Below are 72,089 nucleotides of genomic sequence, written 5' to 3' on the forward strand. Positions count from 1 at the left end.
ACTGAGTCTGTGACACGCATCGACTTGCCGTGGGCCAAGAGCATGATGCAGCGCACCTGCACATCATGTTACAGTGATGATGATCATATTATTTCACATAGATTATCTAACTCTTGGGAAGGAATCTGTATTATAAGGTTTATTATGAGTATAGCAGCCCATTCAGATGTGCGCACTGTGCTGTGGCTGTAAGACGCAGTGACCCACAGTGACACACAATGTTTTTGGTTTGATTGTGCAAAAGCATGTCTGGCTCACAAGATGAATGTGTGCCACAGACATTGAATATAACAAAATTTGTTTGCACTCCCTGAATGGGATCCAGTAGAGGTGCACATATAGCTCATCCGTGCCACAATCGAAACATGCCAGAAGGATTTGCCATTCCTGACCATGGCAATTCACCCTTGTACGCGATCTGACTGTTTCGACAGCTGTTTTGACACCGTCAGAACATTTATAACGCAGTCAGACTGTGATGAGACTGCACTTTGACCACCATATGAGCTTCCCCACCTTGAATGCTCCTCAACAGTGGTGAGCATCTGCTCTACATTCGGCCTGGCCGCGCGAATGTGACCGACTGTTTGGTGTACACTCAGATTGCTGTCCGAGGTATTTGATTGCATTGCGACTTTGGCTGAATGGCAGTTGAAATTTTATTCGGTCAACATTCAGGCACATGCAGCATCTAGTGTGACTGGGATTCCAACATTTGGGTGGCTGCACGACTGCTCTGTGAATGCTGTCCAATGTTACTGAATGCACCTTGACACTTGCCGAGTGTGGTTCAAATTGTCATTCGGCTGGGATTTGGCCTCGTTCGTGCTACATGTGACGGGGGAGTACGGTGTGGAAGGTATGAATGCAACCCAGTTATCTGTATAAATGGAAGAGTTGCTTGAGAAACAGGCTCACTGATACAATTGAACTATGAATTGAAAAATTCTTTGGGAAATAGGTCACTGTTATGAAGTAAATGAAACTGTTGTGTGGGCCGCCAGAAGAGGAGGTACTGCTGGCCCACCACCAGAGGGCGCCCTGCCTGAATCGCGGGCTTCAGGCACGAGAGGGCGCTGCCGCCACAGACACAGCCGGGAGTGACAGCTGTTACTCATTACTTCCTGACAGCTGTCACTCATTCTTCATCACCTCACTTCATAAAACCCAGACATCTCAACCTCATCGCCGAGATATCGTACTTCATTGAAGGTAATATCCTCAGCCGTTTTGTGTTACAATATATCTGTATATTGTGAGTGTTTGCAGGAGTACCGGTTCCTCTTTCTGTGAAAGCTGAGTGAGTGCAGGACGGCACTCTTTTCCCCTGAGGAATCACTGCGGTACTCATCACATATTGAGTGAGAGGTGGAGGTGGCATTCCCACCTTTGTTGTTACTGGGTGTACACACACCCACACTTGACTGTCTTTGTTCTCGCCAGCAGTACCAGATCCGACAGTCGGAGACGGTGATCACCTGGGAATTCGGGACTTGGCGGCTCCAGTATTCACCAGGTTCGGTGGTGGCGGAAATCGTGTGGTTCCGGCCCTTCTCAGGACAGACGTCTTCTATCCTCGAGCCTGCCCACACGTCACCTTTGTAATTTGACTGTAATCATATTCTGAGATTGTCTGTATATTCGTTGTGCACATTTCACAACATTAAATTGTTACTTTTTGGCTCATCTATTGACTGTTCATTTGCGCCCCCTGTTGTGGGTCCGTGTCACTACACTTTCACAACAGAAACAACAAATTATAGAAATGTTTTGGAAAATGGTTATCTGTTACTAAACACATAAATTCTTTTGGTTTCTCTTTTTTGCCACTGTAGACTGTAGACCGAACATGGATCTGTATTTTGGCTTGGGAAAGGTTTTACACCAGATACACTTTCTGACTCAACTCCACATTATATGGAGAATGGGCATGGGTGGTCAGGAACTTTCTGCTTTGAAATCAAGTATATTAACCACTTGGCCACCACACTACCCAGGAACTTGAAACATGAATTGAAAGAATTGCTTCAGGAAATGGTTGCAGCAATTGAAGTACAAAGTGTTACAGGAAATATTTCACTGTTATGAAACAATTGAGGCATGAATTGAAAGAATGTTTCAGGAAATGGTTCATTGTCATGAAACAAGTGAAATAATTGTTTCAGGAAATGGTTCACTATTGTGAAACAACTGAAGCATGAATTGAAAGATATGTTTCAGAAAATGGCTCATTGTTAGGAAACAAATGAAATAACTGTTTCAGGAAATGACTCACTATTATGAAACAACTGAGGCATAAATTGAAAGATATGTTTCAGGAAATGGTTCATTGTCATGAAACAATTGAAATACTTGTTTCAGGGAATGATTCACTATTATGAAATGACTGAGTCATGAATTGAAAGAAATGTTTCAGGAAATGGTTGATTGTCATGAAACAGCTGAAATAATTGTTTCAGGAAATGTTTTACTGTGTTGAAAACTGTTGCAGCACTACATATTGGCACTTCTACTGTCTTTTATGACATATGGAACTCTTGATGTCATGTTTTTAACATTCTGCTGTCCCTTCTAATAGGTTTGACGCCTGTTGATGAGAAACACAGCGTATGAAGCATGAAGTCAAACCTCAGTGAGGTTTATTCATCCTGATCTAAGCTGCCACCTGGTGTTTGGTTTTCATAGTCGTAGAAAGAACTCAGTTCTCCATAACTCAGAATCATCCACCTGTCACGTCTCATCTCTGAAACCATACGGGAACCTTTAACAGGAAACAAGAAAACATGATTAAAAAGAGCTTTATTGAAATGTTTTGAGTTGAAACTGTGCTCAGTGGAGTGTTCATCAGCCAACTGTTCCTTCCTGAACTCAAAGTAGACAAAGTTCTCAGCAGCACCCAAACAAACGGTGCCACAACAATTAGATGGTAACAATTAAATATCATTAGATTGTAATTAATCTGCACACAATCCATTAAATACTAATTCCATATGAAAATCAAGAGAGAAGAATACCATCAGTATGCTGCTTTAATTAGCAGGTGATTGACAGCAGAGTTTTAGGATGACATGGCGCATGGGTGTGTGTGTGTGTGTGTGTGTGTGTGTGTGTGTGTGTGTGTGTGTGTGTGTGTGTGTGTGTGTGTGTGTGTGTGTGTGTCGAGGGTCATCTTATGTGTGTAAAGATACACACCCCTCTGTCTTTTGATAGTAATTAAGTTTGTTCCCTGTTGGTTTCTCCGGTATGGCCAGGTTGGGAGGATGAGGGGGCATGATCCGTGCTAATTGTTGTACATGAGAGGCTCACAATAACCGCTACAGGGCCCCTGTGTGTCTGCATGTGCACATGTGTGTATGTGTTCTGGTGTGAAACTGAATGGAGCCATATGACTACAGGTCACACCCTGAGTGCCGTTGCTAGGATACAGCATCTCAAGCATCATGAAGGGGTGGTACTGGGGTGCTTCATCTTCACACACACACCCCCCCCCCCTAGTCTGGTTTGGTGCACTGTGTCCCCTTCGCTCCCCCTCTCTCTGTGGGGTTTGGCTGAATGAGCTGAGCTGACAGGCGCTGAATGGTTTGGGGTGACAGGGGGCGGTGTCCTATTTGTCCCTAAATGCTTCTCTACAGACCTCTGATAATAGACTGGCTTTCCGTTCCCCTTCCCCACCCGCTCACCGCCACCTTCGCCACCTTCTCCCACTCTGTCTCTGTCTCATTGTCTCCCCCTCACCCCTTCTGTCTTGCTTTCCTCTCTATCATGTCTCCTTCTCCTCCTATCTCTCTCTCTGTCCTTCTTTTTTCTTCTCTCCCGTTCTTTCTGCTGCCGTACGTCTTTACACCGAGCAGATGCATGGCGAGCTTGTGGGCAGCCCTCTGATGTCTGAACATGCTTTGCTGCTTGTTATACGGTCTGGACTGAAGAGACTCCTCTGGCTTGTATGTAAAAGCAGAAGGCGGCTGCTTACTGCTTCCGTCTCCTCGGTATTGTCCAGCGGGTTGCACTCTGCTCGCGCTAACAGGAGCTGCTTTTGATGTTTGTCTTTCATGCTTTGTTTGACTTCACAGATGAAGATACCTTTGATGGCAGCCCGCCTGTTAGTCTGATTATGTGATAAATTGGAAAGAAGCCTCCATTTAATGATGGAGCTGTATTTAACACACACACACACACACACACACACACACACACACACACACACACACACACACACACACACACACACACACACACACACACACACACACACACACAATGATGAACTCAATAAGGAAATATTGAAATCAAAGTCACCACTTACTTACATCACCATCGTAACCCCGAGCCAGTGGTGGCTCCAGTGGTTTTTGCTTGGTGGGCTGCTTATTTACACAGTGGTGAAAGAGCTTATTTCAAAGCAAACTTCAAATATCTACTATAGAGCAGTTAATCTAGTAGGTATGGAGCTAGGTTACCAACATATAGACATGGACTCAATTTCCACTCACACTACCTGTCTGTGTTGTTGGAAAAGACATTTTATCTGCATTGTCTCCATACATCCAGCTGTAAATGGGTGGAGGCTGGAGAAGTCAAATTGTTCTCCCATCCAGAGGAAGCTCCAGACGAGACAAATACAAGCACAGGCACCAATGGGCCTCAAGGGCTATATCGGACTTACTATAGATGGTTAATTTACACATATTCCAACAATTACCCTACTGACAGGACACTGTAAAATGTTACATAACAATGGTGCACAAAGTGAAAGACCTCTACACAGTAAAATCACCATTGTTAAATTAACACAGTTTTGTCAGTGTAGACAATTGACAGTGAACATATGGTCCCACTCTGGCCAGAGTAGGACAGTATGTACACTGTCAGTGTTAATTTAACACTGCCAGTGTTAGTTTTACGCTGGTGATTTTACTGTGTACCTCCTGCTGTTTCCTCAACAAATAATAAACTTGGTTGAAAAGGTAATCTCCCATAATAATAATAATAATAAGTCCTCATTGTTGGCATCCTACTGTATAGACAATGAGGCCTGTTGGTGCCGGCGCTTATCTCGGGATTCTTAGCATGAAGCAAATGATAATCTATGACTCCCCAATGGATGAGATGCAGTCCAACACAGCCAAAGCCAGTACTCACTTACAGCTGTGTGGACTGGGACAATGCAGATGAAGTGTCTTGTCCCAAAGCACAAACAGGTAGCATGAGCTACCTTCTCAGTGAAGGTAAAAATCCAGCTTGGGGCTTTATCATGTTTTTCTTAATAAATCACTGATGGAATGCCACAGAGACTTCATTCGACCACTTCCCAAAATACAGAGTGTCACCTCTTGTTTCAATGCTTGTTTAAGATGATATTTGCCTCACAGCCAATCCTAGAGCCCAGAGAAGATCACATGGGTCTCTCTCTCTCTCTCTCTCTTTCTTTGCTTGCTGCTTAAACAGGTTCATGCTGACTGCTGCCGCTTTGTTCAACAGCCACATTCATGAACACTGCCGTTAAACCCTCATAAATGTTCTGTCAGCCTGAAAACACGTTTTACCTTTTATTTAGTCCTACAGACAACACATACTTGTCTTAGTCCAGGACTGATGACTGACAAGCACCCCCCCCCCCAAACAAATCAATGGCAGATATTTATCAACATTTTTGCAAACAGTGAAGATAGAAGACATCCAGCTGGAAATGGTGAGTGATTTTATTTTACCTTTATTTTGCACTGATATACAAATTTCACTACTACTGAGTAGTCTTCTAGAATATTCTTTAACTGCTAGAACTGTCCAGAATTTTCCAGAATTATCTAGAAATTTCAAGAAACTTTTAGAACTTTCTAGAACAGGGGTGCTCAAGTTCGGTCCTCGAGAGCTACCTTCCTGATATTCTTAGTTGTCTCCCTGCTCCAACACACCTGAATCCAATGAAAGGCTCATTAAAAGCCTGCTAACGAGTCTTTCATTGGATTCAAGTGTGTTGGAGCAGGGAGACAACTAAGAATATCAGGAAGGTAGCTCTCGAGGACCAAACTTGAGCACCCCTGTTCTAGAACGTTAAAAAAAATAAAATCAAAGTTTGTGCTGAATGTAGTCATTTTTCCATAGACTTTAGACATAAGCAGTTGAAATATAACACTTAGAAGCCAGGAACAAAAATTGTGTTACATAGTGTTATGATTGAAGCCATACACACGCACACACACAGAGTCCACTTAGCTTTTTTATTTAAGATTATACATATATTGAATGTGAATGTTGATAAATGTGTTCAGTTTTGTGTGGATCTGGATAACAGTAGTTCTGCGGGTCATAGAGCTTTCTCTTATCGTGCCCCTGTTCTGTTGAATAATCTCCCTGCGTCAATAAAACAGTCAGATTCTGTGGAGACTTTCAAGTCCAGACTTGAGACGCACTTATTTTACCTTTTGTATGGCTAGCATACTAGTATAGTTTTGTTTTACACTTTTTACTCTTTTAATTCATTTTATTAGGAAACGGAGTGTGCCGCGGCCTCAACTTTTAGTGAAGCTTAGGGCTAGTGGCCGGCGATCACCTTAGTATTTCATGTTTTTCTTGTTGTTTAATGCTGGCAAATTATACTGTATTTCTTGTCTTTCTGATCCCTGATTCAGTTTTTTTTCTCCTTGTTTAAGGTGCAGCTGCATCCAGAGATGAGAATTGTATTTGTGCTGGAGACCCTCCTGTCCTGTGCACCAACAGCAATCCTGTATATTCCTTTTGTGAATTGTTCTGTAATTTATGTTTGCAGCATGGCCCAAGCAGAGGGTCACCCCTTTGAGTCTGGTCTGCTTGAGGTTTCTTCCTCAGAGGGAGTTTTTCCTTGCCACTGTTAGAGCAACAGTGGTAAGGAAAAACTCTCTTACTAACCCCCAGAGCGGGGGTTAGTAAGGTTAGACTTTACTTGTGTGAAGTGCCTTGAGGCAACTCTGTTGTGATTTGGTGCTATATAAATGAAAATGAAATCAGTACACAGCCAGTGGGGAAAAAAATTATAAAAGTTGCACCTTAGCAAAGGTATGGGTTTGGGGGAATCCCCCTCTAGTTCAACTATGTTACTTAATCTTTTTTTTTATTTTATTTCATTTTATTTATATAGTGCCAAATCACAATAGAGTTGCCTCAAAGCGCTTCACACAGGTAAGGTCTAACCTTACCAACCCGCAGAGCAACAGTGGTAAGGAAAAACTCCCTCTGAGGAAGAAACCTGAAGCAGACCAGACTCAAAGGGGTGACCGTCTGCTCGGGCCATGCTACAAACATAAATTACAGAACAATTCACAGAACAATTCACGGACGAATATACAAGAAATGCTAACCGGAAATCTTGACCCGTGCATATGGTACTCTTTTAGGGTTTGTGCAACATATTGTACTTCCATAGGTTTTTTTTATCCTCGCTTTTGTGTACTTTAAAGTAAAACATTTTTTTAAAAAATCAAGTTGAATTTGTAATCATTAAATGTCAAGCTCATTTCACCCTATAATAAATGAAATATAATAATAATGATGATATTTAAGTCTTAATTTTTTCCAACTCATTTGTATATCTGGTACCCCATTTGGATTTGTGATCCTAAATGTGAGAGAAGGTGGTGCAGAGACACCAAAAAGTGTGTGGAAGAGGGAGGTGGTTTGGGGTTGTCAACAAAATGTTTCAGGATGACGGAATTAAGAAGTGTATTTTTGTTCTCTGTCTGAGAGGCTGAGAGCACAGTGAGTCTGAATCCTGACCCACAGGAGGTAATGATGACAGAGTGTGAGGGGTCAGAAAAGCCAATATTACACAACAGTGTACCGTGTGCCTCGAAAAAAAAAAAAATCTATTTACGAAGTTAAATGTGTATGAGCATTTGATTTGATGTTAGTATGTGTGCATTTTCTGTATGTGTGAGCATGCGTGCGTGTGTTAGGGGTCAGGAGTGAAGATGTTACTCTCTGGTCATTCATCACACGCATGGCATACTCCCCCCTGTGCGCCGCTGCGCAGAGGCAATGTTTTATAAAAGAATAACACGTCAGCAAGCACTCTCCAACCATCCATTATCACCCTGTGCAACCTGCATAGAGACGCACACAGAATTCACACACTCACTGTGCATTATGTTTTGTTGTTGGCTTATACGATATGGGACTGCCCCCCCCCCCCGATTTTTGGGAGCCTTTGTAAACTTTGGATACTTTGCTTTGCACTGTACGAGGTCTGTTAGAAAAGTATCGTACCTTTTTATTTTTTCAAAAACTATATGGATTTGATTGATATGTTTTTACGTCAGCCAAGCTTGAACCTTCGTGCGCATGCGTGAGTTTTTCCACACCTGTCGGTTGCGTCATTTGCCTGTGGGCAGGCTTTGAGTGAGCACTGGTCCACCCCTCTCGTCGTTGTTTCATTGGGACATGCCTATCTCGGCTTTCAGTGCTTACCAGTCGAGTGAGTATAAGAGAAATTGTGGAGAGCTGGGCATGTCCCAACTTGTCCTCTAACACTCCGAAACGGAGGTGTTCCTTTGTCTCGCTCATCAGCGAATCGGTCGTGACGCGCGAAGCCTCCGCGCGGCTTTCCATGACAAAATCTCTTGTTAAAAGTGAAATCTGCCGGAAAATGGCTGATGTCCAGCTCTTGTGATAACCAGAGAAATTGCACACGACGGTCCCGGCTCCACACAGCGATCCGTTTAGAAATGATGTGGTGGTTTCTGCCTCTCGATGGCAGCTCAGAGCGCGGCGCGCCGTGCGCCATTGTGGGCTGTCCTTAAAGCTGTAGTAACACTCCTTATTCTCTGTGAAGCCCGTAAAATTTTCACTGAAAGCCAGATAAATTTTTCGAATGGTTACCAGCTGCCTGTCTCTAACAGTTTCTGAAAAAAAGCCCAAATCATTCCGCCATTTCCTCGCAATGAAACAATGATGAGAGGGGTGGACCAGTGCTCACTCAAAGCCTGCCCACAGGCGAATGACGCAACCGACAGGCGTGGAAAAACTCACGCATGCGCACGAAGGTTCAAGCTTGGCTGACGTAAAAACATATGAATCAAATCCATATAGTTTTTGAAAAAAATAAAAAGGTACGATACTTTTCTAACAGACCTTGTACATGGGTACAAAATCATATCATAAATCAAGGAAGGCAGTCAAAACAGGACCAGAAGATTAAAATTTTGTAAGATTTTTTCTGTCCACTTGACGTGTAATAATGTCTATTCCAGACCAGCTTTCACAATGTTTTATCTTTGTAAAGAGTAAAGTATTGTAGTACTATGGTATTCTATAGTACTACAAAACTATAGTATTACAGCTAATATTTTCTGACCATAGTACACCATAGTGCCATTAGTACAAGTTACTTTGTATTGTGTATGCTACATTTCTGTCAAGCTTGTGTTGTGCTTTTTGTTGTGGCCAGAGCAGATGGGCACCCCACTGAGTCTGATCTGCTTGAGCCTTCTTCCTATAATCAAGAAACACTGAGGAAGTTTTGCTTTACCACTGTTACTAATGTGCTTACTTATGGGGTGGGTTCAGACTAGACCAGGGCTGGCGAGCCCTCCCTTTGATTTGGCCCATCACTTTGCCAAGTGTGATGTTTATAGCAAAAGATATTCAGTAAAACTTGCCTAAACATGGTCGTATAAACCGGATACTTGTATTCACCGGACAAAAGCAAAAGTCCCAGTGCTTTTGTAATAAACACCATATATCCCGGATTTTGCATAATGGATTTTGCTCACATTGGACTAAATGTCCCAATCCATCGTAATGTATTTCCATTAAAAAAACCCTTGCATGTATTGGACAGAGCAGTCTGGATGTGCCCAGTCGCAACACATATGAAATGAGGCAAGCCCTTATTCAAGGTCAGGTGTTTAATCAAGGAAATACAAAAGCCTAATTGGTGCTGGGCATTCCCTGTAGATTATTAGGTGCCTCCTAGCTGTACCTAATCCGTTACATAGTACATATAAATTTTGCTGGTCCACCTGAATCCATGATATGCAAGTTTTACCGTATTTTTATTTTTGCCCTAAAGACAGTGTTTTCGGTCTTGCTAAAATTTCATATCTGAAATTGTGGGGCACTGTGGAGTTCCCAACATAGTCAGCCCTCTTTTGAATGAACAGTGCCATCTAATGGACTCAGAAAAAAAAAAAAACTCTTCATGAAGCCTCTTTTCCATTGCCACAGAATGTTAAATGAACTACATTTATATAGCACTTTCATGATGAAAGCACTTTACAGTGATGCCTCACATTCACAGAGACCAATGTCAGGATGTTGCCACACAAGATGCTCACTGTACACTGGGAGCAACTTGGGGATTAAAGACTCTGCCCAAGGGGCCAGTGTGATGTTCCGGTCTGACAAGAATTTGAACCGAGGATCCTCTGGTTATAATCCCACTGCTTTAACCACTTGACCATCACCTCCCTAAAATGTGTTATGCCATTTTCATCCATTTAAAATTGATGGACAATACGGTTGTTTTCAGCTTAATTTTCCACAGCACTTTCCATAGTGTTGTGTCAGAAAAGTGTCTTTCTTTTAAAATATGTTATGCAAAAAGAAGCATATGGATGCACATTAACAAAATACTGCAAGGAGACTGTGGAGAAATATTTTTATTATATTGAAATGAAGTTTTAGTTTTGAAATGTTAATTTTGTGCAAAATATAACCATAACAGTAATAAATTTTGCACCCAAATTCATTTTTGGTCCTTCATTGGAAATAACTTGGGGACTTTTGATCTAGATCTTACTCATGTGTGGTGCTTTGGGATGACATGTTGTGCATAAATATATTTAACTGAATTTAAAGAACAACATGATAACTGAATACACTCAAAAAACTGATTCATTGGATTAGAATTCCATGTAATAAATATATGTAGTCCCAACTAAATAAAATTGAATTATCTTGCATGGATGTGCCTTGTTTGAGTTGGGGCTACATATACGAGGTCTGTCCAAAAAGTATCAGACCTTTTTATTTTTTTCAAAAACCATATGGATTTGAATCATGTGTGCTTGCATGAGCCAACCTTGAACTTTCATGCGCATGTGTGATTTTTTTCACGCCCATCGGTTGCATCATTCGCCTGTGAGCAGGCTTTGTGTGAGCACTGGTCCTCCCCTCTCGTTGGATTTTCATTGTGAGGTGGAACGATTTGGAGCTTTGCTGCATCAAATTTTTCTAGAAACTGTGAGACAGTCAGGTGGAAACCATTCGGAAGATTCAGGCGGCTTTCGGTGACAATCGTATGGGCATCACACAGATTAAGGAGCGTTACAACCGGTTTAAAGACGGCGCACAATGGCGGAGGGTGCGCCGCGCTCTGATCGGCCATTGACATGCTGAAACGACCAGATCATTTCCAAAGTGAACGCTGTGTTGATCCTGGATGTCGTCTGACTACCAGAGAAATTGCAGAAGAGGTGGACATCAGCACTTTTTTGGCACATTCCATTGTTACAGGAGATTTTGTAATGAAAGACGTGCGGAAGTTGGAAGTCTCGCAGGACATGTTGTGACATGTCCAGCTCTTACACAATTCCTCGGATACTTACTCGACTGAAAAGCCACCGAAAGCCATTTGAATCTTCCGAATGGTTTCCACCTGGGTGTGTTGGGAAGGTGTCGTAGCACGGACCCACAACAGGGGGCGCAAATGAACGGACAATGAGTAAGCCAAAAGGTAACAATTTAATGTTGTGATAATACACAACGAAACGTGCAGGAATCTTCACAGTCAATAAACACCAGGTGACGTGTGGGCAGGCTCGAAGATAGAAGACCCCCGACGAGAGAGAAGCCGCGTCCCACACGGCCTCCACCACCAACGGTCTGAAGAACACCGGAGCCGCCAAGTCCCGAGTCCCCAGGTGGCCTCTGTCTTCGGCTGTCGACCCTGGTACTGCTGGCAGAAAGCAGAGATCAATCAATCAATCAATTTTTTTATATAGCGCCAAATCACAACAAACAGTTGCCCCAAGGCGCTTTATATTGTAAGGCAAGGCCATACAATAATTATGTAAAACCCCAACGGTCAAAACGACCCCCTGTGAGCAAGCAAGCACTTGGCTACAGTGGGAAGGAAAAACTCCCTTTTAACAGGAAGAAACCTCCAGCAGAACCAGGCTCAGGGAGGGGCAGTCTTCTGCTGGGACTGGTTGGGGCTGAGGGAGAGAACCAGGAAAAAGACATGCTGTGGAGGGGAGCAGAGATCGATCACTAATGATTAAATGCAGAGTGGTGCATACAGAGCAAAAAGAGAAAGAAACAGTGCATCATGGGAACCCCCCAGCAGTCTAGGTCTATAGCAGCATAACTAAGGGATGGTTCAGGGTCACCTGATCCAGCCCTAACTATAAGCTTTAGCAAAAAGGAAAGTTTTAAGCCTAATCTTAAAAGTAGAGAGGGTGTCTGTCTCCCTGATCTGAATTGGGAGCTGGTTCCACAGGAGAGGAGCCTGAAAGCTGAAGGCTCTGCCTCCCATTCTACTCTTACAAACCCTAGGAACTACAAGTAAGCCTGCAGTCTGAGAGCGAAGCGCTCTATTGGGGTGATATGGTACTACGAGGTCCCTAAGATAAGATGGGACCTGATTATTCAAAACCTTATAAGTAAGAAGAAGAATTTTAAATTCTATTCTAGAATTAACAGGAAGCCAATGAAGAGAGGCCAATATGGGTGAGATATGCTCTCTCCTTCTAGAGATATGATGTGTGAGTGTGAGTCCGCACACTCAGTAATTCACAGTCCAAACACAGTTGGGAGGGAGCACCTCCACCCCCAAATCACACACACTCGTGCAGCTCCTGGTCAACCACTTATCTGAGATGGGGTGTGAGGCGAAGCCGTCGCTGTCACACCAAACGCCAATCCTCCAGATAAGGCAACACTCCAGGAAAACGGCTGCAATAGAAGTTCAAGTTATTACACACACAGTGTTAGTCAGCAGAGAAATTACCTTGGTACTGGTAGTCGATTTCTCGGCGAGGAGGTGGAGTTGCAGTCCGGCTTTTATGGTGGTGACGATGATGAACGAGTGACAGCTGGTGCAGGGGATGAATGACAGCTGTCACTTCTTCTAGGTCTGGCGCCCTCTCGTGCTTGGAGCCCGCACTCCAAGCAGGGCGCCCTCTGGTGGTGGTGGGCCAGCAGTACCTCCTCTTCAGCGGCCCACACAACAGGGTGTCTCTCACAGTTTCTGGAAAAATTTGATTCAGCGCTGCTCCAATCGTTCAGACATTTTCCTCAAAATGAAAATCCAACGAGGGGGGAGGACCAGTGCTCACTCATAGCCTGCTCACAGGCAAATGACGCAACCGACAGGCGTGAAAAAACTCACACATGCACACGAAGGTTCAAGGTTGGCTCATGCAAGCACACATGATTTAAATCCATAAGGTTTTTGAAAAAAATAAAAAGGTCTGATACTTTTTGGACAGACCTCGTATTTATTAGATGGAACTCATGCACACAGTTGAATTGAGTTCATCTAATGAGTCATTTTTTTGTGTATCTGGAGGGAATGTCCTCATTCTTTTTTTAATCTATTATATTTAGAGGGTCCATGACTTGGAACAAGCAAGGTGGTTTATTAATAATTCACTTGTTTGTTTGTTTATTTTTGCCTTATTTAGTTCTACATTTGAAAAATCCTAATTTAATTTGGTAATCAGTCCAACTTTGAGTCTTGCATAAAAAGACTGATTTTAAACAGTCATTTTACTTTATTTTATTCATTTTATTTTTTCATAATTATAGAAGTACAAAACAGTTCCATCAAATTGTTTTTAGCCTTGTGTGCGTGCTTTGTTTTTTTTTTCGGACAGTGAATGATGATGTGGACAAAAAGCAGAATTTGGGGCTGCTGTTTTGCACTTATTGTAAAGGAGTGTCCCTTTAAGGCATCAGTATTTTGGATGCGACAGCTTGTGCTGTGTGAGACAGAACAAGTTGAGGACGTTATGAGTTATGGAGCTCTTAGACCAGTTTACGAGGACTATTATCTCTCAGTTAGTCTCGGTTTTATGTGCATTTTCTCTGGGCTGGTCTGGAACCATCAATTTAATGCTTTCATAAAGCACAGTTAGACAGCACTGAATCAAACGGATCACTCGCTGACACTCTCCTCTGCTTTAGAGCTAAAGTCACAAAGACCAGAGCAAAGGAAAAGATGGAGAGAGAGGTGATGAAAGAGTGAAAGACAGTTTTACGATGTCCTTTTAAAAGCCGGTTCAGAGTAAAAGTTTTGTTTTCAACTGCAATAACGACTGCAAATGCAGCTCCAGGATGACAACCAAACAAATATTATCTCCTGTCTGTGTTAATGTCTGTTTCATGGAGGTTTTATTGTCTCAGGAGTTTGTGTTCATGCATCAAGAAGGACTTGTGCTTTGTGAATCACTTAATTCCCAGTGTTTATATGACACATCTCCTCTCATATCACACTCTCATCCATTGTTTTCTCAGAGATGAACACTTCAGTCTTAGTCCAGATGTTATTAATATTCACTCCAAAGTAAATGCAAGCAGGAATTATGAAGGGCTGAAATCAAGTGACTTTTTATGAACATGGCACACTTTTCAAAGTAGGTGTTCATGCAAAACTATTATTTTATTTGACCTCATTTGTTAGTCATCTGTACAGCTCTGTGCATTTTGTTTTTTGTAACCCACCTGCTCTTGCGTAACACCTTATGCCATTGGAGACACAGCAAGTCAACAGAGCACTGAATGACTATCGGCCGGTGGCCCTCACATCTGTACTCATGAAAACCTTTGAGTGGCTTGTGTTGGACTGTGTCAAAAATCAAATTTCTATGTCTATGGACCCGCTGCAGTTTGCATACAGACAAAACAGGAACATTGAGGATGCAATTTTCTTTGCTCTGAACGCCGTCTATAAACATCTAGACACAGGGAAATCCTATGCAAGAATGCTTTTTATAGACTATAGTTTAGCTTTTAATTCGATGATCCCAATGAAGCTCATTCATAAACTAAAGAGTCTTAACTTGGATGACGCCTTGTGCAAATGGATTTTAAATTTTTTAACTTGCAGACCACAAAGACTGAAAATGAATGATTGCATGTCGGATGAGCTGTGTGTTAGTATTGCTTCCCCGCAAGGCTGTATTTTAAGCCCTCTACTTTTCACTTTGTACACACATGACCTTGTTGCATCTTGTGAAAATAATGTGATAATCAAATATGCTGATGATACAACTATCATTGGACTGATCAGTTCAAATATGAATCACTTTATCATGCAGAGATAGAGAATGTTGTTCTCTGGAGTGAGGAAAACAACCTATTACTGAACACTTCAAAAACGTGTGAACTGGTGATAGATTTTAGTCACAATAGGAACCATGATCCTATTATTATCCATAACTCTGTGGTGCAAATTGTTGAGAAATGTAAATTCTTGGGTGTGTTTCTTTCCCATGAGTTGAAATGGAACTCAAATACTTCCAATATTGTTAAGAGAGCAAGGCAGCATCTCTTCTTTTAAAGTAAGCTGAGAGAATTTACACAAAACAAAAAGATTCTCCTAAACTTTTATCATTACGTAATTGAGAGTGTACTTTCAAGCTGTCTTACTATGTGGTTTGGTAATTTCACTGTAAAAGAAAAAAACTTTAAACCAAGTGGTCCGCTCGGCCAGCAGGACCATCGACTGGTATTGGAGGTGATTTACAAAGCCAGACGTTTAACTCGGGCTTTGCAGATTATTAATGACACCTCAGTTCATCCGTCTATGGCCATGTTTGAATTTTTTCCCTCTGGAAAAAGATTCTGTTGTGTTAAATGCTCTACTGTCTGACACTCGAGGAGTTTTTTCCACAAGCTGTGATGATTCTGAACGGCACACTTTGAATTTTGGATTTGCACAGTGCACTTTATATAGTGCATTTTATTTATTTATTTATTTATTGCACGTTAACAATGCACTTTGATATTTCTATTGTTTAATTTGTTTTTAATTTGCTTTTTTATGAACTCCTTAATTTTAGATTTGGACATATTTGTTTTCCTCAGGCGTTTGGTTGTTTTCTTGTTCGTGATATAGTTTTTAGATCTTTTAGAATTTACATGGCATTTGTTTACCATGTGTGTCTGTTAAATTGTTTGTTCACGTCTTGTGGTATACTTTTTCATGTCAACAGCGCACTTGAGCTTCTTGCACCTTTTTTCCAATGTGGTTTCTGTAACTGCAAATGGCCAATAAACTGAACTGAACTGAACTGAACTGAAATGAATGTGTTGGAACAAGGGAAGAAGAAGTGAATAAGGATAGAAGCGCTGGAGGTTAACACATTTATGATGCTTTGTTTGTGTGAAGACGATAAATACCAAGCAACTGATGTGGAGCGGCAGAAGCCTTATCAATATTTAAATATCACTGCAAACCGTTATCTGCAAGGCTCTCTTTTTTCCAGTGAGTTCACTGCTTCCCCCTTTAATCCTCGTACTTCTACTTTTCCCCTTTTTTCATCATGCTGCTTTATTACTCATCTCATCTCACTCATCACTCACTCATCATGATCATTATCATCATCATCATCATGTGTAATCCTATGCAATTTTTTCCTTTATTGTCTCAGGATTAGGGATGGGTATTGATAAGATTTTATCGATATCGATACCATTATCGATTCCCTTATTGATACCTCGTGAATTTTGTACTAAAAGTAGACTTTACAGGTTTTCTATGTATTTCATTGAGTCTTAAAGTAAATAAATATGAAATTGGTCACTGTATCCTTGATCTCTGGACGTAAATAAAAATAAACAAAATGGTGTTTCCTTTGAAGTTATTAATTCAGACTGGACTCTATCGTTCTAACTTGACTCATCAGAGAGCCGCGCAGCATTTGGAGCTGTGTGAACAGAACGGAGGACGATTCTCATTTCTTTCTCGCAACAAGACAGGAGTCCCAGTTAGTAACTTTAATCCGCACAAAAGTGACTCACAATTTCACATATTCAGGGATGAAAGTAGTAAAAAACAAAAAAAGCTGAAACCCAAAATTACCCCCCAACACCACCTGCACGAAAATGTCTGAATTCTAGAAGCTCTGAAATGCAATCTGGGACTATTCCAGACAATAAACTGCAGTGAGTGCAGCATCCATTTAGTGAGAAAAAACAAACAAACAAACAAAAAAACAACTTTCCTTATTCAAATTCATTCCAGTAGTATTCTGCTCTTACTAGGAGTAAGAGCAGAGCAGTTTTCTAGCTTGGCAGATAGTTCTGGAGGAAATTACTGAAGAAATTAACACACTGAAAATATGGTTTGACCGAAACAAACTGTCATTAAACTTAAATAAGACAGGGATGAAATGGAGGTGTAAGAGTCACTAGGTGTTCACAGGAAACACTTATTTATTTCTGTATGTATGTATTTATTTATTTATGTTCATTGTTAGTTGGTTTTATATTTTCTGTTGTGTTTTTATTCAGGTTCTTTTTGTCTCTTTCTCTAAAATTGTATATAATCATTAGATTAGTTATTATTACTATTATTGTTGTGCTTGCTATTTTATTAATATATAAACAAAAATCAATTTAAAAAATATTACAATTTGTAATACATTTGACTCTTTTACGACAACAAATGCCTGACAGCTGCAACTGCTTAATGGTAACTTTAACATTGAAAATACCATAGACATGCTAATGTGTTAGCATCGGTCCCGTTTTTAAGTTATAAAATACATCTATCAACTGTTTCAGGAGACCATAACAGGTCGTTTAACATTAAAAAAAAGGTAAATAATACTCACAGCCATATGCTCTTTAGGGTTTTAGCGGGGGAAAGCGAAAGAAAAACTTTATCTACGAAGCAATGATTGAAGCACTGCTTCAATCTGCGAATCACTGCTTCGATTGGTTCAAGGTTCAAAGCAAAGCCGCGCTGCAGAAAAGTTGATTACAGACCCGCTGCAGGGTCTGTAATCAATGTAGAGAAATTATCATTTTCCTGACAAACACCCCCAAAAACAACGGCCACTCTCTAAGTAAAAAGGTTATTGATGTCGGTGGATCAAATCATTTCTTAACGATACCCGAAAAGAACCGGTTCTGGATACCCATCCCTACTCAGGATATATTGTCCTCTTAGCAGGATTATTTAAACTAGTTTTACAAAACATGGTAAGAATATGAGGACCCTATCATAGACCTGACACAAAGCAGTGCTAAACCCAGCATGAGTATCATTGTTAATGTTCACACGATACATTCTCATTTTTACACACAATGTCCACATTCTCCAAATTATAGCACCACTTGTGCTCCTGCGGGTGTGTTGGCCTAAAAATGAGGTGTGGTCAATCAGAGACCTGGCCTATTCATATCTTACATCACCAGAAATTAAAGGTGTCATGGTACACAGAAGTCATGGTTCAGCTAAAATTTGTGTTTAGACGTCACAGTTCGGTACAAGTTTGATACAGTAGCTTTAATCTGTGAGCAGCAGAGAGCTGCCGTCAGCCACTTTAACACCGTGAGACTAAATGTGAATTTTCTTTTTTGATAAAATGTTTATCAGTTGATTACATCTCTTGTTATTTATGTTGGGATAAATTTACTTTGTTTTTTGTTTGTTTGTTTGTTTATATGTCACTGACTTCAACTGGCTGGTTTGCTATTTCGTCTTTTCGCCTCAGAACACAGATAGCAGACTGATGGGTTGGTCATGCCTCCTGCACAGAACATGAAACTAGACTGACACAGTCTGTAGAAATTAGATCAAATATGTCAGACTTATGGAAACAAATAAGCATGTGTGTCTACAACCCCTGGCAAAAATTATGGAATCACCGGCCTCGGAGGATGTTCATTCAGTTGTTTAATTTGTAGAAAAAAAGCAGATCACAGACATGACACAAAACTAAAGTCATTTCAAATGGCAACTTTCTGGCTTTAAGAAACACTATAAGAAATCAGGAAAAAAAATTGTGGCAGTCAGTAACGGTTACTTTTTTAGACCAAGCAGATGGAAAAAAATATGGACTCACTCAATTCTGAGGAATAAATTATGGAATCACTCTGTAAATTTTCATCCCCAAAACTAACACCTGCATCAAATCAGATCTGCTCGTTAGTCTGCATCTAAAAAGGAGTGATCACACCTTGGAGAGCTGTTGCACCAAGTGGACTGACAGGAATCATGGCTCCAACACGAGAGATGTCAACTGAAACAAAGGAGAGGATTATCAAACTCTTAAAAGAGGGTAAATCATCACGCAATGTTGCAAAAGATGTTGGTTGTTCACAGTCAGCTGTGTCTAAACTCTGGACCAAATACAAACAACATGGGAAGGTTGTTAAAGGCAAACATACTGGTAGACCAAGGAAAACATCAAAGCGTCAAGACAGAAAACTTAAAGCAATATGTCTCAAAATCGAAAATGCACAACAAAACAAATGAGGAACGAATGGGAGGAAACTGGAGTCAATGTCTGTGACCGAACTGTAAGAAACCGCCTAAAGGAAATGGGATTTACATACAGAAAAGCTAAACGAAAGCCATCATTAACACCTAAACAGAAAAAAACAAGGTTACAATGGGCTAAGGAAAAGCAATCGTGGACTGTGGATGACTGGATGAAAGTCATATTCAGTGATGAATCTCGAATCTGCATTGGGCAAGGTGATGATGCTGGAACTTTTGTTTGGTGCCGTTCCAGTGAGATTTATAAAGATGACTGCCTGAAGAGAACATGTAAATTTCCACAGTCATTGATGATATGGGGCTGCATGTCAGGTAAAGGCACTGGGGAGATGGCTGTCATTACATCATCAATAAATGCACAAGTTTATGTTGATATTTTGGACACTTTTCTTATCCCATCAATTGAAAGGATGTTTGGGGATGATGAAATCATTTTTCAAGATGATAATGCATCTTGCCATAGAGCAAAAACTGTGAAAACATTCCTTGCAAAAAGACACATAGGGTCAATGTCATGGCCTGCAAATAGTCCGGATCTTAATCCAATTGAAAATCTTTGGTGGAAGTTGAAGAAAATGTCCATGACAAGGCTGCAACCTGCAAAGCTGATCTGGCAACAGCAATCAGAGAAAGTTGGAGCCAGATTGATGAAGAGTACTGTTTGTCACTCATTAAGTCCATGCCTCAGAGACTGCAAGCTGTTATAAAAGCCAGAGGTGGTGCAACAAAATACTAGTGATGTGTTGGAGCGTTCTTTTGTTTTTCATGATTCGATAATTTTTTCCTCAGAATTGAGTGAGTCCATATTTTTTTCCATCTGCTTGGTCTAAAAAAGTAACCGTTACTGACTGCCACAATTTTTTTTCCTGATTTCTTATAGTGTTTCTTAAAGCCAGAAAGTTGCCATTTGAAATGACTTTAGTTTTGTGTCATGTCTGTGATCTGCTTTTTTCTACAAAATTAAACAACTGAATGAACATCCTCCGAGGCCGGTGATTCCATAATTTTTGTAGTGTAGAGTTGTACTGTGTATTCTTCCCTGCAGTTCTGTGCACTTAACCATCACATGCGTATCGTACAGTTCAATATAAATACATCATCTACTGTGACACCCCTACCAGAAAGTTTTTGCACCTTACACCAGCCAAATCCTTATGTAACGTCTGGCGTTATACCACGGTACAAAGAGTGCAACAATCAGACATACCTGAGATAAGAGGCCTCACAATACACACACACACTCTGTAGGCTTGTGTCCTTTTTGCATCCACCATCCCAGCCTGGAATTCAGAACACTGGATAACACCTGTATAAAGATGAGGATGTAATAACTGACATCTAACATTCCACAAGCATAATTTTGATGCTTACAGTAAATTTCTAAATGTTTTAAAAATAAAATGCAAGTAACATTGTGACAAGGGCAGCAAAGTGGCTTAGTGGTTAGCACTGTGGGCTCACTGACAGAAGGCCCTGGGATTGCTTCCCACCTGGTTCGTCCTGTGTGGAGTTTGCTTGTTCCCCTCACATTTGTGTGGGTTCCCTCCAGGTGCTCTGGCTTATACCCACTTCCAAAGACATGCAAGTTCGGTGAACTGAAAACTTTACGAGTAAACTGACCATGAGTATGAATGGGTTTGTCTATATATATATCTATGTGTGGCCTTAGACTGGCATCCTTTCATATAGAACAAGAGGGCACTGTCTTTTTTCCACAGACCACTTGGCTCACAAAGTAATCAGGAATCCAAATGAATACTTCTGCATGGATGTCAATGTCTAAAACCATTTCAGGGCTAAATTTTGGTAATAGCTAATGCTGCTTGGTATTTAACTGTTTAGCTAGGTTATTTATTTATTATAGGTTCTATAGTTAAATGTTATTTACAATTGTATTCTGTACTCTGCTGGATCTGTTAATGAATTGTGTTCCCTCATACTTTTAACGCGTGAGTGACAATAAACCAAAATTGGATTGAATTGAACTGAATTTCTGCTTGCATTGCTGCAAATTTGTGGAATAATGGCAATATTTAACATGGAAAATATGACCACTTTAAATGAATGCATTTAATTGAACATCGTGTTTTGGCTGTGTTAAGTCTAGTTTTTGTGTTCTTTCTCTGAGCTTTGAATGTTAGTCATACATGCTATTGTGATATTTAATGGAAATGTGCATGTTTGCACACACTCAGGAGTGGTTCTTGTTGCTGCACCTGTAATTCACAGTATTCTTATAAGCTTTTTACAGCAGCAGCAGCAAGGGAAGCGATGTACTCCAACTTACAGGAGAACATAGAAAAATAAAAGAAAAAGAAACACAAAAGTCAAAGCCTAATTGTGATTCTGATTTGAATGAGAAAGAGCTTTAATAAAAGGGCCATCCATGGCAGAAAGGTAAAAGGTTTTACATTTAATAAGCACAGCACTAAAACAACACCTAACATGAGGAGGTGCACTCTGAAAAGCATGTATAAAGCTCTCTGTAAGTGCCTGCTTATGAGTGTGTGTTTGTTCATGTGTTCATGTGTTTGTATTTGTGGCCACACAAAAACACCATGGTGATTTATTCCAGCACAGGGCAGGTAAATTGAAGCAGGCCTTTCAGGTTGGTTTTCGGCTGCAGGTCTAATGAGAGCGACATTTCTTGTCTCTCCAAACAATGTGCTCCTGTCTCTTAAGAGCCCTTCCGTCCGCCTGCAGCCGAGCCACTCTACATTAGATCTGTGGCCTGCAGCAGCCACTACAGTGAAAGGCCTCAGGCTCTGAAATGACTGTTTGATTCTCTCCCTGCTTTGGCTCTAAATGAATGATTTATTGGCTGTCAATGAGGAGGCCAGATGTAATGGACAAAAGCTGCACTGCAGAGCCTCAGTCAAGAGGATGTTGTTGTGGATGTTCTCTTTGAGGATCTCCCTGCCTCTGTCTAAAGCCATAATGAAGAGTAAACAACCTTGCTAGTTTTGGGACAAAAACAGTTTGGCCATATTAGGAATTGTATGGCTGCAAGACGAATAGTGACATCCTGCACCTTTAGCCTCTGATACAGTGTTATTCACCTATTTGAAAATTTGAGAGTTTTTGTTTTTTTCTGACTGCGACTATATTGTGTTCTATGGAAACGTATTGCAGTCAGTGGATTAAAAAAAATGAGACCGCTGATCTCGTAATTACGAGAAAAGATCAGGTGTATAAATTGTTTATATATATATATATATATATATATATATATATATATATATATATATACAGTGAGGAGTATAAGTATTTGAACACCCTGCGATTTTGCAAGTTCTCCCACTTAGAAATCATGGAGGGGTCTGAAATTTTCATCTGAGGTGCATGTCCACTGTGAGAGACATAATCTAAAAAAAAATTCTGGAAATCGCAATGTATGATTTAAAAAAAAAAAAAAATATTTGTATGTTACTGCTGCAAATAAGTATTTCAACACCTGTGAAAATCAATGTTAATATTTGGTACAGTCGCCTTTGTTTCAATTACAGAGGTCAAACGTTTCCTGTAGTTCTTGACCAAGTTTGCACACACTGCAGCAGGGATTTTGGTCCACTCCTCCATACAGATCTTCTCCAAATCTTTCAGGTTTGGAGTTTCAGCTCCCTCCAAAGATTTTCTATTGAGTTCAGGTCTGGAGACTGGCCAGGTCACTCCAAGACCTTGAAATGCTTCTTACGGAGCCCCTCCTTAGTTGCCCTGGCTGTGTGTTTGGGGTCATTGTCATGCTGGAAGACCCAGCCATGACCCATCTTCAATGCTCTTACTGAGGGAAGGAGGTTGTTTTCCACAATCTCACAATACATGACCCCATCCATCCTCTCTTCAATACGGTGCAGTCATCCTGTCCCCTTTGCAGAAGCGCACCCCCAGAGTATGATGTTTCCACCCCCATGCTTCACGGTTGGGATGGATTTCTTGGGGTTGTTCTCATCCTCTAAACATGGTAAGTGGAGTTGATTCCAAAAAGCTCTATTCTGGTCTCATCTGACCACATGACCTTCTCCCATGCCTCCTCTGGATCATCCAGATAGTCACTGGTGAACTTCAAATGGGCCTAGACATGTGCTGGCTTGAGTAGGGGGACCTTGCTGCCCTGCAGGATTTTAAACCATGACAGCATCATGTGTTACTAATGTAATCTTTGTGACTGTGGTCCCAGCTCTCTTCAGGTCATTGACCAGGTCCTCCTGTGTAGTTCTGAGCTTTCTCAGAATCATCCTTACCCCACAAAGTGAGATCTTGCATGGAATCCCAGACTGAGGGAGATTGACAGTCATCTTGTGTTTCTTCCACTTTCTAATAAATAAACAGTTGTTGTCTTCTACCAAGCTGCTTGACTGTTGTCCTGTAGTCCATCCCAGCCTTGTGCAGGTCTACAGTTTTGTCCCTGGTGTCCTTAGACAGCTCTTTGGTCTTGGCTATGGTGGACAGGTTGGAGTGTGATTGATTGAGTGTGTGAACAGGTGTCTTTTATACAGGTAACAAGTTCAAACAGGTGCAATTAATACAGGTAAAGAGTGCAGAATAAGAGGGCTTCTTAAAGGAAAAATTAACAGGTCTGTGTGAGCCAGAATTCTTGCTGGATGGTAGGTGTTTAAATACTTATTTGCAGCAGTAACATACAAATAAATTATTAAAAAAATCATACATTGTGATTTCCGGATTTTTTTTTTTTTTTTTTTTTAGATTATGTCTCTCACAGTGGACATGCACCTAAGATAAAAATTTCAGACCCCTCCATGATTTCTAAGTGAGAGAACTTGCAAAAGCACAGGGTGTTCAAATACTTATTTTCCTCACTGTATGTCCAGCATCTAATTACTCCATTGCTGTGTGAGCGCGATGTGGTATCACACCTCCCACATACTGGCACTGTGTTCGTGCGTGCTCACACAAGCGTGCACGAAACCGTTGCCACAGCATCGTTCATGACTGTCTGACCGCGGGTCCCTCGCAACAGCAGGTGTAATTTTGAACGGTTCCCCAATTTTTTTTTTGTCCTTTTTCAGCCGGTTTCTGCTTCTTTCACCCAACTTTGTGTTATGTGTGAAGGGGTCCTAAAAAAATGCCTGGACTGGTGCGGTGAATGCTGAATTCTGAGTTTCAGATAGTTTTGATTCAAAGTTGCTGACAAAAAATAAATAAAAAAATAGAATTCCTCATTTATTCATTTACTTTCTACACCCACTTACTGCAATCAAAAGTCACAGTGGAGCAGGAGCCTATCCCACCAGTCATACAGCAGGGTACACTCTGGACAGGATGCCATTCTGAAAAAAAAGAAAGAATCACACATTGGAATAACTATAACAACGGAATAACTATAAACAACAGGAAGAGAAGGTGATATCATCTTTAAGTGGCTTTTGTTAGAGGAGTAACTAAGAAATTGACAATCTCCCAAGAACTGTCACCTAGAGATAATGTATTTATTACCGTTAAGTTGATATTTACAACTTTTTGTGTCTTCTGTAATTAACGAGTGCAATTCAATCAGAACAGCATATTATACAAATGAAAATAGCATTGTTGCTTGCAAAAGTAATTAGGCAAAACAATGTAATTTCATATACCCTGAATGCCCTTTAAACAGTAAATGGACTGCATTTATATCACGCTTTTCCATCTGAATCAGAAGCTCAAACTGCTTTACAATAATGCCTAGCATTCACACACTCTCACACCAATCAGTCATGGTGCTGCCATGCAAGGTGCTCGACTACACACCGGGAGAAGCCTTTAATATGCTACCAGTTAATAAATTAATATCAACTGTTGATACACAAATTAACATCAGTAGAAAGTGCTGAGCCCTGTGACAGACTGGCATCCTGTGCAGGGTGTACCCTACCCCGTGCCCTATGGCTGCTGGGATAAGAAGTAAAAAGTAGTAAGAAATTGCTCGACCATTCAACTTTTCACTGAAGCAAGGCAGTCCTCTAAATTAGTAAATTAATAATTTAATTTAATTTAATGATATTTAATATTTAAATATTTAATTTAATACTATTAATGGATTCAATTATGTTCATTAATTTATGGAGCATTAATATATGATGTATTTACTTAAAAGGGTGTTTTTATATTTTCCAGGTCAACTGGGCCTTCATCATTTGCACTTATGCATGGTTTGAGGAAGTTCTACATTTGTTTGCAGACTATGAATGTATTTCGTTCCAAACATATTGAAGAATCCCAGAAATGTATGACAAAAATGCATATGCAGGGTTTAAGCACAGATTTCTGCATACGCATTATTTGTGAATGAGAAAACTGTGTTGAAAAGAAGCAGAAAATGAAATCAAAGTAAACAGTGGAAAAATACAAAACGTCACCTGTGTCACCTCAGGGAGCTTTGGTGGCTGCAGTCTACTGGCACACTCTGAACTGTTAACTTACCAGAAAATGTCTCACTTGAGTTCACTTTCTAAGTAGCAGTGTGCTGTGCACCATGTGCACAATGGCTCTTAAAGGGGATGATAGAGTTTATTTATTGTTATGCTCAAAACACACTCATGACTATTTTAGAGGATATATTCAGTCCTTTTTGCAGTCAGGTTATGCACCCTCGAAAAAGCAAAGTGGAGCTAGACACGCTCCAATACCACCTCTGCCGAGTGTTATAGACCAGGCGTCATCGTCAAAGGAGCACTCCTGGTAAACCATTACTAGCTGGTTGAAAAAGTGTATAATATACACTTAAAAAAAAAATCCAGTGCTAATTGTTTTGTGTTCTGCATTCTCTTTGGAAGTGCACTTTATTACACAAGCATAGATACAAGCCAGTATCCTCTATGAAACATTACAATCCCTTCTATCACATTATCCCAATCAATTAACACTGCTGTGTGACGTATTTCACACACTCTACATGACCAGAGCCTCAGGCGGCTGTGCAGACGTGTTATTTAAAATCCCCACTGCTTTTGTTCCCCTAAAAGGGGATATTAACACCCGCTCGTCCTTTGGCCTCTGCTTGTCATCCACCAAGCTAATTTCTTTTGGATCCCTCAAATCCCTCAGGGGGAGACAGCAGAACTCGAGACCAGCAGGGATGAGGGCCTCACAGGCCGGCTATTAGAGTGGAGAATCGACGGGTGCTTTTGGAATTGATGTCCTAAAACGTGCCTTTGTTTGCTTCGTGCTCCCTGGCGTCCCGCCTTCCAGCAGCTCTAATGATAAGTGACAGTTCATTAATTGCAGCTCTTTAGGAAGTCGTCATCAGACAAACGTCTGATCCTTCTCCGCTGAGACCAACACAACACTGGCCTGGGATGGACTATTTCTTCATCTGAAAATGAGAGGGTTCTCAGAAACACTATTATTTTGCTCATCTTTTGTTTAATAATCACCTGCTTCTTGTGTAAGCTGCAAATAAATGATTTTAGAGTCTGTCAGTAAGACTGATATAAGAAGAGTACTGCATAAAAGCTTCATGAAGACAATGAAAACTAAAAGATGTGAACATACTTTCAGAAAATGTGTGTCTCCGGTTTGTCACGTCTTTACGAACACACCAACACAACTGTCTCCTCCTGTTGTGCAGTGTTTACGCCAGACATTATTTATTACAGTGATAAAACACAGCGTGTCACCACAACTATTATTTTGTTTTGATCATGTGCTCTCACTGTGGACTTTAACTCTTCTACTTTCCAACATTCTCCCACACAAATAAACACCTGGAGTGCTTTTTACTCTGCAACATTGACCCAATAATTTGGGGGAATTCAACCCTTTGTTGATATTACAGGTGATAAAAGCCATGTGGTTTTCTGAGCTCATGCTGCAAAACAATAACTACAGGAACATTCTAAAACAACTGTCAGCATATCCATGTTTGAAAAAAACAAAACAAAAGCAGCATATGAGTGAATTTAAATGCACAACAGGCTCTAGAAGTGAAACCACAATTGGGATTGAAAAGAAACAGAACATTGCACCTGACTGATGTTCAACTTCAGATTTTCAATTTAATATTGTTGATAAAGAGTAATGCAACATTTGTGAAAGAAACAAATAAATTAGGCTCAGCTGTACATCTGCTTGACAAATTTTACTTTCATAATCATCATTTTTGTATCAGTGCATAATTATGAATTCTATATGTTGAGTTTAAACATCCACAGATGTGCCTCATTTTGGTTTTGTTCTTACCAGCATTAAAATATTAAAAATGAGGCCGTGCACTGAGCAGTGGTTATGCAGTAAACTCCAAGGTCAGAACCATCAGTGACCACAACAGAAATACTCCAGATCATCTCAGCGGCACAACTGAAATCTGTACTGAATTTATTCTGTATCCCTAAGTCCACACATTCAGCTCTAGTTCACTCCCTTCCAACCATTTCACCATCTGTGCATCTCTCCATCTTCTCCCTAAAACAGCCGAGGAAACAGTTATCGCTGTTTGGGTTTTAGGGGCTAAATGATGTCGCTAATCACCAGCTTTAGTGTTGCTGATTTATGGAAAGGACATGAATTGTTATGGGCTGACTTCTGTGTGTGTGTGTGTGTGTGTATGTGTTTTGGTAGATGTCAGAGCGGCTGCCTGTGGGATAGACTAAATAGTCCTATTATTTATCGTCTCAGAGCGGCCTCTCTGAACGGAAGAGCGGCTCTCTAAATTGAAATATAGCTGAGTTTACCCTTCTGATTACCGCAGTAGTTTACTCCCAGAGCCCAAGGAGATCATTAAACAATGGCCGCCACCAGCAACTCAGCACCCCATTATGGCACAAGGATTAATGTTCAGACTGAGACATACCTAACCCTTCTGGCGGACAATAAGTGGGCCTTACAGAACCCCCACAAACAAACAAACAAACAAAAAAATGAAGCCTGCACCAGTTATTTCCATCTGATGGCCAACTAAAAGAGATTATTTTATTCTTACCAATATGGATTTCTAGATGAATAATTTCCTGTTTGTTTTTCTTGAAATGAGAAAAGGCGTTCAGAGTTCAAACCAATGCCATCACTGCCCAGAGATTGTTGTGACAAGCACTATAATTGGTTCAAATTTCTAACTAGGTGATTAAAATATACTGATGGTTTATAAAAAAAAAACAAAACAGAGCGCACACATGCAATATTATCTTTATCATTGTCCAGTTACAGTAACTTAATTGCTGACAACTGCCAGGCACAATAAAAATGAATAGAAGGGCAGTCAGTAGAGCGCTTGTTTTTAAAATCTTCATAGATGCCTTAAAATTTATTGGCTCTGCACCTCAAAATGCAGTAGTACCTGTTAGTCTAATTCCAGTACATCTGTTCTCTCCGTCTGAATGCTTTCAGAATTGACTGGAATCAACTGCAGCACAGCACATTTTTTTTCACAACCTTTCCACACATTTTAATTTGTTTATGCCAGTTCAAAAACAAGAAATACAAAAAATATAAAGAATAAAAATTTCTAAAATTATCTTCCTCAAACTCAAACTGAAAGCAAATCTCTAAAACTTAATAATACCTGCAAATAATAATCAGTTGTATTGCCAGTTTTCATCAGTTAAGTCAGGACATGGAAACATGAACATTTCCAAGTTCACTGAATATGTCTTGGACTTTATTTACATCAAATATGAAGAAATACAAAAGTTTCTTTCACCAAAACATCAAATCAAGGCTTTCATCTCAGATGTACTTTCTGGCAAATTGTAGCTGAACATTTGGGTCTTCTTTTTAAGAAAATCCACCTCTACACCACTTAATCTGGAAGCTGGATTTTGTATTTTTAATTAATTTATATCACGTTGTAGACATTTGCTTTCAGTTTGAGTTTAAGGAAGATAACTTTAGATTTGTTTATTTATTTATTTATTTGTATTTGAAATGGCATAAACAAGTTAAAATGTGTGAAATACTGTTGAGTACAGTTGAGAACACTCCATAGCATGCGTATTTTTAAGTGAAATGCGTCATCCTGGTGTCACTCAGAGAGCAAAATTAAGAGGTTATTTAAGTCCTTCAGACAGCTAAATTAAGACATTATTTAATCAACAGCTGCCTTGATTATTTAAAAATCACTGGAGACAAACGCATATATAAGACAACCCGAATTAAAGGAGAAATGCCACTTTTAATAACTTGGACCTCATTTCTGGCATAAAATACGGTCGTTTACTCAGTAATATAACTTTGGTTCCATTGTTAGTCCATGGTTCAAACGATGTGTTCAGTTCAAATCAGAGGCAAACATTTTGCTTCTTCTACTAAGGTGGATTAGAACTTTTTGTGGTACACAGCACTAACTAGTGGACAGGAGGAATCTAGAAGTCAGTGTGACTCACTGATTTACAATACAGCTCTTTTCAACCAGACGTGTGGTGCTGTGACATGTCAATCATCTGTGTCCCAGATTTCAGGGGAGCCCAGTGCAACCCTGGCCTCAGCTCTAGCTCCACCCATGCCGGGAAGTGTTCAACATTTGACATTTCCTATTTCACTGTGGACTCAAAATTTGGCACTTCCTGTTTCAGTGTGAATTTGCCACTGAGTTCCTGTCAGATTCCATGGGATCTTGTCTGTCAATCCAGGAAGTGTCGATCCAGGAAGTGTTCAACATTTGACATTTCCTGTTTCACTGTGGACTCAAAATTTGGCGCTTCCTGTTTGGAACTTTCTGTACCATAGAGCAAGCTTTATGCTGCTGTGCTGTGCTTTGCTTGTATTATTGACTTGAACAGTATAACATTTCTAATGTATTCACGACTGTTCCCTTCTAATTCCAATTCATTAAGTTTCATAATATTGTTATGTCTTGACAGGGACATGTGCAGCATGTCGATTAAAATAGCTTTATACACATACAGTGCCACCAAAAGGATCGTGCACCCTTTAGCTTTTATACATCTGAAAATGACATCAAATTAAAAATATAACGTAATGCTAAAATACACTCGGCCGTATTGTCTTCTTTATAATTTGCACTTGTTTAATTGGTATCCCAGTGCAAACTATAACTATATATATACACTCAACAAAAATATAAACGCAACACTTTTGGTTTTGCCCCCATTTTGTATGAGATGAACTCAAAGATCTAAAACTTTTTCCACATACACAATATCACCATTTCCCTCAAATATTGTTCACAAACCAGTCGAAATCTGTGATAGTGAGCACCTCTCCTTTGCTGAGATAATCCATCCCACCTCACAGGTGTGCCATACCAAGATGCTGATTAGACACCATGATTAGTGCACAGGTGTGCCTTAGACTGCCTACAATAAAAGGCCACTCTGAAAGGTGCAGTTTTATCACACAGCACAATGCCACAGATTTGAGGGAGCGTGCAGTTGGCATGCTGACAGCAGGAATGTCAACCAGAGCTGTTGCTCGTGTATTGAATGTTCATGTCTCTACCATAACCCGTCTCCAAAGTCGTTTCAGAGAATTTGGCAGTACATCCAACCAGCCTCACAACCGCAGACCACGTGTAACCACACCAGCCCAGGACCTCCACATCCAGCATGTTCACCTCCAAGATCGTCTGAGACCAGCCACTCGGACAGCTGCTGAAACAATCGGTTTGCATAACCAAAGAATTTCTGCACAAACTGTCAGAAACCGTCTCAGGGAAGCTCATCTGCATGCTCGTCGTCCTCATCGGGGTCTCGACCTGACTCCAGTTTGTCGTCGTAACCGACTTGAGTGGGCAAATGCTCACATTCGCTGGCGTTTGGCACGTTGGAGAGGTGTTCTCTTCACGGATGATGCGAAGGAGATGTGTTGCACTGCATGAGGCAAATGGTGGTCACACCAGATACTGACTGGTATCCCCCCCAATAAAACAAAACTGCACCTTTCAGAGTGGCCTTTTATTGTGGGCAGTCTAAGGCACACCTGTGCACTAATCATGGTGTCTAATCAGCATCTTGGTATGGCACACCTGTGAGGTGGGATGGATTATCTCAGCAAAGGAAAAGTGCTCACTATCACAGATTTCGACTGGTTTGTGAACAATATTTGAGGGAAATGGTGATATTGTGTATGTGGAAAAAGTTTTAGATCTTTGAGTTCATCTCATACAAAATGGGAGCAAAACCAAAAGTGTTGCATTTATATTTTTGTTGAATATATTTATATATAGTTATATACATGTTAGGGGGGCAAAGCTCTCGATTTACCGATCGATCTACGTTCCGATCCTCACCTATGGTCATGAGATTTGGCTCATGACCGAAAGAATGAGATCGCGAGTACAAGCGGGCGAGATGAGTTTCCTCCGCAGGGTGGCTGGGCACTCCCTTAGAGATAGGGTGAGGAGCTCGGTCACTCGGGAGGAGCTCGGAGTCGAGTCGCTGCTCCTCCATGTCGAAAGGAGTCAGTTGAGGTGGCTCGGGCATCTTTTCCGGATGCCCCCTGGACGCCTCGCTGGAGAGGTATTCCGGGCACGTCCCATTGGGAGGAGGCCCCGGGGAAGACCCAGGACACGCTGGAGGGACTACATCTCTCGGCTGGCTTGGGAACGCCTTGGGGTTCCCCCAGAAGAGCTGGGCGAGGTGTGTGTGGATCGGAAGGTCTGGGCGGCTTTGCTTGAGCTGCTGCCCCCACGACCCGACTCCGGATAAAGCGGAAGAAAATGGATGGATGGATGGATATATACATGTTGCCATTATTTTGTCACGTGATAATTTCACAAGCACCACAATGGAAATAAGCGTTTATGCTTTATTGTGTTATAAGGGTATCATTGAGTCGTTCACATCTGTATGGTTATATTAATGTTGCAGAATAAACTCAATCAGTCAATCAGTCATAAACAATACTTTATTTACCTTTTAATGGCATCTGCAGGAGAGCGTGTGTGTGCACATACGTGAGTTTTTGAAAAGAGAGGAAGATACATTTGACCGCGTGTGATGCAAGTGCACACTGATGTCCCCAAGATGTCTTGTAAATCACTCTGGAGGTGTTATCAGGTTACAGAAACAACATTTTCAGTTATAGAAGTGTTCATGTCTCGCTAGCTTTGACATAATACACAAGTCACATGTGAGATTTACACAGAAACGCAGCGGTTTCAGAGCAGATTCCTCCATGTTGAATTAGCAGCCAGAGAGAGACCAGCCAGTGATTTTACGGTGCCTCTCTACTCTGATTGGTTGTCACCCCCACCCCCCCCACCCCCCAAAAAAACCCTGATTTGCATGATAATAGCATAAAAAGAGGAACCAGAATGTGACCTTTTGATCTGTTAAAATAGGTCAAATTTAGCCATCTTTGACCTTGTCCAAGGTTTATGTCCCAAGAATGTTACCTGTGAATATGAAGACCCTGGGAGTAGTAGGACTGGACTTATGCTGAGCATGGACGGACAGATGGACGCAGAGCCTGTGCAGTGCCCGATGGCCATATTTTGATGACTTCAGGTAAAAATAAAAAATAAAATAATAATCCATCCATTGTCTATTCCCGCTTACTCCAATTAAGCGTCACAGATTGGCTAGAGCCTCTCCCGGTAGTAAGAACATGCAAACTCCACACAGAAAGCTCACAGGTGGGAATTGATCCTACAACCTTCTTGCTGTGAGGCAACAGTGCTAACCACTAATCCACCACGCTGCCAATAATAATAATAATAATAATAATAATAATAGGCTTTTTTATATAAAACATCTAACATTATGTAGAAAAGGAGAACCACTGGTGCAACACAGAAGTTTGTGCAAAAGTTTATTAAAGGTGAAAAACACAAAGAGACTAATGTTTCGATGTAAAGATTACATCTTCATCAGAGTCCAACTCTGATGAAGATTACAAATAAACAAATATGTCAAACTTAATTCAATTAAACAGTTAATAAATCTGAAAATCTGAAAAATCTGTGTGGAGGAGGTAGTTCTAAAAAACTAAGTGACCATGCCAACGTATTCTCACACCCAACTCACTACAATTTGATGTTCAGTCAGTGCATCACATAGTGGTGTGCAGGGAAATGTGTTTTTTTTTTTTTTTCTTTTTCGCAACAGCTTTTGGTCAAAACAAAACTTTCTGTCCAGTCACACTGAGACTTGACCAACCACTAATTGCAAAAAACAAACAAACAAACAAACAAACACCTGGGATCTGATATAGGGAAAACCGGAGCACAGAAATGTTGTTTTGTGGCAGCGTAAACACATTATGCATAGGTTTAGGTCATTTGATTGTGGATTTAATACAGCAAGTTATTGTTTATAAGGCTGTGTTATTTATGTCTCCCCAAGTGTAATTTACAGGTGTTTAAAATCGATTTTAAAATTTTTGTTTCACTGTGCCCCAGACACTAATTCACAGGGCACAGTCAATCAGTGTCCGGGGCAAAGTGAATCAACTTAGAATATAATGAAAAAACACATGATTATAAAGATTTATTCAACATTATTAAATATAGGCTGATGCATACAAACTATAATCCAGCAAACCAGCTATGTAATGTGTGAGTGTCTTATATAGTGATATAAGTCCTTTAGAAACTATTATAAATACAACTGTCATAATTTCTGTTCAAATGTGAAAACAGTTGTTTATATACACAAATTCTAGAAATAATTCATGGATAAATAAATGCATAAGCTTCAACAAGTAATATTTGTCATCCACTTGATACTGGGCCTTAGTAAATCACTTTCTAGACTGATTCACTGTGCCCCGATTCACTGTGACCCGGGTGCATGTGACACACATGAGTCATGTTATCAAATAGCCGGTAGTCTGGAGAAGACATAACACATGCTCATCACTTGGATGGGGTAGTCTTCTAACTAATAAAAAATTTTTTTGGGCCACCTTTCCTCTGTTGTGAGAAATAAAAACAAAGAACACTGACATCCACAAAATTTACTTTTGAATTACTTGCCACTTAGTTTTACCCTTAATGTATCCAAAAACAAAGCACGAATTTATAAGGGGGATGTCTTTATACATAAAAATATGGCATAACTGCTGCATATATATATATATATATATATATATATATATATATATATATATATATATATATATATATTTGCAAATATAGCTACTGATTCACTGCGCCGCACGATTCACAGTGCCCCGGTTTCCCCTACCCCAGGAATAACTAAAAATAGAGAACAATACAAGGCGTGTAAGGGCCCAAAATATGCTAATTTATGTTAATTAGGTATGAACATCAAAAGAACCAGTCAAACAAATGGAAATCTTGTATCTATCTGTCATCAAAAGAAGTACTGATATGCCATCCAAATTCACCTGTAAATATGTCTAAAGTAAACTAGAAAAAAAGTAAAAGTGACAATTTAGTTATACTTATCCTGTTGGGAAAGTGTCAGTACACGGACCCACAACAGGGGGCGCAAATGAACGGACAATGGAGAAAGTCAAATAACAAGGCTTTACTGTTGTGAACGTGCACAACGAATACAACCAATCACGAAATGGACAACAGTCAATTCACAAAAGTGTCGTGTGGGCAGGCTCGAAGATAGGAGACGCCTCTCCAAGGTAAGACCCGAACCACACGGCTTCCTCCGCCACAGGACCCCGGAAATACTGGAGCCGCCAAGTCCCGAACTCCCAGGTGGCCACTGCCTCCGCGTGTCGGACCTGGTACTGCTGGCGAGGAACAAAGAACAGTTAGATGGGGGCGCGTTTGCACCCAAGACTCCGAACAGCAGGGAAGTTACCTCCACCTCTTGTTGGAACAGTAATCCACAAGCTATACACTAATCCAAAAGGATACACTCCGTCAGCTTTGATACGTTACCTCGTAGGTAGAAACGATATCTCGGCAATGAGGTGGAGGTGCCGTCCTGCTGATATACCCCACAGATGATTGCCGTCAGCTGTCTCAGGTGATGGGTGACAGCTGTCACCGTAGCTGCTCACGTGAGGTGGCGGCGCCCTCTGGTGCCTGGAGCCCGCACTCCAGGCAGGGCGCCCTCTGGTGGTGGTGGGCCAGCAGTACCTCCTCTTCAGCGGCCCACACAACAGGACCCCCCCCCTCAACGGGCGCCTCCTGGCGCCCGACCGGGCTTGTCCGGGTGGCGACGGTAGAAGTCGGCCAGGAGGGCCGGGTCCAGGATGAAGCTCTTCTTCACCCAGGAGCGTTCTTCGGGACCGTACCCCTCCCAGTCCACCAGATATTGAAAGCCCCGGCCCATCCGTCGGACGTCCAACAACCGGCGCACTGTCCAAGCCGGCTCGCCATCGATGATCCGGGCAGGAGGTGGTGCCGGACCGGGTGTACAGAGGGGCGAGGTGTGATGGGGCTTGAGCTTTGACACATGAAATGCTGGATGGATCCGCAGTGAGGCTGGAAGCCGAAGCCTCACTGCGGCGGGATTGATGACCTTGAGAATTTTAAACGGTCCTATGTATCTGTCCTGCAGTTTTGGGGAGGCCACCTTTAGCGGGATGTCCTTCGTGGACAACCACACTTCCTGCCCGGGGCGATACGTAGGGGCCGGGGTCCGCCGCCGGTCTGCATGGGTCTTCGCCCTCATCCGGGCCTTCAACAAAGCAGAACGGGCGGCACGCCACACCCGACGGCACTTCCGCAGGTGGGCCTGGACCGAGGGCACACCGACCTCTCCCTCAACCACCGGGAACAATGGGGGCTGATACCCCAAACACACCTCAAAGGGGGAGAGGCCGGTGGCTGATGACACTTGACTGTTGTGGGCGTACTCGATCCAGGCCAGATGAGCACTCCAGGCCGCCGGGTGCGCGGCTGTCACACAACGCAGTGTTTGCTCCATTTCTTGATTGGCCCGCTCTGCTTGCCCGTTGGTCTGGGGGTGATACCCGGACGAGAGACTGACCGTGGCCCCCAGTTCCCGGCAAAAGCTCATCCAGACATGCGAGGAGAACTGGGGACCGCGATCGGAGACGATGTCTGATGGTATCCCATGCAGGCGGACGACATGGTGGACCAGGAGGTCCGCTGTCTCCTGGGCCGTTGGGAGCTTTGGGAGGGCCACGAAGTGGGCCGCCTTGGAGAATCGGTCCACTATCGTGAGGATCACGGTGTTTCCCTGGGACGGCGGGAGGCCCGTGACAAAATCCAGGCCGATGTGGGACCAGGGGCGATGAGGCACGGGCAGCGGCTGTAGCAGTCCCGGAGCCTTGCGATGGTCGGCCTTGCCCCTGGCGCAGGTGGTACAGGCCTGGACATAGTCCCGGACGTCGGCCTCCAGGGACGCCCACCAGAAGCGCTGCCGGACAACTGCCACGGTTCTTCGCACCCCTGGATGACAGGAGAGCTTAGAGCCGTGACAGAAGTCCAGGACTGCAGCTCTTGCCTCTGGTGGGACGTAAAGTCTGTTCTTTGGTCCAGTCCCGGGGTCCGGGCTTCGTGCCAGGGCCTCCCGGATGATTCTCTCTACGTCCCAGGTGAGGGTGGCCACGATAGTGGACTCCGGGATGATAGGTTCTGGTGGATCCGACAACTCCGCTTTGACCTCGTCTTCGTGTACCCGGGACAAGGCATCCGATTTCTGGTTCTTGGTCCCGGGCCGGTAGGTGATGCGGAAGTCAAAACGGCCGAAGAACAGTGACCAGCGGGCTTGCCTGGGATTCAGCCGCTTGGCGGTCCTGATATACTCCAGGTTCCGGTGGTCAGTGAAAACCGTGAATGGCACGGAAGTCCCCTCCAACAGGTGTCTCCACTCTTCAAGAGCCTCTTTCACCGCAAGGAGTTCTCGGTTGCCGACGTCATAGTTCCGTTCAGCCGGGGTCAACCTGCGGGAAAAATAGGCACACGGATGAAGGACCTTATCAGTCTTCCCACTCTGGGACAGCACAGCTCCTATCCCTGAGTCCGAGGCGTCCACTTCAACCACTAACTGGCGACTAGGATCGGGCTGCACCAGAACGGGTGCAGACGAGAAGCGCCATTTCAACTCCTTGAACGCGGCCTCGCAACGATCCGACCAGGTGAAGGGGACTTTTGGTGAGGTCAGGGCTGTCAGGGGGCTAACAATCTGACTGTAGCCTTTAATGAACCTCCTGTAGAAATTCGCAAAGCCGAGGAACTGTTGCAGCTTCCTACGGCTTGTGGGTTGGGGCCAGTCTCTCACCGCAGCAACCTTGGCCGGATCAGGTGCGACGGAGTTGGGGGAGATGATGAACCCCAGGAAGGACAAAGAGGTGCAGTGAAACTCACACTTCTCGCCCTTAACAAACAGCCGGTTCTCCAATAACCGCTGCAGGACCTGACGTACATGCCGGACATGAGTCTCAGGATCCGGAGAAAAGATGAGTATATCGTCTAGATATACGAAGACGAACCGGTGCAGGAAGTCCCGCAATACGTCGTTAACCAAGGCTTGGAACGTCGCGGGGGCGTTTGTGAGGCCGAACGGCATGACCAGGTACTCAAAGTGACCTAAGGGGGTGTTGAATGCTATCTTCCACTGGTCTCCCTTCCGGATCCGAACCAGATGATACGCGTTTCTAAGATCAAGCTTGGTAAAAATCTTGGCTCCATGCAGGGGCGTGAACACCGAATCCAACAGGGGTAACGGGTATCGGTTGCGAACCGTGATTTCGTTCAGCCCCCTATAATCGATGCATGGACGAAGTCCGCCATCTTTTTTACCCACGAAAAAGAAACCTGCGCCCATCGGGGAGGTGGAATTTGGGATCAACCCGGCAGCTAACAAGTCCCGGATGTAGGTCTCCATTGATTCGCGCTCAGGCCGTGAGAGGTTGTACAGTCTACTGGACGGGAACCCACTGCCTGGAACCAAATCGATGGCACAATCGTATGGACGGTGGGGGGGGAGTGTGAGCGCCAGATCCTTGCTGAACACGTCGACAAGGTCGTGGTACTCCACCGGCACCGTCCCCAGATTGGGCGGGACTCTGACCTCCTCCTTAGCTTGGGAGCCGGGAGGAACCGAGGAACCTAGACACACCCGATGGCAGGTCTCGCTCCACTGAACCACTACCCCGGACGGCCAATCAATCCGGGGATTGTGCTTCAACATCCAGGGAAAGCCTAAAACCACACGGGAAGTGGCCTGAGTCACAAAAAACTCGATCACCTCCCGGTGGTTTCCTGACACCACCAGCGTTACAGGTGGTGTCTTATGTGTGATCGGAGGGAGCAGGGAGCCATCTAGCGCTCGAACCTGCACAGGCGAGGTAAGCGCCACCAGAGGGAGCCCTATCTCCCTGGCCCATCTGCAGTCCAACAGATTCCCCTCAGAGCCCGTGTCCACCAGTGCTGGGGCCTTCAGGGTTAAATCCTCATACAGGATCGTGACTGGGAGTCGTGTAGCAATGTGGGTGTGTCCCACGTGAATGTCTCGGCCCACCCCTAGCCCAGTCTCTAGGGGCGGGCGTTGGTGTTGTAACCGCTCGGGGCAGTCTCTCACATGGTGCTCTAGTGCACCACAAACAAAACAAGCTCCATGGGCCCGTCTCCTCTGTGCAGCTGGTGCCCTAAATGTTGCCCTACTCGTGTCCATAGCTTCGTCAGTAGGGGGAGCTGTGGCCCCACGGAGCGCAGGGGCCGTGGAGCGTGGGGAAGGCGGAGCGCGGTCGGAACCGGAAGGGAGAGGGGCGGCGCGTGCCCGGCCACGCCCTTCGTCTCGTTCCCGCCGACGTTCTTCTAACCGGTTGTCCAACCGTATGACAAGATCGATAAGCCCGTCTAAATCCCGCGGTTAGTCCTTAGCCACCAGGTGCTCCTTGAGAACCAAAGACAGTCCGTTTACAAAGGCGGCGCGGAGGGCAGCGTTATTCCAGCCGGATCTCGCAGCCGCGATGCGGAAGTCGACTGCATAAACAGCTGCGCTCCGGCGCCCCTGTCTCATTGACAGTAGCACGGTTGAAGCGGTCTCGCCCCTATTAGGGTGATCGAACACGGTTCTGAGCCCCCTCACAAACCCATCGTATGTCAGAAGGAGCCGTGAATTCTGCTCCCAGAGCGCTGTAGCCCAAGCGCGTGCCTCACCGCGAAGCAGGTTTATGACATAAGCTACTTTACTAGCATCGGTCGCGTACATAACGGGACGCTGTGCAAAGACGAGCGAACACTGCATCAGAAAATCCGCGCACGTCTCCACACAGCCTCCGTACGGCTCTGGAGGGCTTATGTATGCTTCCGGGGAAGGAGGGAGAGGTCGTTGAACAACCAGTGGAACGTCAACGTTACGCACAGGATCTACGGGAGGGAGAGAAGCAGCGGCGCCCGGAGGGCGCGCTTCCACCTGCGCGGCGAGAGCCTCCACCCTGCGGTTCAGGAGGACGTTCTGCTCGGTCATGAAATCCAACCGAGTCGTGAAAGCGGTGAGGATCCGCTGCAACTCACCGATTACCCCTCCCGCGGACGCCTGCGCGTCCTGTTCTTCCATTGGCCGTTCAACAGCCGGTTGACGCCCCTCGGGATCCATGACGTTGGCCGAGATATCCTGTTGGGAAAGTGTCAGTACACGGACCCACAACAGGGGGCGCAAATGAACGGACAATGGAGAAAGTCAAATAACAAGGCTTTACTGTTGTGAACGTGCACAACGAATACAACCAATCACGAAATGGACAACAGTCAATTCACAAAAGTGTCGTGTGGGCAGGCTCGAAGATAGGAGACGCCTCTCCAAGGTAAGACCCGAACCACACGGCTTCCTCCGCCACAGGACCCCGGAAATACTGGAGCCGCCAAGTCCCGAACTCCCAGGTGGCCACTGCCTCCGCGTGTCGGACCTGGTACTGCTGGCGAGGAACAAAGAACAGTTAGATGGGGGCGCGTTTGCACCCAAGACTCCGAACAGCAGGGAAGTTACCTCCACCTCTCGTTGGAACAGTAATCCACAAGCTATACACTAATCCAAAAGGATACACTCCGTCAGCTTTGATACGTTACCTCGTAGGTAGAAACGATATCTCGGCAATGAGGTGGAGGTGCCGTCCTGCTGATATACCCCACAGATGATTGCCGTCAGCTGTCTCAGGTGATGGGTGACAGCTGTCACCGTAGCTGCTCACGTGAGGCGGCGGCGCCCTCTGGTGCCTGGAGCCCGCACTCCAGGCAGGGCGCCCTCTGGTGGTGGTGGGCCAGCAGTACCTCCTCTTCAGCGGCCCACACAACATATCCATACTTATGCACACTATTGTTACTTTTAAAATTTTATTTCATTTATGTCATGTTGCAGAGATTTTCTTTCACTGTGAGTGTAAAGGGCATCATTTTAGAATTTTAATGTAAAGCCCCTTGATTTTTTTTTTATGTCATTACAAAATTTAAATGTGCAGAACATTTATGGCATAACTATACAAAAACACACACATAGTTAAGTCTTAGTATTCACATGTTGAAATACTTGTTCATGCAAAATCTGCCAGATGTATTTGCTACAAGTCTACATTTATGCTCCAAACCACCTTCTGCTTATCTCCATGAACTTTAGCATTTCTATTTCATATGTGACCAAATCGCCTCACCACATTTTGTAAAAATCAGTTCATTATTGTTTTACTAATACTGCAAACCAACTAAGAAACTAATTAAACACAACAGCTACAACTGTGCCAGCAATGATCAGTTATTATCTAATTTTTAAATTAAATTGTAACACAATTTGTGTGTGCATGTGTGTGCGTATGTGTGTGTGTGTGTGTGTGTTTCCATGGAGAAGACTGAGCATCTAAAGAGTTAACAGCACCGATGATGAGAATCAATGTGAGAAAAATGAGTTATCTCAGTGGAACCATGTGTCATTCTATCTCAGCCATCACAGTCAGCCAGCTTTTCCACAATGACCTTTCCTGGCATGATGTTGGTCGGGGTTGCGGGCTGAGTCCTTCACACGCTGCTGCTCTGATTACTGCAACATCTGTAACATAAACAGTGGAGCAGGACATCAGCTCAGCAGACCTAACAGCCATGACAATGAAGTGACAGTGTCAGCTCAAGACAAGATGACAATGATGTTACTGTGTCCATTATGCACTGTACACTATGTCTGATGGAGGTAGGAGTTGTTCTGGATAAATGGGGACTGAAGCACTGGTGTGCATGGCAGTTATTTATGTCACAGGATTAATCTCTGACCTCTGATTACCTCTGTGATTAATGAAAAATTCACACACAAAAAAAAAGCATTTCTGGTAGGGCAATGGCACACTATATTTCCTGTTGCAACCTTCTGCAGCTTTATTGCACATTAGTATGCATGTTGGTACACAATTCAGCCAGGACTGAATAGGAAATGATCATCAGACTAAATGAATCTTTTTCAGTAATAGCATAAGAGAAAAACATGCTTGCACGCTGCTGCTAGAGGAGATTATATGATCAGTTTTTTGGGGGTGGGCACTGATTATAGTTATCTGCAACAACCGCTAATCGACAAACTGAAATCTTAACTGGGAAAATGCTAAACCGACAAACCACAAAAAAACATTTCGCTGAAGCTGCCATTAACATCCATCCATCCATCCATCCATCCATCCATCCATCCATCCATCCATCCATCCATCCATCCATCCATCCATCCATCCATCCATCCATCCATCCATTTTCTTCCGCTTTATCTGGAGTCGGGTCGCGGGGGCAGCAGCTCAAGCAAAGCCGCCCAGACCTCCCGATCCACACGCACCTCCCCCAGCTCCTCCGGGGGAACTCCAAGGCATTCCCAAGCCAGCTGAGAGATGTAATCCTTCCAGCGTGTCCTGGGTCTTCTCCGGGGCCTCCTCCCAATGGGACATGCCCGGAACACCTCTCCAGCAAGGCGTCCAGGGGGCATCTGGAAAAGATGCCCGAGCCACCTCAACTGACTCCTTTCGACGTGGAGGAGCAGCGGCTCGACTCTGAGCTCCTCCCGAGTGACCGAGCTCCTCACCCTATCTCTAAGGGAGTGTCCAGCCACCCTGCGGAGGAAACTCATCTCGGCCGCTTGTACCCGCAGTCTCGTTCTTTCGGTCATTAGCCAAATCTCATGACCATAGGTGAGGATCGGAACGTAGATCGATCGGTAAATCGAGAGCTTTGCCCCCCTACTCAGCTCTCTCTTCACCACGACGGTCTGTTACAGCGACCGCATCACTGCAGACGCTGCACCAATCCATCTATCGAGCTCACGCTCCATCCATCCCTCACTCGTGAACAAGGCCCCGAGATACTTAAACTCCTCCACTTGAGGCAAGGACACTCCACCGACCTGAAGAGGGCAAAGCACCTTTTTCCGGTCGAGAACCATGGCCTCGGATTTGGAGGTGCTGATCTTCATCCCGGACGCCTCACACTCGGCTGCAAACCGCCCCAGTGCACGCTGAAGGTCCTAATTTGACGAAGCCAACAGAACCACATCGTCCGCAAACAGCAGAGACGAGATTCTGTGGTTCCCAAACCAGACCCCCTCTACACCCTGGCTGCGCCTAGAAATTCTGTCCATAAAAATAATGAACAGAACCGGTGACAAAGGGCAGCCCTGGTGGAGGCCAGCATGCACTGGAAACAGGTTTGACTTACTACCGGCAATGCGAACCAAGCTCCTGCTGCGGTCGTACAGGGACCGGATAGCCCTTAGCAAAGGACCCCGGATCCCGTACTCCCAGAGCACTCCCCACAGGGTGCCCCAAGGGACACGGTCGAACGCCTTCTCCAGATCCACAAAACACATGTGGACTGGTTGGGTGAACTCCCATGAACCCTCGAGCACCCGATGGAGCATGTAGAGCCGGTCCAGTGTGCTGCGACCAGGACGAAAACCACAATGCTCCTCCTGAATCCGAGGTTCTACCATCGGTCGAATTCTCCTCTCCAGTTCTCTGGAATAGACCTTACCGGGGAGGCTGAGGAGTGTGATCCCCTATAGTTGGAACACACCCTCCGGTCCCCCTTCTTAAACAGAGGGACCACCACCCCAGTCTGCCAATCCAGAGCCACTGTCCCCGATTGCCACACGATGTTGCAGAGGCATGTCAGCCAAGACAGTCTCACAACATCCAGAGACGTAAGGTACTCAGGTCGGATTTCATCCACCCCAGGAGCCTTGCCACCGAGGGGCTTTCTAACCACCTCTGTGACTTCTGCCTGGGTAATGGATGAGTCCGCCTCTGGGTCCCCAGTCTCTGCTTCCTCTTCGGAAGACGTGACGATGGGATTGAGGAGATCCTCGAAGTACTCCTTCCACTGCCCAACAACATCCCCAGTCAGGGTCAACAGCTCCCCACCCGCACCGTAAACAGTGCCAGTGGAGAGCTGCTTCCACCTCCTGAGGTGTCGGACGGTTTGCCAGAAGCTCTTCGAGGCCGACCGATAGTCCTCCTCCATAGCCTCCCCGAACTCCTCCCAGACCCGAGTTTTTGCCTCTGTGACCGCACGGGCTGCGGCACTCTTGGCCTGCTGGTACCTGTCAGCTGCCTCTGGGGTCCCACCTACCAACAAAGATAAGTAGGACTCCTTCTTCAGCTTGACGGCATCCTTTACTTCCGGTGTCCACCACCGGGTTCGGGGATTGCCGCCGCGACAGGCACCAGAGACCTTGCGACCACAGCTACGAGCGGCCGCATCAACAATGGAGGTGGAGATCATGGTCCACTCGGACTCCATGTCTCCAACCTCCCCCGGGATCTGGGATCTGCCATTAACAGCTAACTTTTATTATATGATTTTAGCTTAGGGTTTTTTCTCTTCAAAAACCCTAAAAACTGACCTAAAGACCTGAAATTTTAATATGTTTGAAGCTTCAACAAGAAGCTTTATTCACAGTATATAAAGTATTAAATAAATAAGAAATATCAAAAAATGAAAATACACAGATAAAATAATTTTAATAATCTAATTTCTTATATGGCTGCAATGCTACGCACGCACTGATTGGCTGATTACTGGTCAGATATTTTCCCATATCCGGACCAGTTACCATGACAACTGGTCCGCAACACGTATTTTCGTTACAAACTAGGAAGCTACAAACACGATTAGAAAAACCAAGTCAGACATGAATGCACTCCATAAATATCGAAACAGCATCAGAAAAAAACACACAGATTTAGAGCTTACCAGCTAACGACCGGACCATCTGTTAGCAAGTTCTTTATGGAGGTGAAGAAAGTGAACGAATTCAACACCGTCAGCAGTATATTAGGGTGACACTGTAGGTTTGCGTGTTTCTATATATATATAAAAGCCATATAATAAGCATTATAATTGCTCAGTATATACTAGTAATAAAAATAAATATAAGAAAAATATCAGCCCAAGGTCTTAGTACGGACTGAGCGTCAAATAATCCTTTATAATTTATTCTGCCTCAATGTGATGTGTTGATTTCACTTATTGGATCAGTGTATAAACTTCCACAGGAATACACATATGATTTGAGGGTTTACAAACATTTTTGACTTTTCAACTTTATTTTTTAAAAAGTTAGCTAACAAAGTTAGCAAAACTAAATTTTGTGGAATCTAACTGGTCTGCTATTAGTTTTCAAAGTTAGCTGAAAAGCTAATCCGCTAATGAAAATGTTAGCTTCAATGCTTAGCTGTTAGCTGATTAGCTGAACTGTGCCTACTACTGTCAGTTACTGAAGCTTTTTAGCGTCTTAAAGAGGCTATTCGTAAAGTTCATATGAAGTGTTAATTTATTTTTTATCCAGATATTTGAAATGCGAAGCATAATGCTTAATGTTTTTTGTAATAGGACTCGGGTTTTTGCTGTTGAGTAGGTCTCCCTCTCATGTAGCTCGGTGTTTTTGTGGCTGTTGTTGCTGTCTGTCCTAACACATTTACCTTAAGCCATCAGTGCTCATTAAATGCCTGCTGGTGCAGAGAAACAAAAGGCTGCCTGGCGAGCCAATATGCGCCTCTGACACGTCAGCCAATCCCCAGGCAATCCGCAAAGCCTGGCTGCGCCACGGAATTCTCAAACATATTTTTCTAATTTATGGATGGATAATAAATCAACATTAAGCCTTGGACAACGAGTTATACATCAGAGGGAGATGGTTTCAAACTGGGCCACAATGCAGCAGAGACCAGGCACACATCTGCACTAAAGTCACACTGTAGGGTGTGTGTGTGTGTGTGTGTGTGTGTGTGTGTGTGTGTGTGTGTGTGTGTGTGTGTGTGTGTGTGTGTGTGTGTGTGTGTGTGTGTGTGTGTGTGTGTTAAACTCAGTTTAATGTCAGCCTCTAAGTTGGTTGGAGATGCAAACATTTTTAATGTCACTGCTTAGAGGTGTTGAGTACGAATATTATGAATTGGAAATAAGATCATTAGGATTTACTACTGGAGGGATGGTGCTTTAAATGCTTCATAAAATTTAACACTGTGAAATATGCACGCGTTTGCATTTTAATGCCCATGAGTTGGCCTTTCGCCGATGTAGTAGGTCACTGCCTCTCTACAAAGCCTACACGCTGGAGCTCTGCAGTTGCAGAAAATAAAGGAAACCCACATTTCTTGCATACTACAGTCATCATTCTTTTTTAATGTAATGATCCATTTCACAAAACCAACAAAATAAAACAAAATAAATAGAAGCAAACATGCAAAGAAAAACAAAATGAACAAACAAACAAACTGACAACTGAACTCTGGGTACTTATCTATGACTTCATGTCAGCCCAAGAACCACAATGAAATAACAAACAAATATAGTCTTTAAATTTAGGCCATTAAATTGAATACATGGTAATTGAACACCTTTTTGTACTTTTTCAATGTATTTCAAATTTTGACATAAAATTTGTTTAATGCTGGCAAATTATACTGTATTTCTTGTCTTTCTGATGCCTGATTCTGTTTTTTCTCTCTGTTTAAGGTGCAGCTCCATCCAGAGATGGATGTGATATTTGTGCTGGAGACCCTCCTGTCCTGTGCACCAACTGCATTTCCTGTAAAGTCGTTTTGTGAATTGTTCTGTAATATATGTCTGTAGCATGGCCCAAGCAGAGGGTCACCCCTTTGAGTCTGGTCTGCTTGAGGTTTCTTCCTCAGAGGGAGCTTTTCCTTAGCACTGCTGCTCTGGGGGTTAGTAAGGTTAGACCTTACTTGTGTGAAGCACCTTGAGGCAACTCTGTTGTGATTTGGCGCTATATAAATGAAAATAAATTGAAATTGAAATTGAAAAAAAATGAAATGTGCAAATTCAAAATGAAACACGTTATTGAAAGGTTGGCATCACCCAGTGTGTGTGTGTGTGTGTGTGTGTGTGTGTGTGTGTGTGTGTGTGTGTGTGTGTGTGTGTGTGTGTGTGTGCGTGTGTGTCTGATTTCAGGTGATGAGGTATAACATGACAAAGAAAGGAACTAGTCCCTTCTGCTCATCATTCTGTGTCTGACAACATGTGCTACTCTATCTAGAACATCCCCAAACCTCAGGGGATAAGCCTGGATCTAGTGTCTGATGCCCTGTGTGTGCCGTCGGTATTCTGGTTATATATAACAGTTTATGAAAACAGAATGTCTTTTCAGTAAATATTTGAATATAAACCTGGCCTGAAAAAGTGCCCTGTAATATAGTTAGAGTGCACTTTAATATCACTAAGTGCATTTGAACCACATTATTGTTTTGTGTTAAAATAGAATATAAACAACATATTTAAATTTTGTTGGAACATACTACTTTAAATTATGTTATTAATAATGTAAAAGTTACTTGCACTTCCAAAATACACACTTACAGCAGTCCAGATGTTGTATTTGGTATACTATAAAAACAAGAATATTAAGCATTTATCAGATTATATATATCTTAATCCTTATGTGTCATTAGAAAATTAGATATAGAAACTTAAGATGAGATGTTGTGTTTACTTAATCTTATGTTAACCACTCACAAATGTTGGTTGTTTAAATGAGAAACATAATTTACAATTAACTGCAACAATTTTTGTTTATCCAATTTAAACAGCCAGATTTTATGAAACCTGCCAGTACATTTTAGAATTCATTTTAAAATTTTATCTTTTAGGGCCCTACCTGGACAGCTTCCCCAGTACACTGCAGACCTGCTGAAAGCTTATTCAGGTTCCCGGGCCCTTAGGTCATCAGGTCAGAGGTTGCTGATGGTTCCACACATTTGTTTTAAAACTCGTGGAGATCGATTGTTTCAAGCGGTAACACCAAGACTCTGGAATGCTCTTCCTCTGTCTTTACGCTGCAACAGACTCCATAAAAAACAGCTGAAGTGACGTTTATACAGACAAGCTTTTAGTTTGTTAGTATTTAAATTGTTTTTATGTTGTTTTCTATTTTTATCATGTTTTATATAGTTTGGTATGTTATGATTTTACTGTTTTCCTTGAAGCGCTTTGTGATTTTTATCTGTGACAAGTGTTAAATAAATCTTACTTACTTACTTGACATGACTCAATTAAGTAAATATAACATTTCATTGTTTAGAGTGTATATGCTCTTAATGAGCGCATTTAATTGACTAAACTCTGAAAGTCTATGGGTCACAGAGCTTTCTCTTATTGTGCCCCTGTTCTGTGGAATGATCTCCCTGCATCAATATAACAGTCAGATTTTATAGAGACTTTCAAGTTCAGACTTAAGACACAATTATTTTCTCTTTTGTATGGCTAGCATACTGGCATAGTATGTTACTATGCTTTTAACTCTTTTAAATTAATTTTATTAGCAAATGGAGCGGGCCATGACCTCAACTTTATCTATATTTTGGGTCTTTTAGTGAAGCTTAGGGCTAGTGGCTGGTGATCACCTCAGTATTTCTTCTATTTTTCTTGTTGCTTAATGCTGACAAATTATAATGTATTTGTTGTCTTTCTGATGCCTGATTCTGTTTTTTTGTCTCTCTGTTTGAGGTGCGGCTCCATCCAGAGATGGGTGTGGTGTCTGTTTCTGCAACCCTCCCATCCTGTGCACCGGTAAAATTTCCTGTATATTCGTTTTGTAAATTGTTTTGTCAATCATTTTGTCAATTGTGTAGGTAGCATGGCCCAAGCAGAGGGTCACCCCTTTGAGTTTGGTCTGCTTGAGGTTTCTTCCTGAAATCATCAGAGGGAGTTTTTCCTTACTAGTGTCGCCTGTGTACTTGCTGTGGGGGTTGGTAAGGTTAGACGTTACTTGTGTGAAGCGCTTTGAGGCAACTTTGTTGTGATTTGGCACTATATAAATGAAAATAAATTGAAATTGAAATAAGATGCTATTGTGGTTCTCTTTACAAAACTCAAAATAAAACATGACTAAATTGTGACAATATTAATTTACAAAATTACTTTTCAGAGTGTTTTAAAAATGTATTTTAGGGATGGAAAGCCAGTATTATAACATGTCTAAAATTCTTTTCAGTTTGTTTTTGCATAAAATGTATGATTAGAATTAACACAAAAAAGAGGAAATAAGATGAACAAACTATACATTATTAACACAGAAAGTAAAGTGAGTCCAAAACAGCACAGTTTTAGTGCATTAATGCTGAGTACAGAAAGAAGAACCCTTAATAATGATAAATAAAGAGCACTTTGGCATGCTATGTATATACTTTTTTCTTTTCAAATCACATTTGTTTAACCAATAAATCATTTTCACTGCATGTACCACTTCAGGCTGAAGCACTTCAGCACCGTAGACAGTGCAAGCCATCACAAAATGATATAAATGCTCGAAAGGAAATAAGCTTGTTTTAAATTTAATACCACATTTTCACATTTTTCAGATATTTCTGCAAAATGTTCTGAGCGGTTCTGAGCACACCATCACCATCACCACACTGAGTTTACTTCTTGTCGCTCTGGCTCTGATGTAACTAAACTAAAATTATTGTTAATTATTCATTAACCTCCATTAGACTGATAGGAGGGTAAAACTAATGCCTGATTGCATTCTCAGTGTGCATGTATGTGCATGTGTTCATTACCTGCATAGCGAACATGTAAGAGTGAAAAATGCACTCTGTATGTACACAGCACGTGTCTTTGTTGTGTTGATACAGTGTTAAACTGTGTGTATATGTGTGTGTGTGCAATGCAGAAGGTTTGTCATTCATTAGAGTGGAGCACAATCAGAGCTAAACTAGCCATGGCAGCCTGACTCATTATAAGATGAAGGTTTATTTAAAACCTCACACTGCCTCATTCCCAATCCACTCACCATATGCATACAGTAATTACACAAGTGAGGAGGAGGAGGAGAAGGTTAGTGAGCTGCTGCTGTGTGTGTGTGTGTGTGTGTGTGTGTGTGTGTGTGTGTGTGTGTGTGTGTGTGTGTGTGTGTGTGTGTGTGTGTGTGTGTGTGAGTGAGAGAGAGAGAGAGATTGCGAGCTTATGTGTGTATGATTATTTTTCATTTCATGTTTCGCCTGAGTTCTGCCCCTATAACTGAGGATCTAATCAATCTGCCGGCTATTAAGTTTGTTAATTGATAATGCATACTAATTAGGCCCAGCTCTGTTACCACAGCAACAGAGAGAAGGTGATTGTAGGCATGAGTCCAAATGGACTTTTAAAACAGTGAGCAGGAGGTGGAAGCCATCAAGTAAGCACTTCCAACATGCAGCGTATTCAGCAATTTAGGGGACACCGTTTCCATTCCCTGAGACATACACACAACGCAGTACTTCCCAACATTTTGAAAGTTACTCTCTCATTTCCACTAAATTGAATTTAATTTGACTTGTTTGTAAATTTTGAGCACAGAAAACAACAGTCCAGACAGTTTTTAGACACATTTCAAAGATCTGGCAGTATTGACCCCTCATGACCCCCCCCCCAAAAAAAAGAACCACTGTAGTCTTACTTAGTAACTTAGTAAGTCCCTTTGGCTGCTTCCTTGTTTGCACTCGGGGTCGCCACAGCAAATCCAAGGTGGATCTGCATGTTGAATTGGCACAAGTTTCCTGACGCAACTCCACATTACATGGAGAAATGTGGCAGGGGTGGGATTTGAACCCGGAGCCTTCTGCACTGAAACCAAGCGCATTAACCACTTGGCCACCACTGCACTTACCTTAATTTAATTTTGCAACCTTTCTATGACTTGTTAAAAACACACAATGACAATAAAGACTATTCTATTCTAATCTATTCTAATGAATAAATATTAGCTGTCTTTGTTTTCCACCTTTCTAAGATTTTTCTATCCTGTATTTTACATGCTGGCTTTCTGCCTGAAGGGCCCTAGCTGCCACTTGGCGCAATGCAAACACCTATTGTACTTTAATACAAAGATTCACTTTACTGCTTCACCTCAGGGAGCTTTGGTGGATGGTGTCTGCAGTGCACTCTGACAGGTTGCCACAGCTTCATTAACTTGCTGGAAAATGTCTCACTTGAGACTGTTTTCTTAATATCAATGTGCTTTGCCTTTCGTGTAGTCCAGTTTACAGGAGATGACAAGTGACACTGTGATTACTTTTATTTCGTGTTATACTCAAAACACACCTATGGCTGATAAATAGAATAAATCCAACCTCTTTCCACCCAGCACCAAACTTTTTTGCTTACTGTTTAATTAGCAGTCCAAATAGTTTTGCACTATATACATAGATTATGTGTCATTGATTGTCAAAATAGGGCACTTAGTCTGGTTAGCTTCAGTCTTGAGTGCTGCAAATCCGTCAGTGAGGTCTGCTTTGTTTTTTCATGTGAATCAGATCACATCAACTTTTGCTGGATGAAATATGCTCACCAAATTATTACATATATGGCACCTAACTCTAATCTTAAATCTCATCAGGACACATTGTGAAACATACTAATCTGTACACCTGAGGTCCACGTGGACCCCACCAGAACATCTTTTTTTTTATTTATGCCATTACTGCTGGTACCTGTAATATAAGGGTCACTTTGCAACTACTTTGAAAAAATGCTTTTGAGTATCTGGTTGATAAACTACATTTCACTTTGTAACACTTTTGATATATATTTTTAACATGACTTTCCAATACAAAAATTCTGTACTTACCCCTACTCCCCGTAGTTACTCTGTTGCAAATAACCTGAGTAAAAACTACACCGACAGTACAGTAGACATGAAAAATTAACACAAAGCTCAAAGTTTGCTCTGGAGTTCAACCAGATACCATTATATCAAATTGGGGTCCAAATGGATCCTATAAGAAAGAAATATTATGGAGCGCACAGTATTTAATCAAACTGAATCAAAATAAGTGAAACTGAAGATGTAACTGTAACTATACCCCTGGGGTTCCTTTGGATCCCAGGTGTGCTGGTTAGGGTTAAACCAAAAACTAGTCCTAACGCTGAAATAACTTAAAAGCAAGTTTATAAGGCCTGTCCTTTAATCAATATGTGGGGGTATGTGTGCTCTTTACTTTTCTGATCTTCACTTGGTTGGTTTTCAATTCAGGGCATTACACACACACACACACACACACACACACACACACACACACACACACACACACACACACACACACACACACACACACACACACACACACACACACACACACACACACACACACAAACCATTCATCACCTGCCAAAGACAGTGAGTTATTATCGCTTTTGTTCAAGGTCAAAGAGATGCAGCAGGGAAATTGAAGTCTCAGAGGTCAGAGCTGTTTGATCTCTCTGTTTTTTATTGCAGCTCAGAGAGATAAATGCAGAAAAGATTTTCTGAAAGAAAAGCAACGATAGAGACATTTCCTTGATGTGCCTTTGACAGCTACATTGTATCAGATTCCTCCTGACCCGTGTCACTTCACCACAGCTTCAGACCTCACACATCCCGAGGCGTCCACACAGCATCATTTATGACTTTTTGTCACTTTTTCCACATTTTCTGTGCTTGTGTTACAGAAACATGCATGGAATCTTTTTTAAAGAAAGTGCTGTGAATGTCACTAAGTGCAGTGGTGGGCACAGAGGGATGCCTAAAATATAGCTTTGATAAGCGCTAATCCACTAACTTAAAAGCTAACTGTGATGACACGAAACGGATTAAACGCTAAAACATTTAGCTAAAGATACCGCTAACTTACAGTCTGTGTGTATGCCTATTATTTATTTATTTTTTTGGGCAGCGGTGGAGTGGGGGTGTCTGCTATAAACCCTTGAAAAACAGGAAAAATAAAGATTTTAAATTTTAATATGCTGAAATGCAGATTTACCTGAAAGGTTTAGCATATGAAATATTAGTTTCTATTATTCACAGTGCAGAAAATATGAAATGAATAAGAAATATTCAAAGTTTTCAAAGTTAGCTGAAGATGCTAACTTTGCTAATAGTTGTTAGCGGATTAGTTAGACTGTGCCCAACACTGGAAAAGACTATTTCCACAATCATGTTTGGACATGTGTCCAAAATCAGTAAAATATCAAAAGCATCTTCATTGTATGTGGACGCCTTCAGTGTGTGTGTGTGTGTGTGTGTGTGTGTGTGTGTGTGTGTGTACAGGAGACAGCGTGAGCTTGTCTGTTTGTGTTTGTGGACTCAGCTCGGATGTTATTGTGCAGAGGATATTACCCTCATTACGTGATGATGAAGAGCTCAGTAGATGGTCATATCACTGATTTATCCTGCCTGCTTTGTGTGAATGATGGTGTCGTGCACACCAGCCGATCCCTCATCGCTCTTCACTCTCTGACAGCTTCAAATTTATAAATGAACTTCAGGAAAGAATCACTTTGAGTCACATGTTTGTTTTTCTTCTGATTCTTGTTGTTTTGCATGTAAATTGTAATATTTTGCTGCGAGACAACAATCGTACAGCTTTGTTACACTGTAAATATGAAAACCCACTTCTGCTGTGCCCTTTTCACCTCCCCTCCAGCCTCTCATTACTTTCTCTTTGCCTCTTTTTCCTCCTTCGTTTAATCTGTGTATCTCTCAATGTGCATGGATTGCGTGTTTTGTGTGCGTTTGCCAAGTGCGTGTTTGCACACGTGAGCGTATTAGTTTCTGTGTGAGATTTATGTGTGTGTGTGTGTCAGGGGCGTGATGTGCATGCTGGTGCACGTGCGTGCATGCGCTGGGTGAGGGTGCAAAGCAGCCAGCTGGGTTGGAGGGGTAATAAAGAAGGAGAATCAATAGGCCATGCAGTAGAGCCAAGGTGCTGCCATTTATCACACCGCCTCCCTGACTTCCATCATTCATCATGCCCAATGAGGCAGCAAATAGGAAAATGACTATTTGTATCAAACACATCTGCACTCATCCACTGAGGTATTTTATTCCCATTAACTCAAAGAGTAGAATACACCAGTTTCAGCTGCTGCTGCTCTGTTTGTGTGTGTGTGTGTGTGTGTGTGTGTGTGTGTGTGTGTGTGTGTGTGTGTGTGTGTGTGTGTGTGTGTGTGTGTGTGTGTGTGTGCCATTCTATTTGCTCAGGCTTGTAGTTGTAGATTCATTGGGAACGCATTCATGGCCGCTGTTATTTATCCCAAGGAGGGGGGAAAACACACACCCAAGGAGAGATATGAGTCTTTCATTCCTTGTGTTTAGTCTCTCTCACCCCCCCCCCCCCCCACCCTCGGCACACACTTGACCCTCTCTCTCCTTTAATCCACAGTCCTCCTGTTTCTTGAGTCTTCCTCATTGGGAAACCGTGGCATGCTGGTGCGAGTGATTTCTCGTGGCTGTAAGGACTCATTACATTAAGCTTGCCTTTCATTCTCACCTATAAATTAGCAGTGACACTGGACGGCGCGGGTAGAGGTGTATATTTGCATGTGTGTGGAGCCTGTAGGGCTATGGGGTGTAGAGGGCTGGACGAGGGTCATTATGGTCTAATATACCATGAAATAGTAAAATTATTATGCGGCCTATTTTATGAGCTGCCTGTGAATATTAAAAGACATTTTGTGTGATATCAGCCATAAATCAATGTGATTGTGTTTGTTTTTGCTTTGCTTTCTCCCTCTTAATAAAACTGTAGCTGTAATAATTCAGGCTCTTCTCTGTAGAGTGTGTAGACAAATTGAAGTGTCCATCACGAGCCCATTCTGACTTTTAGAAAATAGCAGCTAGGAAACAGCTCTGCATCACTAAAACAGCAGGTGCTATTTTAGCTGTACTTTTAAGTAGTTTTGTAAAGTGGTTTTTGGATTGTTCTTGGCTTTTATTGATATCGAGTAGAGAGAATGACAGAATGAGTGGTGAAGGGGACGGGACAGACAAGGTTTCCCAGGTTAGACCTTTTAAGACCTACAAGCCTTATGTAAGAACCACAAGCTCTGTTTGAATCTTGTTTTCTGATGTACACATAGCAACATGTTCAACACCTCCCTTTCAGACAAAACGTGGTTACGTATTTAAGTACTAGGTGTCCATTGTGTTACATACAACCACTGGCTGGACTGAACAGTAAAGATAACAACCTAATTACGATGACAACCCCCAACCTAATTAAAAGTTTGAGGGGGCATGGGAAACAGCATCTACCTAAAGCACTGGTAAAAAGTATAAAAACCACAAATACTCCCCACAGTGGTACAATGTAGGGGAAATGAAAATACAGTCTATGTTTGTACTTTTTGTTTTATTTTGATCATACTACAGATCCAGAATTTAGACGTAGTGGGACATGTTCTGTTGCTAATAATATGAATTACAAGGGCAGAAAGCATAGTACCATAGATACTACCCCAGCAGCCATATGAGAGGGAGAACAGATGTATCTTTAGTCTGGACTTAACACAATGTAGTCCTGCACCCTGAAGACACAGACCATGGGCCGGTACGTAGGGTTTAATTAGGTCATCCACATAGGGACGTGCAAATCCATGAATAATGTTATAGGTTAGTAGCAGAACCTTAAAATCTGACCTCACAGAGGACCCAGGAAGCCAGTGAAGAGAGGCTAAAATTGGTGTGATGTGGTCAAACTTTCTGCTTCTAGTCAAGATTCTGAAAGCAGCATTTTGAACCAACTGGAGAACCCTAATGCCAGACTGCCATAAACCAGAGAATAGAACATTACAGTAGTCCAATCTAGAAGAAGCAAATGCATGAATCAGGGTCTTAGCATCAACCATATAGACATGATGGGACGAATCTCCGCTATATGTTACAGCAGTGGACAAAAGCAAACCTTGTGATTTCTCTGATGTGTAGGCCAAAGGACAAATCACCACAAGGTTCCTCACTTTGTCAGAGTGATGTTTGATGCATGAGTCTAAGTTAAGCTTTTATGATGCAAGTATTTCTTTTAGTGTTTTAATTACTTCAAAACCATGACTCAGTAATGAAAGGAAGAGTTTCTTGTTTTGGTTTCATTTAAAGCAGTGAATCATTATCTAAAGCATTTGCTTCATTTACTGATTTGAGCATGAATAAGGTGAATAATTTAGTTCAAAGTTTCAAACAACACTGTTTTTGCATTCTCTATGTTTGACATATTTTGAAGGCTGTGTATGGTGGCCTGTAGGGGCCACAAGACTTTCAAATTACAACAACTCCAGCAAAAGCAGAAACCACTTACCACTGCAAAACAAACAAAAAAACAACATCAAAACAACTTGCAAATTGGAAAAAAAAAAAAATAATTCAAACAGAGACCACAAACAAATATGCAGCACATGCAACAATTTGTCTGCTGCAAATTCACACAGTGCACCCAAACACAGAAATGGTTTGCAAACTTCCCAACACACCAGAGACAGCACGAACACAATGGAAGCACTCACAACACAAACAGCAGTTTTTGTTAGTTTTTTTGTGCCCCATCATGAAAAGCGCCTGATTTTCGTGACACGGTTTTGTATTTTGCTATTTATAATCTTCTCCTTCTCCTAACCATAACCATAGCAGAAGTGTCTACTCTCCCCCTAACTATAACCCCACCAAAACCCCCATCACCTTCATTTTGTGCCCCCTCACAAAATGAATTTGTGCTCCTGTTACGAAAAGCGCCCCATTTTCATGCCCCCACCAAAAACCTATAGATTAATGTATTTTCCGTAATGCCGCCACGACCTGCCGTGCGACCAGATTGACTATTCAGTGTCTCACAAAACTCCATTCTGTATCTCTACCCTGTTGACAGTTTATTCATTTACTGCAGTTTATTAATAACTTTACTCTTACTTTAGCTATATTTTCACAGTTTATCAATCAATCAATTTTTTTTATATAGCGCCAAATCACAACAAACAGTTGCCCCAAGGCGCTTTATATTGTAAGGCAAGGCCATACAATAATTATGTAAAACCCCAACGGGGTTTTACATAATTTGTTTGCAGTGCACTGAAGAGTAGAAGTCAGCTGAAGTCCTCTGGGCACAAACATCTGTTTTTGATGTGAGGACATGTGCATTCCTGTGCTTGTGTGTGTTGTGTGAATTTGCCACAGACGCATTATCAAATGAAGCTGTTATTTGCTGTCAGTTATCTTTATATTCTCTATGTTTGCATGCATTTCTAAATTTTATGTTTTTATGTAACTACCTGTTGTTGAATTAATGCAGGTTTGTGTGCATGTGTGAGTGTGTGTGTGTATACCTGGAACGAGTTTGTTTGTGTACCTGTTTTCTGCTTTTGTCTTAATTTGGAATGGGTGAGGGGAGAGGGGGGACTGAAACCAAAATCCACCTGCCAATACACCTACGGACCAAAGTAAGCAAGAATGTTCCTCTTCCATCATCCAATATTTCCATGAATTACTTTTTTTTCTTTTTTTACAATTTAAACAAACTGTCATAGGTAAACAACTCTGATGACAAGATTAATAAGAACTGAACCAAAGTCATGTGTTGGATTCCTATTAGCCTGATAAAACTGGACTGGACAGCCTGTGCCCACACAAGCACAGCTGGCATGGTGAGATCAGACTCCACTAATCTTCACTGCTGTGGGTCTGAAGGAGAGCGTAATGGACCAAGGTCACTTAACACATCTATCTCTCAGACATTCATCGCTGCTCTCAGCTTCCCTCTTTTACTGCTGTCTGATATACGGCTCTCAGAGGGCCGGGCCCCTACATGAAGAGGACACTCTCTGGACATCCTTCATGTCATATTCTGTCTGCCACGCGGAGCTTCCGAGTCATTTTTAGCAATTGTGCTCAACTTTAAAATGCAAATATTTCTGCTGTCTTGGTAACACACGTGAGGAAGCTATTTCCTCTTTGTAAACAGGATTTGATGTGTCAGAGGTTCTCTGTGTGAGAGGCACCTGCTGTAGGGTTAACGTCATTACCTACTCACAGCCTCATAATCATTACTGATTGGACAAATTTCTAAAATTACCTTCTTTATTACCAATTACATAGAACACTTAGCTTTCTCAATATCAATCAGCACACTGTGATAATGCATAATTAAGTCTCACAGACCAATCTGGATGAATGATCTAATGTAAACCTAATGACAAAATCAAAGGCTCCTTAATAAAAGCTATACAGCCATATTGTTTGTTAACTGATGGAAAAGATAACCGCAGACCTTCTGCTAATGCTTAATAAATCAGCCATCAGAGGCATAAAACAGATTCCATTCCACAGCTGCTATAATTCAAATGGATTTTCTTCATTTTTGGAACCCGCAGCTCATCCACAAACATTTATTATGCACAGATTTATTTATTTATTTTTTAAATATATATGATTTCAAAACATGTAACACCTCCTGGAGAGACAACCTCTTTCAGGATTTTTTTTTATTCAAACGTCCAGAGCGCACGCGGAGACGTGCGCGCGCCGCGCTTCCTCTGGGAGCCGCTGAGACAAAGTCACCGCCCGCGAGGAGGGGATGGCTTTCAGATTCATAAAATTCATAGATTTTTTTCACAAATGGGTGAACACAATTTTCTCCCAATTTCCTCATTATGCAAATATGCAAAATATCAAATCTAGACCAATTAGGTGCCGCCACGGCTTCAAATTTACCGGCTTAAACAGTAATTGCAGAAACCCTCAAATAATTACGCAGCTAATCGGGAATATTTGCGACAGATACAACAAATTCTCACAAATTACATTTCATCCAAGAGCTAGCGCGCCCCGCTGCAAACCTATCGAGGTCTAATTTCTCTTAAATAATGAAAGGAAGTGAAAAGCTGTTAGCGCGTTTGAGCAGCGCGCGCCTTTGTAATGCGCACTGATCAAATCAATCAACACGAAATTCAGACAGATTTCTCTAATCCCGTTCAGAGCCGCTGTGTTTGTGTAGCAAAGAACTGCGGCTGGTTCCACTGTGGGCTATAATATGCAGTTAGAGCCCGGCAGGAGCCGCGTGCGTGTGTGTGCGTGCGTGCGGAGGCTTCAGACGGGGAAATCGCGCTGCAGCTGGTGGTCCGCGCGGTCCCCTTGTCTGTCTCGGTTTCTTCCCAGCTGACCCTCTGCAAGGTCACCGGAATGTCTCGCTGCACATACTGCCGCGCGCACCCCCAATCGGCGCGTGCACGACCATAAACGGGTGATGGAGCGGGTTTGTGGAAGAAGGTGCGCGCAGACGGAGCAAAGAAAAAAATGTGTCAGTCAGTGTGTCAAAAAGCCGCATAAACGCTCCCTGGCTTGCGTTTGACACAACGGTTGATTTGGCATAGTTTTAACACCTGATGATTTTCAATTTCAATTTATATTAATTTATATAGCGCCAAATCACAACAAAGTTGCCTCAAGGCGCTTCACACAAGTAAGGTCTAATCTTACGAACCCCCAGAGCAGCACACAGGTGACAGTGGTCAGGAAAACTCCCTCTGAACAAGAAGGAACAAAACCTCAAGCAGACCAGACTCAAAGGGGTGACCCTCTGCTTGGGCAACCCAATCTCGTGGATTGTCGTAGCAGCATGAAATATACATTGATCTATGGTTCGTCATATTGTCACGAAAAGTGCTAAATTTTCGTCATGGCAGCAGGAATTCATTGTAATTAATTCCTTGAGGGCTGCACATAATTAAAAGTGTGTGTGTGTGTGTGTGTGTGGGGGGGGGGGGGGTATAGTTAGGGTTAGGGCAAGGAGTAGCATTAGTAATAGTGAGTTTAAAAAAAAACATGTCACAAAAATTTGAATCATTTCATGACAGGGACGAAAAAAAAAAAGTGAAACTGGGTTTGCTTGGTCCATGCTACCGACACAATTTACAAAACAATTTAAAAAAAAAGAATATACAAGAAATGTTGCATGTACACAGAATCAGACATCAGAAAGACAACAAATACAGTATAACTTTTCAGCATTAAGAAACAATAAAAACAGAAGAAATACTAAGGTGATCACCAGCCACTAGCCCTTAGCTTTAGTAAAAGACCCAGAATTTAGATAAAGTTGAGGCTGCGGCCACTCTGTTTACTAATAAAATGAATGAAAAGAGTAAAAAGCATAGTAACATACTATGCCAGTATGCTAGCCATACGAAAGGGAAAATAAGTGTGTATTAAGTCTGGACTTGAAAGTCTCCACAGAATCTGACTGTTTTATTGACGCAGGGAGACCATTCCACAGAACAGGGGCACGATAAGAGAAAGCTCTGTGACCCACAGACTTTTTATTCACCTTAGGGACGCAAAGTAGTCCTGCACCCTGAGAACACAAAGCCCTGGCTGGTACGTAGGGTTTAATTAGGTTAGCTAGGTAGGGAGGTGCCAATCTGTGAACAAGTTTATAGGTTAGTTGCAGAACTTTAAAATCTGACCTCACTGGGACAGGAAGCCAGTGAAGGGATGCCAAATTGGGCGTAATGTGGTCGAACTTTCTGCTTCATGTCAAAAGTCTGGCAGCAGCATTTTGAACCAATTGGAGACCCCTAATGCTGGACTGCAGTAAACCAGAAAATAGAACATTGCAATAGTCCAATCTAGAAGTGACAAATGCATGAATCAGGGTCTCAGCATCAGCCATAGATGGACGAATCTTTGCTATATTTCGCAGGTGGAAGAAAGCAATCCTCGTAATATCTCTAATTTGAGCTCAAAGGACAACGTAGAACCAAAAATTACCCAAAGGTTTCTCACTTTGTCAGTGTCATGTGTGACACACGAGCCTAGGGTAAGAGTTAGCTTGTCAAATTGATGCCGATGTCTCATTGGACCAAGAACCATCATTTCAGTCTTATCATAGTTTAAAAGTAGAAAGTTGCTAGACATCCAGCTTCTCACTGATGCAAGGCAATCTTCTAAGGATTTCATGTGGATGAGCTGACCAGCAGTTATCGGCAAGCAACCCAGTCCAGTCGAAGATTCAAGCTTCTCTACTAACTGAGTATCATCAGGGTCGCAGTGAAAGGTAATCCCAAAACACTACAATATGTGCCCAAAGGGTGCTATATTAAGGGAGAAAAGCAGGGGGCCTAAGACGGACACCTGTGGAACCCCAAATTTCATGTCACTAAGGTTAGAGGTAGTGTTATAGTACAAAACACAGTGAGAACGACTGGTCAGGTATGATGGCAACCATGCAAGGGCACTCCCAGTAGAATATGAATATGATGATCCACAGTATCAAACACAGCACTGAGATCTAACAGCACCAGAACCGCAGTGGTGTCTGAATCTATTGCAACCACAAGATCATTCACCACTTTGGTGAGAGCTGTCTCTGTGGAATGATATTTTCTAAAAGTAGACTGCAGTGGATCAGAAGATTATTCTCAGTAAGGTGGCCCACAAGCTGCCTTGAAACCACCTTTTCCAGAATTTTAGAGCAAAATGATAGATTTGATATCGGCCTATAGTCTTCAATACACTAGGGTCAAGATTAGATTTCTTAAGTAATGGTTTAATCACTGCAGATTTGAAACATTTAGTAACAGATCCAGAATTTAATGAGAGATTAATAATTTCCAGTACAACTGGCCCAAGAGTGGGCCACAAGTCTTTAAACAGTTTTGTTGGTATAGAATCAAATAAGCAGGTTGTGCTTTTTGTAGATGTTACGAGTTTCGCTAGCACGCCTAGAGAGATACTATCAAATTCTGTAAATCTAGGTAATACCCCAGTAATGGCACCCACCTCAATAGCAGGGTGTAGTGGCTGGGTTAAGGCATGCTGGGATATGTTTATCCTAATGTCTTCTATTTTTTTTCTTGAAGTAATCCAAGAAATCTTGTGCTGTAAAAGGAGAGCGACTTACAGGTGGTTGTCCATGAATAAGTGTTGTCACCATGTCAAACAAGAGCTTTGAGTTATGCTTGTTTTTGATGATCAAATCACAGTAATAGGTATGCTTTGTAGCCAGTAGTGCATGCTCATAGCCTAAGATAGCATCACACCACGCGAGGTGGAATACTTCTAATTTTGAACTACGCCATTTCTATTCTAGATCTCTAGCCTTATGCTTAAGGTCATGCAAGTAATCACTGAACCAAGGTGACTGTGTTTTTTTGTTTTTTTTGGGGGGGGGGGGTTATTAAAGGTGGTGCAGTCATGTCAAGTGTAGTTTTGAGTGCTGAGTTTAAACTATCCACAAGACTGTCTACTGATTGGGCATTTTCCAAACGTGAAGGTAAGATATCAGGCAGTCTAGATTCGAGTTCAGTCATAGTTGAGGAGCTGATGTGTAGCTGCATTGATAAATAAGGTTGTTGTTCCACTAAACACGGCAGAACAACTGTAAACCTAATAAGTGAGTGATCAGAAACTACCGAAGCAAGAGGCATGATGTCAGTATTCGTGACAGCAATACCACATGTGAGAACCAAATCCAGGGTATTTCCACTAATGTGCGTCGAGTCCCGAATGCATTGCCGAAATCCTAATGCATCCACAATTTCCATACATGCATGATTTGCAGAGGGGATCAGAAGGCTTATTTATATGAATGTTAAAGTCACCAATAATCATAATATTATCTGCACTACTTGACAAGTTATAGATGAACGCACCAAATTCATCTAAGAATTCAGAGTATGGGCCAGGGGGCCTATATACAGTGACAAAGTAATAAGGCTGATTTTTATTCTTCTGACCTACGCAATACGTAGCATTGTGGGCAGAGCAGAGAATCAGATGTTCAAATGAGTTATATTTGTGACTCCCAACAGCTAATAAGCTAAACTTAGATTTATAAATAAGAGCAACACCCCCGCCTTGCTTCACATCATGAGGGACATGACTAAACGTGTATGCCGGTGGGCAGGCCTCATTTAAGGGGAGGACAGCTGTAGGTTTAAACCAGGTTTCACATAACCCAATCATATCTAAGTAATGATCCATAATTAGTTCATTAATCAACAATCATTTTGAGGACAGTGATCTTATGTTAATGAGACCCAAACTAAGGACCTCAGTGGGGTTGACAATTGGACTGTTTGGATTTAGGGGTGGTTCCAGAGTACCATATATAAGTAGGTTTAGGTTTGAGACATTCCACGTGGGTTGTAGATAGCAGACACGAAATATTTTATATTGCTGGAACAACCATTGGACCATCCTCAGTTTCAGCATCATCCAATGTAGTAATGGGTATTAAGTTTTCAAAGCATATCCCTCTATGATGTTTATGGACACGTGTGTGGAAACAGGCCAGTGTCTCAACTTGATGAATTTCCCTCCCTGGCAGATAAGCTGGACTATCATCACAGTGGATTTTCTGCACTAATTTCCCCGCTAGGCTAATGGATTCCACATCCACATTTGTCATAAGCCTTGCAGGGTCGCTAATCTCCTGCTCAGTGGCCTGCTGTAAAATCCTAATGTTACCCTTTCTGTAGAGCTCTATCCATGTTTGCAGACAAGATGGCAGCATCTTCCCCAGTAGGGTGAAGGCTGTCCTGCATCAGCAAGCCAAGGCGGCCCCAGAACGAAGACCAATTATCAATAAAACTAAAACCTTACTGTCTGCAAAATTGTGCCAGCCACCTATTTAACGATGTCAGCATGCTAAACGCGTCATCATTACAAAGGCTTGTGCTCATCATTATGATCTTCCTGAGCTTCCAAATGTGCACAGGTGTTCTTGAACCGGCAACCTTTTCGTACATGGAGGCAAGCCGACAGATGAATGAGAATGGATATTCAAAATATCACTTGCCTTAAATACACAGAAAATGTTGCAGAGTTAAATTATCACTGTGATGTGTCCATATGGTCCCACTCAGTGTTAAATTAACTCTAGCAGAGTGTTAAATCAAGGTGATCAACACAGAGAGTCAGCTGTATGATAAAGCTGATTTAGCAAAATTTTGAAGAGGACCATTGAAGTGTTACTTTAACACAGCAAATGTTACTGTGTAGGATGTAATTTGTTATAAATTAGCTCTTTATTGAGTTACATTGATTAGCAGTAACAGAGTTAATATATATCACAAAAATGTTGATTTAACCCTATTTTGAATATAGTAAAACAGATTTCACTCTTGCTGGTTTAAAGAATCTTCTTTCATTGGATTCATGCAACAAATGTGATTTATTCAGTGTAACTGAGTCTGGTGTTCTTTCAATGAAACAATATGTTTTGGCAGGTTAAATCAGCCACTTTTCATTGAGTCAACACAACATTCTTGAGTAAAACAGATTGTGACTTTAATATGCTGCACAGTTTGACTGTATCACTGATTGCCATGTTAATTTAACACAACAAAGATTCATGTGCAGTTGTAATTTATTGGAAATCAACTCTTTAGAGCATTAAATCAAGTTTATCAACGCTAACAGAGTTAATACACAGTATGATAAAGTTGATTTAACACTAATTTGAATAGTTCATTGTAGCATTGACACTGTCGTCTAAAAACTGTACATAACACTGCAATTATATTTATTTATTTATTTAGTTGCCTTATTAAATTTTATTAATGAAATGCAAGTTATTATTCAAATTTAAGATCCATTTTACTCTATTAACTATCCATCCACTGTCTAAAAAAAGGAACTGCTGTCTCAACAAGACAAAGTAATGTAACAATTTGCATAGATTTTTTAAAAGTTATTTCAACCCAATTAAAGTTATTTCAACAAATAGAGAAGTCTTGTGACATTAACTCAGTTGAAAGCTGAAACAACTAAGTTGAAATAACTTTTAAAAATCTATGCAAATCAATCAAATCAGTTTTTCTCATTGAGACAGTTGTTCCTTTTTTAGAGTGCAGTATCTGCCTAAGCATTGATAAAAACTGCAAAAGCCCACAGAAGTTGGAAGATGAAAAAGTAAGTCCCTTCAGCTGCTCCTTTTTTTTTCACTGGACGTAGCCACAGAGATGGATCTGCATGCTGATTTACCACTAGTTTTACGCCGGACGACCTTCCTGACACAACCCCATATTATATGGAGAATGTGTGGGGTTTGAACTGAAAACCTTGGCCAATCATATGAAACAGCTCAAAGTAGTTGATGGAATGTCATGAATGAGTTAAATTGATTTCAAATCCTCAAGTTCAGCTTATTAAATTGAATTCATTAACTTATCAATCAATCTTATTTTACCAATTAAAACACTTTTGCAATGTTTAGAGTATTTGAGTGAATTCAGCATTCATGATGTAATAGAAGCGTCATTGTTGTCCACCGTGTTTTGTATTTTCTGTGTTTAACAAAGAAACAAGATAAACAAACAAACAAATAAATAAACACTCAAAAACTGACTCACTGGATAAACTCAATTCAATTATGAGCAGGATTTCCATTTAATAAATATATGTAGTCCCCACTAAATTCAATTAAATTATCTGGCGTGTGCTTTATTTGAGTTGGGGCTAAATATTTTTATTAGATAGAAATCCTGCTCATAACTGAATTGAGTTCCTCCAGTGAGTCATTTTTTGAGTGACAGTTTCATAGAAAAAAGCAGACAATGTTGGCATGTAGTAAATGTTTTAAAGTAATTTAGAAAATTTTAATTTGTCTTATTTAAATGCAACAATTTAGAAAATGAAGAGATGGGAATGTTAAAAAACGATTTTGTGAGTGTCTGTATTGGGCATCATCATGTTTTTAGTCTTTACCCACTCAAGATCAGCTCCAATCTCAGGAGACCGAAGTGTTAAAAAATTAAAAAACTTTGATAATGTTATATGCAATTCAAACACAAACCTAACATTTCTCACACTTTTACCAAAGACTTGTTTTTGTAAAAGTATTGAAACACTCATTTTGTAAAATGTCTGTCGTAATAATGACACGTGTACTGTGAACTCTCAAAGTCTTTAGAGGTGTGCCATTTCTTTGAGGTTTACGCAATCAATCATTTTTGCTTCACAAGTTGTCGATTGAGAAATATGATTAAAAAAAAGTCTAGTGAAAAAATAGACAGCAGACAGTTTAGAAATAGCTGCTCCTTCACATCAATACAAAAGGAAAAAAGGCTGTGCGTGTCTGCACGTGCACTTTGTTCATATAAGTCGGTGCAGGTGTGATTGATGAAAGGACAAAGTGTCTGCACGGGGGCAGAACAGGAAGCGAATCCGGCCCAGGAAGACTGAGGGGTGTCACACGGAAACCAGCTCCATCCCTCCCCGCTGCGATCATCCCGTCAGCCCACGGAGCCCCAAACAGACTCTGACACCGCAGAGACGAGGCTCATCTGACCGGCAGACTCCGACTCCGACAGGAACATGGCGCTCGGATGCAAATGTTTCTCTCTCTCTCTCTCTCTGCACATCATCTCTCTTTTTTTGTCTGTTATACAGCAAGTGACCAGCAAAATAAAAACACCTGCACTCTAAGAAATGAAAAGCTGTATTTACTTAATCTAGTTATGTTAAACTGTTCCTATACAATTATCTAAACGGATACAGAATGTACACAATTAAGTGTAAACATTTGTTACAATTGTAATCATTTGTTATATTAAATAAATAAATAGTAATTGTAACAATGGCTTATTTTGAAAAGCTACAGTGTGTGGTATTTAAGAGTGTTTATGAGCAAAACTGAATATAACATTCATAACCATCTGTTTTAATTATAACAATGAATCAGTGTCTTTATGGCAGCGAGCCCCACCATGGAGAGCGCCATGTTGCAACCCCTTGTTGATATCTACTTCACTCAAAAAATGGCTATTTGGATGAACTCAATTCAATTATGTGCAGGATTTCCATCTAATAAATATATATAGTCACAACTAAATTAAATTAAATTATCTTGCATGGATGTGCTTTATTTGAGTTGGGGCTACATATATTTATTAGATGGAATCCAATCCAATGAGTCACTTCTTCGAGCGTATCACACAAACAAATGACTCACTGAATGAACTCAATTCAATTACGGACAGGATTTCCATATAATAAATATATGTAGTCCTAACTAAATTAAATTAAATTATCTTGCATGGATGTGCTTTATTTGAGTTGGGGCTACATATATTTATTAGATGGAATCCAATCCAATGAGTCACTTCTTCGAGCGTATCACACAAACAAATGACTCACTGAATGAACTCAATTCAATTACGGACAGGATTTCCATATAATAAATATATGTAGTCCCAACTAAATTAAATTAAATTATCTTGCATGGATGTGCTTTATTTGAGTTGGGGCTACATATATTTATTAGATGGAATCCAATCCAATGAGTCACTTCTTCGAGCGTATCACACAAACAAATGACTCACTGAATGAACTCAATTCAATTACGGACAGGATTTCCATATAATAAATATATGTAGTCCCAACTCAAACAAGACACATCCATGCAAGATAATGTAATTTAATTTATTTGGGGCCACATATATTTATTAGATGGAATCCAATCCAATGAGTCACTTTTTCGAGTGTATCACACAAACAAATGACTCATTGAATGAACTCAGTTCAATTATGGGCAGGATTTCCATATAATAAATATATGTAGTCCCAACTCAAATAAATTAAATTATCTTGCATGGATGTGCTTTATTTGAGTTGGGGCTACATATATTTATTAGATGGAATTCAATCCAATGAGAGTTTTTCGAACGTATCACACAAACAAATGACTCATTGAATTCTCAATTCAATTATGTGCAGGATTTCCATATAATAAATATATGTGGTCCCAACTAAATTAAATTATCTTGCATGGATGTGCTTTATTTGAGTTGGGTCTACATATATTTATTAGATGGAAATCCTGCACATAATTGAATTGAGTTCATCCAATGCATCAGTTTTTTTTTTAGTGTTGTCTTTCATATTTTTGCATTGCTGTTGTGCATTTTGCAGCGTGGCAGGAATACTGAAGTAAAAATAACACAAAATATTGGTTGTGCCCCTGTCCATGCCTGCTGACATAATGCAGGCTAACAAGTTTGAGAACTGTCATTTTGTGTCAGATGAAGCTCATATATATATATATATATATATATATATATATATATATATATATATATATATATATATATATATATATATATATATATATATATATATATATATATATATTACTTATCACAAAAGAAGACAAAGGAGCACAGTGAGCAAGGAAACTAAATTGTGACTGAGGACATAATGCAATATGCAGCCTCACCACTAGACGGCACTAAATCCTACCTAATGTAGCTTTTTAAAAATGTATAATTAATGTAAAATGAATTTTACGATTGTCACAATTTATTTTGTTTGATAAATTGTATTATAAGTAAATACATAAGTAAAAGTAAAAAAAATATTTTACAGTTGGCACATTGTTATGTTTGATATTTTGCATTACAATAAATGAATAAATGTTCAAATAAATTTTACAGTTGCAAAAAATTGTTGTAATGAAGTGTATACTCTGTTTCTCATTTAAACAGCCAACTTCGTTGCTATTCCTAAATGCATTTAATTTCTTGGAATGTGTCTGAAAAAATGGTTCTGCAATTAATACTGCTCTCTGAAGGTTTACTATGTATAACACATTTTGATCTTTTCCGCATTAATCTGCCAATATTTTAGCCAACTTAAATGTACCTTGTTCAAAGAAATACTGTGACGATGTTATGTTTGCAAAATGATTGCACTGCAATATAGAGCAATGCTTAAAGACCTATATGTGCTTATCCTTCTGTACATGCTGTCATGAGATCGACATATATTTGAGCCAGTGCATGCATGGTTAGGTGTGTGCATGTGTCCGTCATCTCTAATTTTCTGTTAATTGCTTGACAGTGTTCCCAGACACACCTCTACTAATGTTTCGTTTGCTATTCAACCTGCAGCTTGCATTCCACCTCCCTCCTCCCTCTGCCGTCAGCACGGATTGTTCTGTGACAACAGTCTGCATCGCTGATTAGTTCACCTCACCAGAATTATGAGCAGTTTTCGATTTACCCCAAAGCAAAAAAAAAAAAAAAAAAAAAAAAAAAAGGAAAAAAGGGGGGGAAAGACAAAACAAAATGTGAATTTAAATTGGAAATATTTGATCACTTTTGTTCGCCGTTTAGACAACTCCAGCGCAGCGGACAGCGGCAGTGCCAAAGGCGAGTGGAGTCCTCCTCCTTTTTCTTCTTCTTTAAATTCCGAGGTGTCTGGTTTTCTTTAATCACGACAATTAGATCCAATATTTTCCCCAGACCCTGACAGACATTGCTTGTAAGTCTCTTTTTCTCTCGGAGCGTGCCGCCACTCTCATTACGCACGCTGATTAAAGCGTAGATTAGCCAGCAGTGGCCCTGCGCGCTCTCCACCAGCAGCTCGCTCAATATCAATTAGAGGCTGCGCCAAAAGCAGCATGTACACCAGTGGCCCTCCATCTCCAGCTTCCAGCCTCCTCGAAGTGCTGGCAACCTGCTGTTTTTTTTTTTTTGTTTTTTTTTAAGAATAATTTAGAAATCAAGTTTAAAAAAAATCAGAGGAGTGTACGAGGGAATATGGGGGTAGAAATCATCAACCGTGATGGACAAAATCAGAACAGACATGTAGTGTTGATAAGATTGTGATTCATATATGCCGAATAATATGTAGGCTGATTTAAAACCACGGGTGGGAGGTATTTTTGTGTTTCATGCCCCTCAAAGATTCAAATCGAGAGGAGAAATAAAAGGAAAGTCACTTTGGCCTGTGCCAGCGGAGCGCACCTCTGCGGAGTTCATTTAGGAAATAATGAATAGTATGTGAATACAGAATGAAAAGCCTTTAGGTCGTTCCGGCTTAGAGAGAATTAATTCACGTTTCTCCTCTTCTCTGACCTCTTTTCTTCCCTAGAAATAAGGCTAATAGCGGCTGATTTCATTTATTGACTGGATATTTCTGTCTATCACAGCTGGTTCGTTGTCTTCACCAAATGTAGTTTTAGTGGTGGAAAAATGATTTTGTTACGATAACAACCCTCAAACTATTAGCAGCAATTTATTTTAGTATTCTAATTATTGCAGCACCAGAACCTAAAAGAAAACATAACTATTATTATTAACGTGGCTGCAGCATTTGCATTCTTATTATATTGTAATTACCTTTAAATTATAATCTGTGCTGAAAAATATACTGTGCAAAGATTTTAGCCTCTGTAGAATTTTAATTATTTGATGATATTTCTTTATCAGTGGATCAACTAATAATAATAATAATAATAATAATAATAATAATAATTGAAATGTCCAAAGGTTCCAATTCCAACAAAAGTCAAACGTGACTTTTTCGGTTATTAAGATAAGATAAGATAAGATAAGATAAAGTTTATTGATCTCATGGAGAAATTCACATGTTACGTCAGCTCTTAAAAAACACACAAGGTGGGTGCAAGTAGAGGAAAATGTTCATCAACCAGCGTGTGCAAGGATAAGCAATAATAATACTTGTAACAGTACAAGACATAAGAAAATGAGGTAGAAATAGAAATAGAATATGTATGTATATATATACACACACATACACACATACATGCATATGAATATATATATATATATATATATATATATATATATATATATATATATATATATATATATATATATATATATACACACACACACATGTACACACATACCTATACACATACACATATACATATGCATATGTATATGTGTATGTGTATATATGTACATACCTATGTAAGTACATATGCATATATAAACATGATCGGGATTGAAAGAGATAGGAGCATCTTATTTACAATATGTGAGATGGAGTTTAAATTAAGATAGAAAAAAAAACACTAATCCTTGATTACTATCTGTTAATATTTACAGCCATTATAGTATTTATGAGTATAAACTTATTCAGGGTCACCATCTGAAATTTTTCACTTGATTTTGTTTTGCAACAGAACAGTCCCTAATTGTCTTTTTTATATCTAAATACAAATCTCTCACCTCCTGTTGGTTGCCTATTCACCACAACCAGGTGTTAAATTACAAAGTGCTCCGCTTGCACAACCTTGGGTGTTCACTAACAGACAGCCTGTCCAATTTAAAGTGGTCATCGATTATAGATAGCTGCCCGTTGGCATATGAGGGAGACAATACTAGATGCAATGCCACTGTCAATACAGGCTGCAGTTCGCTATGCACTAAGTAGAGCTGACACCGGCATATTAGATGTGGACTGGGTTAATTCACCTGCACTTGGCCCCTCTGTTGGTGGTTTACCTGCCCAGTCTAAATGCTGATCATTAAGTTCCTTCCAGCAGCCATGATTGCTATAGAAGGGTTTATATCATTGATTAAAAAGGAAGGCTGATATTGCAGTTGTTTTAGTCGCCCCTTCCCGCAGCACCCCAACCTACAAAGTGCCTTCACAGCACACATGTAGGTTAAATTTAGTACTATGGGTTGATAGTATATCAATACGCTGTAATATTCAGCCACTATTTTAATATGGGTTAGATTTTCCAATGTAGAGATTAAAAAGTTGTGCAGATTTACTAATTTAAGATGTGCAGACATTTGAGTTTAATCCACTTAAGAAGTCTGACTGCTTCAACTAGGGCGACCAATTTTACTCAAAATGCTGTCAGATCAACTTAAAACTCAATGTTACACTTAAAATAAGGCAGGTGAAAAATAAAGTTCATTTGCAGAGTGTTTTGAAGAATTGCTGTTTTTTTTTTTTAAGTTGGGAGGAGGCACATTTCAGGCTTCAGTTTCTTGCTCAAGGATGTAAAGTGTTGGACCAGAAACCTGGTCCCTTTCAAATAAAAATTAAGAGAGGGTTAGTGTGAGGAAAGGCTTAGAAGACAAGAGCATACGAGGTCTGTTAGAAAAGTATCGGACCTTTTTATTTTTTTCAAAAACCTGATGGATTTGAATCACGTGTGTTTGCATGAGCCAACCTTGAATCTTCGTGCGCATACTTGAACTTTTTTTTACGCCTGTCGATTGCGTCATTTCCTGGTAAGCAGCCTTTGTGTGGGACGTGTGCAGCGCGCTCGGCGGATTTTCATTCATTCCAAGGAAAAAGATGGAATGACTTTTGTTAGTGCCACTGTCCCTAAACCATACAACATAGCTGGTCTCACTACTGTTTTGTAAACTTTCCCCTTCACCCATGCTGATATTCTTCGGTCACAAATCACTCCTGCCACCTTTCTCCACCCACTCCACCCTGCCTGCACTCTCTTCTTCACCTCTCTACCACGCTCTCCATTACTTTGAACAGTTGACCCCAAATATTTAAACTCATCTACTTTCACCACTTCTACTCCTTGTAACTGCACTATTCCACTGGGCTCCCTCTCATTCACACACATGTACTCAGTCTTGCTTCTACTGACTTTCATTCCCCTTCTCTCCAAAGCATATCTCCACTTCTCCAGACTAGACTCAACTTGCTCTCTACTCTCACTACAGATCACAATGTCATCTGCAAACATCATAGTCCATGGGGACTCCTGTCTGATCTCATCCGTCAACCTGTCCATCACCACTGCAAACAAGAAAGGACTCAGA

This window comes from Thalassophryne amazonica, chromosome 5 (assembly GCF_902500255.1).
Source record: "Thalassophryne amazonica chromosome 5, fThaAma1.1, whole genome shotgun sequence".
NCBI lineage: Eukaryota > Metazoa > Chordata > Actinopteri > Batrachoidiformes > Batrachoididae > Thalassophryne > Thalassophryne amazonica.